The sequence below is a fragment of the Spinacia oleracea genome, chromosome 4, assembly GCF_020520425.1.
Source record: "Spinacia oleracea cultivar Varoflay chromosome 4, BTI_SOV_V1, whole genome shotgun sequence".
Taxonomy (NCBI): Eukaryota; Viridiplantae; Streptophyta; class Magnoliopsida; order Caryophyllales; family Amaranthaceae; genus Spinacia; species Spinacia oleracea.
This window is the reverse complement of record NC_079490.1, coordinates 40,060,588-40,132,676: the sequence shown is the minus strand read 5'-3', so window position 1 is coordinate 40,132,676 and position 72,089 is coordinate 40,060,588. Positions and strand designations below refer to the sequence as shown.

The following is a 72,089-nucleotide window of genomic DNA, read 5'->3' as shown; positions in this document are numbered from 1 at the left end:
ACACCAGCGGAACCCTGATGCGCCGCCCAGACATTCGCCGCCGCCCTTTCTCCTCCCCAAAACCGAACGAAAAACCTCCATAAAACTCCCCTGTTTATGCCCAAGTCGCGCCCCTTTCTACCTCTCTCTCTCGCCGTTCTGCCGCCACCAAACAACCACCACCATCGCCGCCTCGCCTCCGGCGCTGCGCCAAACCACCGAGCCACCCAGACCGTCGCCTCCCTTCCTCCTCTCCATTCCCTTTTCGTGCTCCCCTGTCTCACCCCACCCTCTGCCTTGATCCTTTCTAGAAACCAAAATCAATTTTGGTTTTGGTTTTTATTCTCCTTAAAACCCACTGTTATGTGTGCCTCGAATCTTCCTTGAAGGATGTTAGGGTGTTATAGTGGAAGGTCTGACTTCAAATGGACATATCTCATGATCTACTCATTAGATTGAGTTGATTCAAGTTGGAGGTGAAAGCTTGGCTCAATAGCTTTCCAACGCTTGGTCATAAGCTCATTTTGGATGAGAAATGAGGGAGTTATGACTGTTTTACGAGAAGCTGTCATGCAGTAGGGGAAGTTCGGCCGAACCTGCTGGAGGTTCAGCCGAACCTGCTGGAAGTTCGGCCGAACTATTAGGTGGTTCGGCCGAACCTGAAGTCAGTAGCTGTGATTTTGGAGGTTCGCCCGAACTTTGGGTAAGTTCGGCCGAACCTACTGGAAGTTCGGCCGAACTCTTAGAATGTTCGCCGAACCTGAAGAGAATCAGGAACTATGTTTTTGGAGGTTCGTCCGAACTTTTTGGTAAGTTCGGCCGAACCTGACCTTGGTTCGGCCGAACCTTTGAAGGTTCGACCGAACTCTGCGGGTAATCTGTTTTCTTCTCCGCACGGTACACTCGACGTGGCCTTTTCTTGTCCCTTAGATTGGTTTGATGTCTAACACTATAAATATCAAATGTAATGAGATTTTCAGAATTAAGAGAGAGAAACACAAGTGAGGTTGAAACCCTAGATCTAAGAATTCTCTCTTCTTCACCTTTGAGAATTCCTCTTTGTAATCCTTTCTCCATTGAAGAGTAATACAAGCTCCAAACCCTCCCCCATGGTGGATGTAGCTCATTGAAGAGTGAACCACCTTAAATCTTTGTGTGTGTTTTAATTTCTTTAATTTTTTCTTCTCATTATTCAAACATCAAATTGTCATACAAATCAACATTCAAGCCTAAAAGGTCCTTCATTTATAACAATTGGTATCAAGAGCTAAGGTTGTGTTTGGGTTGTTTGTTTGATTTCTTGGGGAGTATTGAATACTCATGTCGACAATGAAGTTGGATATTTAGAAGTTTGATAGGTCAATTAACTTTGGCCTTTGGCAATTGAAAATGAAAGCTATTTTGATACAAAATGGTGTGCACAAGGCTCTTGAAGGGAAGGATAAGAAACCCACTACCATTACGGAAGAGAAGTGGGAGGAGATTGATTTGAAGGCTTTGTCGGCTATACAACTTTGCCTCTCGAATGAAGTATTGAGGGAAGTTGCCAAGGAGGAAACCGCCAATGATCTATGGTCAAAGTTGGAGGCTCTTTATATGGCTAAAAGTGTCACCAACCGTCTACTACTAAAGAGTAGACTCTATGATCTTCGGCTTGAGGAAGGTAATTCTCTTAAGTCTCATTTAGATGAGTTCTTTTCGATTGTTATGGATCTTCAAAATATTGATGTTGTTTTAGATGATGAGGATCTTGCAATTTACTTGTTATGTTCATTACCACCATGCTATAAACATTTTCGTGAAACTATCTTGTATGGTAGAGATGATTTGAGTATTGATGATGTTAGAGATGCTTTGACCCAAAGGGACTTAATTGATAATCAATTAATTTCTAAATCATCAAATAACTCCAATGATGGTTTGTTTGTGAGGGGTAGAAATCATGAGAAGACTTCTACTAGTAGTGGTGGCAATGGGGGAAAGAATAGGGGTCGGTCCAAGTCAAAGAAACCGAATCCGAACCGTAACAAGTCTTGCAATTATTGTCACATTAAAGGCCACATTAAGTCGGAATGTTGGAAGTGGCAAAAGAAACAATCGGGAGGTGATGGTAAGTCCGGAAAGGACAAAGAACCTCATGCTACCGCCGAGGCTAGCTATGTAGATACCGATAGTGATAGTGGTGCATTGGTTGCCACTCATGGAAGAATCAAGGGTAAGGATGAATGGATTTTGGATTCGGGCTGCTCGTTTCATATGACCCCCAACAAGGATCTCTTTAGCTCCTATGAGGAGTATAATGGAGGTAATGTCACCATGGGAAACAATGCAACGTGCAAGGTGATTGGAATTGGGACGGTAGCTATCAAAATGTTTGATGGTATTGTGAGAACCTTAACTAAAGTTCGTCATGTTCCGGAGCTAAAGAAGAATTTGATCTCTCTTGGCACTCTTGACACTAACGGTTGTAAGTGCATAGCGGAAGGTGGAGTAATGAAGGTTGTGAAAGGTGCTCTTGTGTTGATGAAGGGTGCCAAAGTGGGTAGCTTGTACTCATTGCAAGGATCCACCATGGTAGGTTCGGCAAATGTTTCCACGGGTACTATGAGTGATAGTGAAACCAAGTTATGGCATTTGAGACTTGGCCATATGGGGGAGCATGGTATGTCGGAGCTTAGCAAGCAAGGTTGTTTTGGAAGCTTGAAGCTTGGAAGCCTTGGCTTTTGTGAGCATTGTGTGTTTGGTAAACACAAGAGGGTTAGCTTCAAACCTGCCGTACACAACACCAAAGGGATACTTGAATACATCCATTCGGATTTGTGGGGTCCCTCTAGAGTTCCTTCGATTGGTGGTTGTAATTATTTGCTCACTATAATTGATGACTTCTCTAGGAAGGTTTGGGTGTACTTTATAAAGCATAAAGATGATGTCTTTGATGTGTTCCTTGATTGGAAGACCATAATTGAAAAGAAGACCGAGAAAAAGATCAAAACCTTGAGGACCGATAATGGTCTAGAGTTTGTAGAGAAGAAGTTCTTGAAGTATTGTCTCAAGCATGGCATTGTGCGGCATCGAACTTGTGCGGGTAGACCTCAAAAAAATGGGGCTGCGGAGCGAATGAATAGAACTCTCTTAGAGAGGGCTAGATGTATGCTTTCACAAGCAAATTTGGGGAAATTTTTTTGGGCGGAAGCCGTTTCAACGGCTTGTTACTTGGTGAATCGCTCTCCTCACTCGGCTCTTGACTTCAAGTCACCTCTTGAGGTATGGTACGGAAAACCCGTTGATTATTCTAGTTTGAGAGTATTTGGTTGTCCGGCTTATATTCGTGTTAGTGATGGTAAACTTGAACCTAGAGCTAAAAAATGTATTTTTGTTGGCTATGGTTTAGGAGTTAAAGGTTATAGAGTATGGTGTAACCAATCTAGAAGAGTCATAACTTCTAGAGATATTATTTTGGATGAAAATTGTATGATCACTCCGGGAAAGGAGCTTTCTATTTGCAATGATGTAGGTTCGCACCATTATACTGAGGAGGAGGTGGAGCTAGATGAGCATTCACATGATGATGTTCCCTCATCAAGGAGACCTCGTGAAGCAACACCACAAGCTCAAAAGAAATTCATTGCCGAAGAAAGAGCAAAGAGACCAATCAAGCCTCCAAGTAGATACATTGAGGAGTGTGATTATGTCCAATATGCTCTCTCCGTTGCAAGTCAAGTGGATGCCGATAATGATGATCCTTGTTCATTCAAGGAAGAAATGTCTCTAAATGATACCGGCAAGTGGTTGATGGCCATGGAGCAAGGAATGGAGTCCTTGCACAAGAACAATACTTGGAGCTTATGCATTGCACCGAAAGGAAAAAGAATTGTTGGGTGCAAGTGGGTGTACAAGAAGAAGGAAGGTACACCGGAATCCGGTGGTCCCGTCTACAAGGCAAGAGTTGTTGCAAGAGGTTTCACACAAATTGAAGGTGTTGACTTTCATGAAGTATTTTCTCCGGTTGTGAAACACTCATCCATAAGGGTGTTGCTTGCCTTGGTAGCTATGGAAGACTTGGAGTTACACCAACTTGATGTGAAGACCGCGTTCCTCCATGGGGATTTGGAGGAGGAGATCTACATGAAGCAACCGGAAGGTTTTGAGGAGAAAGGGAAGGAAAATCATGTGTGTCATCTTTTAAAGTCCTTGTATGGCTTGAAGCAATCTCCAAGGCAATGGTATAAACGATTTGATTCGTTCATGTTGGCACATAATTTCACAAGGAGCTCTTATGATAGTTGTGTCTATTACAAAGAACTTGTGAGTGGTTCCTTCATCTACTTGCTCTTATATGTAGATGATATGTTGGTGGCTTGCAAGAATATGATTGAGATTGACAACTTGAAAAAGTTGTTGGCAAGTGAGTTTGATATGAAAGATCTTGGTGAAGCCAAGAAGATTCTTGGTATGGAGATTATACGTGATAGGAATGCGGGTGTTTTGTATCTTAGTCAAAAGAGATACATTGAGAAGGTGCTTGAGCGCTTCTCCATGGTGCATGCAAAACCGGTTTCCACTCCATTGAGTTCTCACTTTAAGCTCTCAAAGGAGCTTAGTCCTCAATCCAAGGAAGAAGAAAAGTCCATGGCTCACATTCCATACACTAGTGCGGTTGGAAGTGTGATGTATGCCATGGTGTGTTCAAGACCGGATATAGCTCATGCGGTGAGTATGGTTAGTCGGTATATGTCAAGACCGGGAAAGGTCCATTGGGAAGCCGTGAAGTGGTTGTTGAGGTACTTGAAGGGTACCTCAAACGTTTGCCTTGAGTTTGGTAGAAATGCAAACGGACTTGAAGGCTTTTGTTATTCGGATTATGGAGGTGATTTGGATGACCGGAAATCTACTTCCGGCTATGTCTTTACTTTGGGTGGTACGGCCGTGAGTTGGCAATCAACGCTACAAGATGTTGTAGCTCTTTCAACTATGGAGGCCGAATTTATGGCCATTACCGAAGCATTCAAAGAAGCAAAGTGGCTCAAGGGTCTAGTGGGAGAGTTTAGTCCATGTTCAAGCTTGGTGTCCGTGTTTTGTGATAGTCAAAGTGCCATACATTTGGCTAAGAATCAAAACACATTCTACAAGAGAACCAAGCACATTGACATCAAGTACAACTTTGTTCGAGATGTGATAGCAAAAAAGGAATTGCTCTTGAAGAAGATTGGTACCGAGGAGAATCCCGCCGACATGTTGACAAAGCCTTTGCCGACAACTAAGTTCACTTTGTGTGTGGACTTAGTTGGTCTTTCTCCATGGTCGATGTAAGCCCATAAGGGCTTGTTGGGAGTGTGTTTGGAGTATAGTTTGGTATTACATTATGAGGAAGTGTGGAGGATTCAAGTCAAGGTGGAGAATTGTTATGTGTGCCTCGAATCTACCTTGAAGGATGTTAGGGTGTTATAGTGGAAGGTCTGACTTCAAATGGACATATCTCATGATATACTCATTAGATTGAGTTGATTCAAGTTGGAGGTGAAAGCTTGTCTCAATAGCTTTCCAACGCCTGGTCAAAAGCTCATTTTGGATGAGAAATGAGGGAGTTATGACTGTTTTACGAGAAGCTGTCATGCAGTAGGGGAAGTTCGGCCGAACCTGCTGGAGGTTCGGCCGAACCTGCTGGAGGTTCGGCCGAACCTGCTGGAAGTTCGGCCGAACTATTAGGTGGTTCGGCCGAACCTGAAGTCAGTAGCTGTGATTTTGGAGGTTCGCCCGAACTTTAGGTAAGTTCGGCCGAACCTACTGGAAGTTCGGCCGATCTCTTAGAATGTTCGGCCGAACCTGAAGAGAATCAGGAACTATGTTTTTGGAGGTTCGTCCGAACTTTTTGGTAAGTTCGGCCGAACCTGACCTTGGTTCGGCCGAACCTTTGAAGGTTCGACCGAACTCTGCGGGTAATTTGTTTTCTTCTCCGCACGGTACAATCGACGTGGCCTTTTCTTGTCCCTTAGATTGGTTTGATGTCTAACACTATAAATATCAAATGTAATGAGATTTTCAGAATTAAGAGAGAGAAACACAAGTGAGGTTGAAACCCTAGATCTAAGAATTCTCTCTTCTTCACCTTTGAGAATTCCTCTTTGTAATCCTTTCTCGCCATTGAAGAGTAATACAAGCTCCAAACCCTCCCCCATGGTGGATGTAGCTCATTGAAGAGTGAACCACCTTAAATCTTTGTGTGTGTTTTAATTTCTTTAATTATTTCTTCTCATTATTCAAACATCAAATTGTCATACAAATCAACATTCAAGCCTAAAAGGTCCTTCATTTATAACACCCACAAATTAGTTGGGCCACTTTCATTTGGGCTTTTGGTAAGTTAGAACCTAAATTGTCATTTTAGATTTTCTAAATCATTGATTTTCGTGTTTTAATAAACTTTTATGATATAATTATTAACTAATAAATTGTTTAATATTTTCAGGTTTTATTATCGATTTTAATAAAATAAATTACTAGCTTGATTTAGCAAAAACCGAATTTATATAATATTTCCATGTAAATCGATTTATGAAATATATAAGTATACTTCGATTAAAATTTCGTTTAATAATAACGTTTTCATTGAATTTCGAAATTATACTTTTTATTAAAATCCCTTAATTATAAATTCATTACTTATAAAATTTATTTATAAAATATTGATTTTAGATTATTTATCGCTTTAAGTACTAATTCAATAATTTAATATTCTGAAAGAAATCGGACTTGGAGCTCAGGAAGAACGATCCATCAAACGGGAGGTATAAAAACTACGGTTGAGGTAACGGCTATTGCTAGTACCCGCAATCCCCTTATAAATATGATTTATGAAATTATGACGTTATGATTGAATTTATGAATTAAATGTGTTGACATGTTTTATGGATTGTGGGAATGACTTGTGATTTGCTTTAATTATTCTTTATAATATGATTTGATTGAGTTTTCTCATGAAATGATATTTATGTGATGCCATGAAAGAATGATATTTTATTGATACCAGGATCAAAATGATGTTTTATGAGCTAAATGAGTTATGATATTTCAATTGAATATAAAAGCCAAGGCTTAAGAAAAATACGTAAAACATGATAAATGAAAGTGAAAGACCTGGTTTGTCTGGCGGTATATAAACTACTATCTTCCTATCTACCGGTCATGCATGCACCACGGACATCTGTCCACCCATGGATTACGAGCCCAGGCTCCCATGGTTATGAGCCCAGGCTTAGGGCCCAGGCCCAATGTTACAGTTCGATGATGAGCCCAGGCTCTTATGGGCCCAAGCCCAGTGGAGAATTCCTTCACGGTTCGTACTTGCCGACAACTAGCATGTTAATTAAAAGTTTATGAATGACGTTTTCATTAAATGTTTATGAATGAATTTAATATGATGTTTTATTAAATGTTTTACTTATTTTGTTCTCCCTGTGTTATTAAATAAAATGATTTGAAATGAATTTACGTTGCTAGGGTAGTCGTTACTGAGTCTTCGGCTCACCGTTTTGTTTTCCATTTTAGGTACTGCGGGGAACGGTGGAAACGAGTAGAGGCGAGGAATTTCACTATAGTAATAATCACCTAGCTTATGCTTAATGTTTTAATAGTTTAATTAAAGACGTTTAGTAAGTTGTGTACTTGTATTTTAGGAATATAAAGGATTACTATATTTAAATTGGAGGTTTTTATGGCTTATGTATGATGTTGCCTTGTAATTTCCAAGAGGGAATTACGGCAGGTAATGTCCCGACCAAATTAGGTTAATTCCGTTGCTAATTATGCTTTAATAAGTGAATTAGAGGTCGGGGTGTTACAGTTTGGTATTCAGAGCAAAGGTTTTGGACCATAAGTGCTAGACCTTACGGGTTTCGCACGAAATAGAATTCATTAGGCTTTAAGAAAAGAGTTTTTAGGAATAAGTTAAAAAGAATATGTTAAAATCATGTTAAGTTAAAATGAAATGAGTGTGAGCGTAGGAACGCACGGGATAAAAGGGATTCATTTCTCCTGTTGTTTATGTTTTCCTGATTGAATATGCTATGCGAGATATCGACTATCGAGGTTACTAACGATGCCACGAACGAAGCTCACAACAAAGCGCAAATTCACGATGACGTCGTCCACAATGATGTTTCCCATGATGATTCCTATGACGACCAATCTATAGAAGACCACAAGGAGATAATGTAACGATTAGGAACGGAAAGTACGATGTCAACTGAATTAGTCAAAGATTCACGAAAAACGAAAGTCACTAATGCAAACGAAATTGCGTCACTATTCACCCTCGAATCCACCAATCTATGGTCGCAAGCCGATTCGATGGAATTTGAAGACTAGATCAATCATATGGATCAACTACTCGAGACTCTCGTAATGCTCTAACGAATGGAATTTAATATCGTGCTAAAACGAATACTTGTTATCGATGTCGAGGAAAAGATCATTTCGTTAAAAGATTGTCCTAAACCACCTCCAACGAATACCGGAACATCAACCTCGATCAATCATGAACGAAGCAACAACAATGCTAAATCCATCACGCCCATCAACATACGTAAGAGATTACATGATAAAGGACAAAGATGACGCCAACGCTGATATTATTTTGATCTAGCTCTCTCTCGCTTTAAAGTCGAACTTCCCTTGATTTTATGTTTATCGTCACGTGTCATGTTATGATTTTTCTACCCTAGATAGACTAGGCAAAGTTTAAGCATTTCCTTGGAAGAAGTTAAGTTAAGCACGATGCGAACTCAAAGATTTTGTGGATATGAATGGTTTTGAGGAATTTTGATGGTTATGAAATCTTTAAGGATAGTATAAACGTTAGGAGTACCAAACGAGCATAAGGTTGTATTTCATGAGTGGTTGATCACTAATTAAGTTAAGATTATTCGAAGTTTAAAGTGTTAAAGTTATGAACAAAAGTGATTCTTGGGTTACCTTTCCGATGAATATTTTGATGTTTATAAGTACTAAAGTCTATTATCTAGAAGATGATTGAGTAAGGAAGCTAAGAAGTTATACAGAAAAGTTATGAACCCAACACGAGTTATGATAAGAGAACCAGTTGAGTTGACCCATGAATAAGATCTTGAGGATTTTACCAAAATAAGCTATCAAGAATTAGTCTGTCGATAAGGTTTAATGATAGGGTACCGAAAGAAAGTAAGTTTGTGTTTTAAGTGGCGAGTCACCAATTAAATCAAGGTTATTCAAGGTTTAAAGCGTGCGAGTATAATTGATTTTTGAGTTACTATTCTGCTCCCTTTATAATGATTTTTCTATGGTTGTAAGTACCTAAGTGTAAGGAAGCTAAGCTAGCAATTTTAAAGTTATGCGAGAATATTATGCGGAACCCAATACTCCCTCCGTCCCGGAATACTCGACCCGGTTTGACCGACACAAAGTTTAAGAAACTTGAATTGACTTATTTAATTTAATAGGTAGTAGTTGATAGTGGGGTATTATTTTAATGTAATTAGTGGAGGTGGGTTAAGAGGTGGGGTTGGGGGAGAGTAGGGGTTGAATTTTTAATTATTTTTTGTATGGAGTAGGGGGTAGGTGGGTTAATAGGGGAGGAGTGAGAAATAATATAATATTGTTAGAATATTTCCATTTTTAGAAACAGGACAAGTATTAAGGAACGGCCCGATAAGGAAAACAGGTCAAGTATTCCGGGACAGAGGGAGTATGATTTATGGTGAAAAGATGAAATTGAATTTACACATGAAAGATTATACCAAAAGAAGTTATCAGGAATTAGTCTGCCAGTTAGGTTGATGGTATTCTTGGTTTACCTTTCCGCATCTTTGATAGGGATTATTTTTGTGTATTCATGTAAAAGGATGCTTGATAATCTCCATAAAGGAAGTTGAACTAGAAAATTACAAAGATGTTATCTATGATTCATGGTAGAAACATGAAACCGAGTTGGCGTAAAGCTTTGAGGATCTTACCGAGGTAATTTACCGAGAATTAGTCTGTCTATCAGGTTGATGGTATCAATGAATGTTGCAAAATTCGAAAAGAATTATGAATGATTGAGGAATGCAATGGAGTTGAGAATAGAGAATCGACAAAATGACATGTCTATAGGACCAGGTAGTCTGAACTGAGTTTTCTATGAGCTAGATTGTTTCTAATAAAGGCACACTTGATGGCTTAGCGTTATCCGCAAAGTACGAGATTTACTGACTTAATGTATTAAGGATAAGTAACGAAGTCATATGTCTAACGAGTATTCCTAGTCACGTGATTGGACTCGAACCCCTGCAACGAATATAGTTAAAAAAAAAAAAAAAAGTTACTCAACGTAGAAGAAAAGATCGGAGATCGAAATCAAAACGTATCGAATAAAGAAAGACAACGACAAGATTCCTGCAGCAAAGAAGCTCAAGAGCAAAACGAAAACGCAATATATTCAAATAGTCGCCTAAGAATGATATAATTATTAATCTACGAATCACGATGTTGTATGTAAACGTGTTGTGAATCAGCCATGCTCGTGTGTTAGGTCAAATTATCATGATATGAATGTTCTGCTTATGTTGAAGGTGAAATTTTCAATTTATGAATTATGTCTTTATGATATGCTTTATGGATTTTGTTTATGCTGACATGATTGTATTTGTGATAATTAATCGTTATACATGGATGTCGTCTTCGATGGAAGTTCTCCTGAGCTCAGAGTACGAGATTGTTATAATAAATCACTTTTACAAATTATTGCAATTGCTAGATATATATTTATTTTCATTACATATGTCTTCAAATTATAATTACCACACTTGGTGGAAAATTATTTTCAAACATGATCTCACAAAGTAAAACGGGAACCTAGTCTATGTTAACAAGTTTGCCCCTTTTTATGTTCTTTGCTCCTCGATCCTATTTTATGAAATAAAGTGGAGATACGAAAGACGATGGCGGAATGTAATTGACCTTAATGACGATTAAGGATCAATATATAATTTTGCCCCTTTTGATTTCTTTACTCTTCGATTCTAGGTCTCGGGTTGAAGCGGAGTTATAAAAGAAGATGGCGGAATGAAGGCTAGACATTAGCGGAATCGGAATGAAATTGTGAGATCTTGGTTTTAAAATAAAATATCATACTTTTATCCGAATGTTTTCGATTTTCCAATTTTCAAGTTTCGAGGACAAAACTTTTTCTAAGGGGGTAAGAGTATAATACCCCGAATTTTTAAAACTCGATTAAGTGTGCTTAATTATTTTTATTTGGCTAAAATCATTTTAAATCCTAATTTCGAACTTTATTTTAATTAACGCAATTTTAATTCACTTGAATTTTTAATATTGATTACACGATTTATCTTTCAAATTTTAACAATTTAATTTACGAGCTTAAGCTATTCTTTAAATCTTAATTATTTCGTAATTTATTTCGGATTTTGAATAATTTCGGAACGTTCTTATTTTACTCGGAAACTAAATTTATTTTTCATTAACGATATTTTTATATAAAGAATTATTTAAAAACATGATTTTAATTAAACATTTTTATTTCTAACAATTCCTAAAGTAGAAACCAATTTTCAGAAATTTTGACCTAATCTTGTGAAATGACCAAAATGCCCTCAAAAACAAAATTTCATTTTCTCTTGTTTTCTTGTTCTTCACGTGTACCAGGAAGAAGATTTCCTTCCCCCTCTTCCCTAAAATCAGTCCCCATGCACAGCCAATTCCAAATTTTCTTCTTTTTCTTCTTTCATTTACAAATTCAAACATTTCAGAATTCAATTTCAATATCAAAAACAAAACCCAAATTCAAATTCAATTTCCTTTGTTTCTCTGTAATTCGAAACACCACCTTCCCAGTTACCCGCACCAACCACTACCACCACCGTCTTCCACCACCACTACTGCCCAACCTCACCTCCAACCACCGTCGACCAACATCGCACCCTCTGTCCCCGCTCTCCTCCTCCTTCGTCGCAACTCTCCCCCTCCCCTGCTCTTCCCTCTCACGCACTCCCCTGCTCCCTCCTCCCTTTCGCCTGTCGCACCACCAACGCCACGCCCCACCACCTTCTACCATCACCAACACCAGCGGAACCCTGATGCGCCGCCCAGACATTCGCCACCGCCCTTTCTCCTCCCCAAAATCGAACGAAAAACCTCCATAAAACTCCCCTGTTTATGTCCAAGTCGCGCCCCTTTCTACCTCTCTCTCGTCGTTCTGCCGCAACCAAATAACCACCACCATCGCCGCCTCGCCTCCGGCGCTGCGCCAAACCACCGAGCCACCCAGACCGCCGCCTCCCTTCCTCCTCTCCATTCCCTTTTCGTGCTCCCTTGTCTCACTCCACCCTCTGCCTTGATCCTTTCCAGAAACCAAAATCAATTTTGGTTTTGGTTTTTATTCTCCTTAAAACCCACAAATTATTTGGGCCACTTTCATTTGGGCTTTTGGTAAGCTAGAACCTAAATTGTCATTTTAGATTTTCTAAATCATTGATTTTCATGTTTTAATAAACTTTTATGATATAATTATTAACTAATAAATTATTTAATATTTTCAGGTTTTATTATCGATTTTAATCAAATAAATTACTAGCTTGATTTAGCAAAAACCGAATTTATATAATATTTCTATGTAAATCGATTTATGAAATATATAAGTATACTTCGATTAAAATTTCGTTTAATAATAACGTTTTCATTGAATTTTGAAATTATACTTTTTATTAAAATCCCTTAATTATAAATTCATTACTTATAAAATTTATTTATAAAATATTGATTTTAGATTATTTATCGCTTTAAGTACTAAGTCAATAATTTAATATTCTGAAAGAAATCGGACTTGGAGCTCAGGAAGAACGAACCATCAAACGGGAGGTATAAAAACTACGGTTGAGGTAATGGCTATTGCTAGTACCCGCAATCCCCTTATAAATATGATTTATGAAATTATGACGTTATGATTGAATTTATGAATTAAATGTGTTGACATGTTTTATGGATTGTGGGAATGACTTGTGATTTGTTTTAATTATTCTTTATAATATGATTTGATTGAGTTTTCTCATGAAATGATATTTATGTGATGCCATGAAAGAATGATATTTTATTGATCCCAGGATCAAAATGATGTTTTATGAGCTAAATGAGTTATGATATTTCAATTGAATATAAAAGCCAAGGCTTAAGAAAAATACGTAAAACATGATAAATGAAAGTGAAAGACCTAGTTTCTCTGGCGGTATATAAACTACTATCTTCCTATCTACCGGTCATGCATGCACCACGGACATCTTTCCACCCATGGATTACGATCAGTGATGGGTAAGGCCGAACTTCCAATAGAATTTTGGGGACATGCGCTAAACACAGCTGCACTAACACTACATAGAGCTCCGTCAAAAGCTGCCGAAAAGACTCCAGATGAGTTATGGTTTGGAAAGCCTCCAAAAGTGTATTTTCTCAATATTTAGGGTTGTGAAGTATAAGTCAAAAGATTAATTTCTAACAAACTTTAACTGAAATCTGACAAATGTATCATTGTGGGCTACCCCAATGAAACAAATGGGTATTAATTACTTCTACAATACATATGAGAACAAGGTGTTTGTTACTCGAGATGGTATCTTTTTTGAAAGACAACACATTTCCAAAATGACAAGTTGGAGAAAAGTAGACCTCTAAGAACTTCGAGTCGAACAACAAACTCTGGAGAACGATTAAGATGATATTCAGGTTGAAACTCAGAGATCTTTAGAAGTATCTAGTGAGAATCAAGAACCAACTAGAATTGTAACCCCACGTAGATAGCAAAGGTATAGGTCTCAACCAAAAAGATATGTAGGTATTTTTATGAATGAGGGCCATGAACTCTATTGTTGGAAAGTGATGAGCTTGCGACTTACAAACAAGCTATAACGAGCCCTAGCTCCAAGAAACGGCTAGAAGCCATGCAATCTGAAATAGAATCCATGTTTGAAAATAAAGTTTGGGATTTGGTCGATTTTCCAGATGGCTACCAAGCCGTAAGAAGAAAATGGGTTTTCAAGTTAAAAAAGGAAAAGGATGGGAAACTACAAGTTTTCAAAGCTAGATTGGTTGCAAAAGGATACAGGCAAGTCCATGGTGTGGATTACGATGAAACCTTTTCACCCGTTGCAATGCTCAAGTCTATTCGGATAATGTTAGGAAACACTACATATTACGATTATGAAATATGGCAAATGGATGTCAAAACCGTTTTCTTAAACGGCGTTTTAAAAGAAACGGTGTATATGACACTGAAGGAAATAATGCCCTTGATCCAAGTATGCATTCAATGTTAAGTCTAATAAATGTGGTTCAGTATTAATTAACAAGTTAATAATTCAGTGAGATCAAGTGAGCTGAATGCCTAGCTAGAGGCCGCTTCAGTTCAAGTGGAATTAATGATATTATCCACAGCTTACTCTTGACTGAACCCGTAGGGTCACACAAATAGTACGTAAACGGATCAAGTATTTAATGGCATTAAATACTCTATCTATGGATATTCGGAATCGACGGATCTTGGTTTCAGTGGGAGTTGAGATCGTCACAAGCAAGAAATGAATACTCCAGAAACGATGATATTTCCGGAAACGGAAATATGGATCGTATCGGAAATATAAATATTATCCAAGTCGTAGATGTTGCCGGAAACGGAAACATGGTACGTATCGGAAAATATTATCGGAAATGGAAATATTGTCGGAATCGGAAATATTGCCGGAAACGGAAATATTGTCAGAATCCGAAATATTATCGGAATCGGAAAATAATTCCGGAAACGGAAATATTAAATATTTGTTCGAAACGGAAATTAATTCCGGAATCGGAAATATTAAATATTGTTCGTATCGGAAACGAATTCCGAAATCGGGAATTTAATCGGAAGCGTATCGTACGAATTAGCGTCGGACGAGGCTCGCTAGACGAAGGCCCAGCACGAAGCCAGGCCATCGCCCAGCAAGCCACACGCATCACCAACACACGCCAAGCCTCGACCAGGCCCAGCGCAAGCCAGGCCCAGCCGAAGCCATGGGCGCGCGCGGACAGCAGCATGGGCCGAGCGCTGTGCGCTCAGCGTGGGCCGCAAGGCCTGCGCGGGTGTACGGTGCTCGTGCGATGCTCGTGTGCGAATCCTAAAGCTATTGGGATTCGATAAAAGATTAAATCCTAAACCTATTAGATAAAGTTTATTTAATAGAGTCCTAGCAGGATTCTAATTAAATTAATTAGTATCCTAATAGGATTCCAGTTCCTTTTCCATACCTCTATAAATAAGTGCCTAGGGTCATTATTTACAGAGACGATTGAAGTATTCAAAGGGTAAGTTTTTGAAAGAAAATTCAGCCATACACTTGCACAACAATAGCCGAAAATTCCTAGCACCTTAAGGGCGATTCTAGTTGGTCAATCTTGAGGCGGATCCGGACGTACTGTGGACTATCTACGGAGGGACGACATTTGGAGTCCTAAAGACTTGTTCTTGTTCGGTTCGGGCGCAGCTAGGGAGGGCACGCTACAAAGTGTATGCTCCTAAATTATGCTAAATGATTATGTGTAAATAATATGTTTCCTGGCATTAAGGTTTTCCGCATGATTTATGTTTTGTCATATGTATCATAACCTAACAGACACAACCTGAGGGTTTTGAGGATCCAAAGAGTGCTAAAAAGGTATGAAAGCTTAAGAAATCCATTTATGGATTAAAGAAAGCATCAAGGAGCTGGAATATACGTTGTGATGAACAGTCAGTGACGTTGACTTTGTCAAGAACGCAGACGAATCTTGTGTATACAAGAAGGTCAGTGGGAGCAAGATTGCTTTCCTAGTATTATATGTTGATGACATATTACTTATCGGAAATGACATTCCTATGTTGAACTCTGTAAAGATTTGGCTTGGGAAATGTTTTTCGATGAAAGATCTAGGAGAAGCACAATACATATTGGGCATCAAGATCTACAATGATATATCCAAGAAGATGATTAGACTTAGTCAAAACACTTATATCAATAAGGTGCTTGATAGGTTCAAAATGGCTGACTCCAAGAGAGGCTACCTACCAATGTCTCATAGAATGACTCTTAGCAAGACTCAATGTCCGAAGACACCAGATGAGCGAAGACGAATGAGTGGGATACCATATGCATCATTGATTGGTTCAATAATGTATGATGTGATATGTGTTAGGTTATGACAAATATAAAACATATATTTCATGCGGAAAAACCATAAAGCCAGGAACCCAAATTAATTGCCACATAACCAATTAGCATAATTTAGGATACATACATGTGTAGCGTGCCTTCCCTAGCTGCTCCCGAACCGAACAAGAACAAGTTTAGGACTCCAAGTGTAGTCCCTCCGTAGATAGTCCACAGCACGTTCGGATCCGCCTTAGATTCAATTAACTAGAATTTAGCCTAAGGTATTATGTTATTCGTACTTAATTATTTGGCAAATTATTAAGCTTAGTTTTTAACTTAAAACTATATGAATACTTTGAATTGATGTATATAAATTGTGATTTCCATCACCTATTTATAGGGTAGGATTATCGGAACTAGAAACCTACTAGGATTCAATTTGTCTAATTCAATTAGAATTAGACTTAAATTAAATCTATTAATTTTAGTGTTTAGCTTAACAAATAACTCTAGTAGTTTCAGGAAAATAATCTAATCGCACAAATCCTAAACGCCTAAGGATTCGAAACACACACGAACACAATGACACGCACGAACAGCCCAAAAGGGGCGCCGCCCGCGCGCGTGGGTTGGCTCGGCCCAGCAGCGCTGGTATGCAGCCCACGAAGGGCGCGCCAGCCTGCTGGCCTTGCCTTGCTTGCTGGGCCTGGCCTTGCTTCATGCTCGGCTGGGCCTGCTTGCTTGGCGGGCTGCTGCTGCTCGCCTGATGTGCTTGCGCGGGCTTCGCTAGGCGCGGGCCTATCTTTGTGCTGGGCCTTGCATCTAGCAAGCTCGCCCGATGTTTATTTTGTACGTCGCGCTTCCGATTAATTTTCCGATTCCGAAATTCATTTCCGATTCAAACAATATTTAATATTTCCGATTCCGGAATTAATTTCCGATGCCGATAATATTTCCGATTCCGGCAATATTTTCATTTCCAGCAATATTTCCGATTCCGGCAAAATTTCCATTTCCGATAATATTTTCCGATACATACCCTGTTTCCGTTTCCGGCAACATCTACGACTTGGATAATATTTATATTTCCGATACGATCCATATTTCCGTTTCCGACAATATCATCGTTTCCGGAGTATTCATAATTTGCCTTTTGACGATTTCAGCTCCCACTAGAACTGAGATCCGTCGATTCCGAATATCCATAAATGGAGTATTTAATTCACTTAAATACTTGATCCGTTCACGTACTATTTGTGTGACCCTACGGGTTCAGTCAAGAGTAAGCTGTGGATTAATATTATTAATTCCACTTGAACTGAAGCGGCCTCTAGCTAGGCATACAGTTCACTTGATCTCACTGAAATATTAACTTGCATAATTAATTAATATTGAACCGCATGTATTAGACTTAACATTGAATGCATACTTGGACCAAGGGCATTATTTCCTTCACTCTATACTTGTTCTTGTTCGGTTCGGGAGTAGCTAGGGAAGGCACGCATCACATAGCATGTAATCTGAATTATGCTAACTGATTATGTGCAATTAATTTGGATTCTGGAAATATATGATTTTTCCGCATTCAATTAGATTGTGTATAACCTCACATGGTCCCCACCAAAACCCACTAGTACTTCTTCCTCGTAATTCTAGAGCCACTTCAGTGAATCAGTGGGACCCTCTTAGGCTCTAGAGCTCTAGTTATGAGCTCGAGTGGGCGGGTTGAGATGAATATGGGTTCTTGTTTCTCAAGGTGATGGTGTTGGTGGATGTTGGTTAATGCGTGGATTGGTGTTGTTGAGTTGGAAGCACATTGTTGGAGATCAAAGGTTGGTTGGTTGCTTGATGGTGTTGGAAAAGAAGTGCATGAATATTGATGGTGAGGTGTGATTGCGGTGAAGATGAGAGGAGGATGTAGCGATGTAGAGTGGGTTAGTTAGTGGAGAGAGAAAAAAAAGGAGTGAAGAGAGGAAGAAAATCAGTTAAGCTAGGGAAAGGAAGAGGATAGAGAAGGGTTGTGGAGGGATGGAGAGATTGAGAAGGTTGTGGAAGTTGTGGAGGGGAGGAGAGAGAAAGGGCTAGTGAAGGGAGAGAAGAGGAGGGTTTTAATTTAAAATTAAAATATAAAATCAAATTTAGTCTAATTAGAATATGACATGTAGCATGCTTCACCTGTAAAAAAATAAAAATAATTACCCGCTATTTAGATTGTAGGTAAAACAACCTATTTTGGGAAGAATACCAGCTAAATGTTGGATTATTCCAAAATAACTCATAGGTGATACTGTTTTTAGAAGAACAGACAATTATTTTTTACAAATTTTCCATTTATAAATCTCAAACGTACTCATTTATCATATAACTAGATCAGGTCCGATGCAATGCACGATTACTACTAAAATAATTTATTATTTCAATAGTAATTAATTTAGGGAAATTCTCAATGCTAGCCTTGTACTATTGCACATTCTCAATGGTAGCTTAAAAAAATCCGAAATATCATTGGTAACCTTGTATTACTATATTTTATCAACAATGACATTAATGAAGGGTTTTTATGTTAATTTTGTTATTTTAACTAACCATAGTTAACTAATATGTAATACGTGGTTTAAATTATACAAAACCCTAAATATAACTTTTATTTACCCACCGATAATTAATTAAAATCCAAACATGCTACCCAGTTTCAATAAAATAAAATCATGTACCTAATTTTTATTTTTATTTTCCTCATAAAAGATAAAGCTAGACACTTTCTAATCCCATTTTAGAGTGCAAACAATGGCCTTGTGTTCTATGAAAGTTGCCATTTGATTAAACCATTTGTTGTTTCATTCTATAAAGTTACTTGAAATTATGGATTTTTATAAAAAAAATAAATAAAATTGATGGACAAGTTAATAAAATAAACAATGGCTTTGTTCCTCTCTCCTTCATTCACACTCCCCTCCAATAAATCACTCTATCTTCTACACAAATTTCTATTCTACTTGGTTCACCACCGCCGCAAATTTCGTCGTTCGTTGAGACGCTCACAGTTTACGCCACCACCTTCACAAATTTCGATAATGGTGTCGCTGTCTTTGACTCCGAAAATCCTAAAAACTCTAATCCTAGCTTTAGTATGATGAAGCTTTCAGGTAAGTGATGAGACGAGAAATAGAAATTGAAGCTTTGTTGGTCAAGGAGATTAGAATCCTCTTGAAAGAATCAAAATAATATATTTCTAAGGACGATGAATTTGGAAATAGTTGGATTTTGGAGCTGTTTTCTTAATCTTCTTTTACGTACCTCCTGCATTGGCGGACCCACATTGGGGCCGGGGGGGGGGGGGGGGGGGGGGGCACGTGCCACCCCCAAAAAAAACTGAAAATGTGTTAAAAAGAAAAATAACGGAGAAGGACTATATATAAAAATCTGCATTAACTATTAGGGAATGCGATTTTGTTGCAGTGGTCAGGAGAGTAAGTTTACCTTGATTTTTGTTGCCTACAAGTCAAGGGTTCGAGGCCAGACAATGACAATTTTGGTTCATTTAACTTATTTGTTTTTATCTTTTTTAATTCGTTTTTTCTACCCAAATATTTTCTGCTTTTATTTTTCCATCTTTATATTACTCCCTGCGTCCCCGAATACTCGCAACGGTTTAACTTTTTGCACCATTCACATAATTCACTTTGCCCCTATTTTATTTATAGTATAGAAACAAGTGTTAGCATATACTATATTGTTGGCTTCATCTTTATATATATTTTCAAAATATTAATATTTTATTAGTTTTTATAATATATAATTAAAGATATTAATAGTCAAAGTAAAACGTTGCGAGTATTTCAGGACAGAGGGAGTAATTGGACTACACTTAAAAAAACCATGATCATCAATTGTCTTTCATATTATTTGTTCCATTCCCTTTCTTTCCTAACAATTCCATATGTTGTCTCTAGCTTTTTTTTTAACACCAATTGAACATTGTATGCTTTTTTTTACCTTCATATTTAATTGGACTATATATTAAAAAAAATTGCCGAAACAAAATAAATTCAATTCTATTATTTACTGCTCTATCCTAATTAGTCGCTTTAAATTTTGTACAAATTTATTACATTTTAGTTAAATATATTGATAAAAAAAATTCCTTGCACCAAAAAATATCGTGCCACTTCTGACCCAAAGTCCTGGGTCCGCCACTGCTCCTGCATTCTATCTCTGATTATATTTCCAATCTTTAACTCGTGCTCTTCGCAGGATTTCCACTTTGATTGAAAATTTGAATTAGCTCTATTAAAAGGATTCTTTGTGTTTGATAATGGCCTAACTTTTTTGGTTTTGATTGTTGTTATTTATTATCTGTGCAGTTTATGTTTTATGGAGTATGTATGTTAAAGCTAATCCGAATTTTTCGGTGATTTTTTTACTTTCAAATTTCTATGAATTATTAAGCTACTAGATTAGATCCCGTGCATGCACGGATTATGATAACTTTTTTACAAAATATTTAACTAAATATCCCCAAACTACTGCATTATTATAAAAAAAAATTAAACATACTCATTTATATTTATTCATCTAATATGCATATTATATATGTGTAATATGCTACTTTGACCGACATATTGAGTGAATATAATTTCCATTATTAATGTGCCGATTTCACTAAAATATTATAAAAAAGTATTTAGCAAAATTATTATTACGTGGTATCTATTATTGCCATAAATTATAAACTAATATTTTTTCCATACATAGATAGTTTATAAAAAGGGTAGAGAATTAAATAAAATAAAATAAGATATATATTTTAGAAAATTTTTTAGGCGGGAAAATTTTACACCAGTAAGTGACATGTGTCATTTCTGGTGTCTGTTTTAGTATATAGTAATAGATATGTTGTTAAATATTTAATAAATTTATCAAAAAAATGTCATTGTGTAGAAAAATTAAGAACAAAGGGCTACCAATGATAATGGGTATTTTTTTTGGTTACCATTAAGAATGTGGAACAGTACAGGGTTACCATTGAGAATTTCCCTTAAATAAAAGACTTGTGATATTAAGAAAACGTGAAAATAAAAAGGATATATGAAAAAATATAAATTCAAAGTTGTGTAAAAATTGTTTAAATGAACTGAATTTGCATATTAAAATACAAAATTCAGGATTATAGTTGTGTACTTTTAGACCAATCTAATAAATTTAACCAAACCCGAATGAATGACCTAAGACTAATTTTCGAAAAGACCTGAGCATAATTGAGTTTCTCAAATGCAACATAGTTTGAATTGAGTATAATTTTGATATATGGACTTCTAATATTAGTTTGTCATGTATTATTATTTTAATTAACATTTGTACTCACCATGTATTATATTAACAATAGAAATGGACTAACATTAGAAGTTCATTCATCGATATTATTTAAATTTATTATTAGATTAAAAAGTTATAATATTGTTGCACCAAGAAGTGACATTTGTCATTTTGGGTGTCTATTTTAGTATAATGTAATAGATATTGCTGCACTCTGAAAATGCAAATTCATGTGTGTTAATCGCCATCTATGTACAAATGCAGTTCATATTTTGGTTATAATACGAGTACTTATTACTTCCTCGTTCATTAAAACTTAATTTCTTTGATTGTTAGTACTCCCTCCGTATTTATTTAAGATATACATTTGACCGGACACGGGTATTAAGAAGGAGAATTTAATGAAATAAAATAATAAAGCAAGTGAGGTTGTGTAGATATTTTAATAAGTAAACAAGTGGAGACCATGCCATTTTGGTGGGGTGGGAGGTGGGATGAGTTTATGAAATTATTTGTTTAATAGGATGGTGGGTCACAGGGTAAATTGGATGTATTATTTAATTAGATGGTCGGGTTGATAAGTTACTAAAAATGACAAGTGTATCTCTTAAATAAGTACGGCCGGAAAAGACAAGTGTATCCCTTAAATAAATACGGAGGGAGTATTATTTTTGTTTACTTATTGTTATTTTCTCCGTCCCAGATTAGTTGTTACACTTTCCTTTTCCGTCCGTCCATATTACTTCAAAATTAGGAATGACCCCACAATTATTATATTGTCTCTATCTTCTCACTAATTTTTTTTTTGTCCCTACACCCTCTCTCATTCAATTAAAAAAAATACCCACTAACTCCTATCACATTTACTTTTTCAATAAAATAACAATTGATAACCAAACAACCACTTATCACCTAAAACTTTGTGCAAAGGTAAGTGTAACAACTCATCTGGGACGGAAGGAATATTATTATTATTTTGACGATGGGGTAGGTGGTGGTGGCAGCCAGATAAAGAGGTGGCTGCCGAAATCTATGGAGAAGGAAGTGGAAAAGAAGCAAGGTGGATGAGGAGGGAGGGCCCTTTTCATTTAAAGGGTAAATTTGTCTTTTCATTATAAATACGCGACCTTTTTAACTAACGAGAACCATTAACAAATAACAACCCCTTAGATTTGCGGGCATGCAGCCTACACGCAGTACACGGTCCCCTTTTGCGCTGAGCTCCACAAGTCCACATGTCCTCATTGTAATGTGTTTTTTATGGGTTTTGGGAAAATCATGTCCTCATCCATTACATCACCCGTCGATTGACTATTATTGAGCTACGAAGTATATAAATAAAAACCCAGTTTTCATTTAATAGAAAGTCAAAACTAAAAACCCAGTAATCTCGTCATCTTCCAAAACATCAAATCAAGTAAATTGTGAATTTTCTGGATCAAATAAGTGAGAAAATGGGCGCAGCAGGAGAAGGGTTTCTTGCAAAAGAATATGGTTATGTTGTTTTAGTGCTGGTTTTCTATTGCTTCTTCAATTTTTGGATGGCTTTTCAAGTCGGCAAAGCCCGCAAAAAGTATGCCTTTGTTTTTTTTTTACTTCAAATTTGACCTAAAGTGTTGCGGGTTTTGATTGTTTTTGATGGGGTTTTTTCTTTTAATTTTAGGTACAAGGTCTTTTATCCAACTCTATATGCACTAGAATCTGAGAACAAGGATGCCAAGCTATTCAATTGCGTTCAGGTTCACTAACTTTGAACAATTGTTGATTTTTTTTCATGTTGATTATTGTTAATCAATTATGAAAGGGGGGAGTTAATCGTTGATTTGATGATGATTATTGCAGAGAGGACACCAGAATTCATTGGAAATGATGCCAATGTTGTTCATTTTAATGATATTGGGAGGAATGAGGCATCCCTGTATTAGTGCTGGGCTTGGTATGGGTTACATTGTTACACGCTATTTCTACTTCACTGGCTACTCATCTGGTGATCCTCAGAAACGTCTTTCCATTGGGTAATGCCTCTTTTCTTTTGTCATTTTCAAATTGAGTGATAACTGAGAAGCCTCAAACAATAGGTGTGTATGCCATGTTCCACGCATACCTTGAGTTGATAAGGATGCTTAATTTGTTTTTGAAATTGTATATTCTGTTGTGTCATTGGTGTTTTCTAATTTTTAAATAGTTAAGAACTTAATTAGTGCTCTTGGAAGCATTCAAAGGACAAAGGAACACTTGTTTTTGTAGGCTTGTCCTCATCTTTCTGATTTGTAGGCTTGTAGCACTTTCAGGTATATTTAAAATATTTTGAGGAAAGAGGAGTGGGGGGATGTTCGAAGCTTCGATGCCTACATTTTTTAATGTCCTGATAGAATCATTGTTTTGGTAGTACTTGAGGGCCTATGCTGACAAGTGCAAGCTAGCTGAAAAATATATTATTTGCAATTAGACTAGAAGAAAACTTTCAAGTACAGGATTTTAATTATTTTTACTACGTATAAAAAATGGATTTCTTCACCAAAGGAATGGCTTGTTCCTTATGTCGGACTTGTTGGTTGCTCAACCAAACTAGCATGGGTTTCTTGTATTGAAGTTGTGACATTGCATAATATTTGTCGCCATCTGAACCAGAAAAGATACTGTTCAACCATATAACAGTTGAATTAGAATTTATAAAATGGTTAAATTGTGCAATCCTGTTTCTTTCCATCTTCTTTTTTATTTATTAATCAAGAGGAGCTGTTAATGGAAAATGGTATTTCACTGAAGTGTCACCTTGCCTATTTACTATTGCATGAAGAAGACCTAGGAGATTTTGTAGAGATGGGAATTGAGCTAGACGGATCTGGAGCTAGGTTAGTCAATTATGGAATACTAATGAGTTTCAGCTAAGCACCAAATACGAAAGGAAGAGGGACTCTTCAGTCTTCACCCTTTATTGGATTGTTATTATTCAAACGTCTTATAGTATTATGTAGTTGTTTGTAAAGAACTATCAAGTTAGCTAGTCTTTCCACATTCAGTTGTTTAACAGAGACACCCTTCCTGCAAGTAGAAGGGTTTATTATGGGGAAAACTTTCTATGCTTAATAACTGATTATGAGACTGGTCATTGTTGCCTATTTCAAGGGTCGAGCTTTCATTATTTTTAGGGATAACGTGTAGTGTCATTATAAATTGGTGTGAAACCATCTCACTCAAGTTTATGTTCATCATGCTGTTTAGTAAGAGCTCCATGAGAGGGTTGGATTGAGGATATTTATGTTACTTGAACACGACATTTATCCCAACATTGAGGATCATATCGTATATTCCACACTCATACATGGATATGGAAATTGATACTTGAGTACCTGACCCTTCAATTAGAACCATCAATATAGAAAATTTTCAGAAAGCCAGGATGCATGCCAGTTTGATATGGCCAGGTGGAATGGCACCAGACACTTAATTGCATTTGATAAATCATCTTGAACATCATATTTTGATGTTTTTGTGGGATTTATCCTGAACAAACCCAAGTCTGAGTAGTATAGGACAGTAAGTCGTGTCCTGGAATGGTAATAGATATGGAGTAGATATTTGTGAAGAATTAGCTTATTATGCCTTGTTGTACATTTATGCAAATTTCTACATAAACGGTTAGATTGTTGTAGTTGCAAGTTGAGAAGTGTTTGCAAACACTTTCAACTCTATTGTACTGCCTGAAACTAATTGTTGTATATTCTGCTTACAGGAAATTTGGTTTCTTTGCCTTGATGGGTCTGATGATTTGCACAATTTCTTTCGGAGTCCATCTTCTTATTGCATGAGAAGTTTGGTTTTCCTGCTATCTTCACACTTACTCAGTTACGCTTATGGTTTTGCTTTTGCTTTTGCTTTTGCTTTGTAACTTGATTGTTGATGTACAACTTTGTAACTGAAATTTAGATTGAAGCAGCTAGTTTCCTGTGTTGTGGACATGTTTATTCTAAAAGGCAACAGTTGCCAATAATTATGAAACAAACTCAAAATCTCTTCAACAGTTGAGCACCATATGCTTTCAAACCATTGCATTTTATGATTTTTATCTATTAAAATCCCTCAAGTAGGTTGTATTTGAACATTACTGAATAAAAATGGTCAGATGGTGGCAGTACAATTTAAAAGTTGAAGAGCAATTTATAGCGGTTTCTGTATTTGTGTGACATCACTTGTATCAAGAGAAGTTACAATATATATATATATAATATTCATAATCATAATCTGGATAAAATGTGGTAAAGGGCAGCTGCAACGTTGTTATATAACTCCTGGACTCGTGCAACATCCTTGTCTCTTGCAGCATAATCTAACTGCAGGTTGCATACAGAATAATGTTATAACTCTTGAAAGAAAGTTCGTTTTTGTTCTAACTTGCAAATGAAGACACAGTTTCCATGAATGTACCTTGGTAACATTGTTGAATAAATTAGCATAGAGCTTCCTGAGAAAAGGCCTGATGCTGCCCTCTTTGCTCTGAATAATAGTGTACAAGTCTTGTTTGAGGTATGAAGAATTCTTTCGTAATTCACGCTGTGCTTCTCTCCAAGATTCCGACTGAATCAGAGACTTTACGTCTAGTAAAGCCTGGGCGTGATCTCTGACCGTACTCTGAGCCTCTTCAACTGTTTGATCAGGGACTGTGATCCTCAACTCAAAACTGTTTGCAGTTTTATCACTCACTATTGCTTCTGTTGTTAAGAATAAGGAACTCATTACTGCTACGGCTCCCACTCTTCGGCTAATGCTGCAGGGCTCAACTTTTGGGGAATTCATCTTCAGACTAGGAGAACATATTGTGTACACTCGAGAATTATATTGTATGCTTGTTCCGACGACCAACGAAGCAACTAGTGCCATAGGGTAAACACTAAACAGTTTTCTGATGATCATTCATGTTACATTCTCTCTGGAAAATAAAATTGAACAATATCTGTTATCTTTCGGCTTACTATTATCATTCAAGTAAAAAGTAATGCATCTACAACAAGATTAACCACTCAAAGAATCACTCAGAACTCAGAAGCAAATCATCATTATAAGACAATAGTACAAGAAACTAATGGAGCATTTTGAATCCGATTAACCACTCAAACCAAACATTAAGTTTTACTTAGGTACGGATAATGATCATATACTCCATAACCACATAACTTTCGCAAATTATTAGCCACCCATCCTTCAAACTTCACCTTCCAACTAATTTGCGTAATAACTAATATATATTAAAACAGTAATAACCATGAATACTCATAAATAATTAGAGGGGAAATAAATCATGACTCTTTATATAATCTCTAATTAGATTGTTGTGTTAATTACTTAATTGGCAAGCGTGAAAACTCATATGCTAGCAATAGAAAATGAAAGGAGGAACTATCTTCCAGAGAGAGGAGAGAGGTAGAGAGTATTACCTTTAAAAATCGGGAGAAAAGCGATATTCAGAGCTTCCACAAAATGAACAAGTGAATTGAAGTGATACAGTATTGGGGCAAACAGGATAATACTTTGCTGAAATAATAAGAAAAAACAAAATTCCGGTTCGGATCGGATCGGGTCGGGTCGGGTCGGGTCGGGTTAAAAAATCCAACTTATAAACCTTACACAGTTACTCCCGCATATTCTCTCCTCCATTTCTCCCAAAAAAGCAATGGAGTCCGTGGTGCCGCCTCCATTAACACCAATCTCGAAGGTCTCAACACAAGCTATCGAAAAGGCTGTGAACGCTCTCCTAAAATGGAAATCCGCAAATTCCGATTCCCAAAAATCGCAACTACTCCCTTCCGATGAATTCCTTTACTTAGTCCTAACCCTCAACAAAATCCCACCCAAAAACCGCACTAATGCGCACAAAATCGCCCTTCCAAAGGCTCTTTACACGCCTGAAGCCGCCGAGTTTTGCCTCTTTGTTCATGACAGCGTTTCCAAAAGCGCTAAAGTGAAGGTTGAAGAAGGCGGGGTTCCTATTTCTAAGGTGATAAAGCTCTCGAAGCTGAAGAAGGATTACAAAGCGTTTGAGCAGAAGAGGAAGCTATGCGATTCTTTTGACATGTTTTTTGCTGATAAGAGGATTATCCCAGTTTTGCCGAATGCAATTGGAAAGCAGTTTTATCGTAAGAAGAAGATTCCGGTGCCGATTGAGTTGGGGAGGGGTAATTGGAAGGAGCAGATTGAGAGGGTTTGTAGTTCTGCAATGTTGTATTTGAGTACCGGGACTTGTAGTGTGATTAAAGTAGCCAAGGATTCAATGAGCCGGGATGAGATAGTGGCAAATGTGGCTGCGGCAGTGAGTGGTGTTGCTGATGTTGTGCCAAAGAAGTGGAAGAATGTGAGGGCGTTTCATTTGAAGTTTTCGGAGTCGTTGGCGCTGCCGGTTTATCAGAAGGTGCCGGAGTTGGGGTTGAAGATTGGTGGTGGGTTGATTAGTAATGCAGAAGAAAAGGCGGTGGTTGCAAAAAAGAAAGAGAAGAAGGAGAAGGTGAGTAAGAAGAAGGGGAGGATTAATGAGGTAAGGTATATGGATAGAGTTGAGACCGACGGGATGGTCAGCGGAGATGAGTCTGGGAGCGAAGTCGATGATGAGGAGGAGGAGAATGTTGAAGTGGGTGGGGATGAAACTGTTGGTAAGAAGAGGAAGAAACAAGTGTCAAATGTGGTGAAAGGTTTGAAAGAGAACAAGGATAAGGGTTTGGCAAAATCGACCGAGAAGAAACCCAAGAAACTCAAAGTTTAGGTACAATAATTTACTACTCCGTATATGCTGATGATTGATCATTCTATTCATGTTTGAACTAAATTTGATTATCAATTACTGATTGTGGAAGGATTTTGGCCTCAATGTTGACGTTTTAAGTTGTGTGTGTGTTAGATTGCCTTATGTGTTGGCTCAGATGTCACAAGTGACAACAATAAGGACTAAAGAAATAAGTTTTGTATCTTGGGCATATTATATATTCTTCACTGAAATATAATGTCTGTCATTTAGCGTACTTGGAATGGGTCTTGAGAAACCATTGTTGATAATATAATGTCTGTCATTTAGCGTACTTGGAATGGGTCTTGAGAAACCATTGTTGATAATATAATGTCTGTCATTTAGCGTACTTGGAATGGGTCTTGAGAAACCATTGTTGATAATATAATGTCTGTCATTTAGCGTACTTGGAATGGGTCTTGAGAAACCATTGTTGATAATATAATGTCTGTCATTTAGCGTACTTGGAATGGGTCTTGAGAAACCATTGTTGATAATATAATGTCTGTCATTTAGCGTACTTGGAATGGGTCTTGAGAAACCATTGTTGATAATATAATGTCTGTCATTTAGCGTACTTGGAATGGGTCTTGAGAAACCATTGTTGATAATATAATGTCTGTCATTTAGCGTACTTGGAATGGGTCTTGAGAAACCATTGTTGATAATATAATGTCTGTCATTTAGCGTACTTGGAATGGGTCTTGAGAAACCATTGTTGATAATATAATGTCTGTCATTTAGCGTACTTGGAATGGGTCTTGAGAAACCATTGTTGATAATATAATGTCTGTCATTTAGCGTACTTGGAATGGGTCTTGAGAAACCATTGTTGATAATATAATGTCTGTCATTTAGCGTACTTGGAATGGGTCTTGAGAAACCATTGTTGATAATATAATGTCTGTCATTTAGCGTACTTGGAATGGGTCTTGAGAAACCATTGTTGATAATATAATGTCTTAGAATAACCTTTAAGATAGTGCGCAATTTGGAGAGTGGGAAGGTTCCTCTACGAGATGGGCAAGTCTTATTTGTGGTTCAACTTCTCTCTGAACACCTTATACTCTTATAGATAGTTAAGCTAGAGTTGTTTGTCAAAAGTTGGGTAGAAAAGCAGTTCAACCAACGGGTCCATTTATGATGGATACAAGTAGAACTGTAGATTAATTGTTGGCTTTCCTGTAGGTATAAAAATAATATGATAGATTTCTCTCATAGTTTAGGTCGGTTTTCAGATGTTATATGGATAGTTGCATTGCCAAGAGGATTTTGTGCTTCACACTCAACAATTGGCCAATATTCACAAGCTCACTTACGATAATGTCTTAGGGAAAAGTAAGTGCCTAATGAGACGTAAGATGTTATCCTTGTGACCGAATTGTCTTCATAACTTTTTTTAGGTTAAGTTGTTGTTGATTGTAATTGATCAATCAAGTGAATTTGGTTTTTGTGCTGAGGAGCAATGAATTTAAGGAGCAAGATATACATACATTATGCATTATACATTATACATTATACATTATACATTATACATTATACATAGTCTTTGCAGATCTAGTGAATAAAGGTGTATGTTGTACACATTACACCCTGGAATATCGCAGGTTTAAAGTTGAACTCTGGTCCCCTTCAAATGATTATACTTGCAACTTGTCTATATACTTGGATATTTTGATGATTTTGTTCAGGATCCTGTAATGTCCGGCACATTATTATTGCTTTATTTCTCATATTGACTGCTCTTAATTAATCAATGTCTTGTTTATGCTATACTTATGGCTTCTTAAAATGTGTTGATTAATTTTCAACTTTGATTTTCTATTAGGAACACCAGCATTTTCAATCCCTATACGCGACCCATTCTGAAATCTCAAAGAAACGGGAAAACAAGGACAAACGAAAGGCTGCTAATTTAGACAAGAAAGCAGGAGGTTCAAAGAAGGTGGCTTCTTCTAAGTGATTTTTTAGCTCTTATGGATATGTCTGCTGATTTAGATATGTCTGGGTTTTTGCAGCTCAAAATTTTTGAGAAAATATGTTAACTATTTAGAAGAGAAATTTTGAGAAAACGTGTGGAGTAATTAATTGGAAATTCGCTCCTCCCCTTCAAATTATGTGTACCTTATTTTGGTGAGCCAGATCAAGTTCGTTATAGTTTTCTGTACATGCTTGCAAGTTGGGTTTTGGTTATAGTTTTCTTTTAAGAAACTTAAAGCTCAGTTTATGCGCATTAATTAATCTAATTAAAAATGCATCCCTTGGAACTGTCAAGATAATAAGGCTACAAATTGCAAATGTTTTCACTGTCAACATTTCAATTTATGTTGAACCACAAAATTAAAAATGTGTAACAGGTCATTTGTAATCCTTGAATGTTTAAAGGAAATAATGAAGAAAAGCCGAGAAGCCGGCAAGATAATAGCAATAGTTTTCTCAACTTCTAATAGCAGAGTATTTGTTACAACAATTTCAGTGACCAGTTTGTTTAAGAACTTGACTAAGTCTTACTCACCCAAAATGACTAAGAATTATGACACAAAAGCTACATAAATCCTGCAACACCTCGGAATATAAACTTCAGGTGAGCTACAAAATGTGTATTTGAACAAAAACTAGTACGGAGTAATTTAATGTTTAGAATTTCAAGGCATAAAGCCTCCCAGAAGCTGAGTTAGTAGTACTCAGAACATGCTGTAAGAAAAATACTAAACGATTTTATATTCACTTGCTTGATATGTGGAAGATGGGTTGACGTGGAACAAAGGACTATACTGTAACTTCAATCTGCAACTTTTTATAGGCAGATCTATGAGTACGTCTCAGTCCCGTGCTTCCCCAACTTCTGAACATCCTCAGGTGAAAGTATTTTAATATAGGAGACATTGTACACGAATGCCCTGTAGGACAAAATGACAGAGAAGAAGTAGCTTGTTATAAATCTAAAACAAGGAGGATTTGGGGGAAGAAACAAACAGAACAACAAAACAATATGAAAAAACAAGGTCAACAATTGGAACTCAGGATTCTACCAAACAGGTTAGGGCAAAGTTTAGAATTAGCAGAAATTATAAGAGAACAAGGGAGACGAGCAAACACCAGAGACTAAATCTAAAGAATAAGAGAAGAGAGTAATAGACTTGTGGATAGAATAAAACATGTACTGTAACAAAGAAGAGATTCAACGATCTTAGTATGAATGAAGTGGGCAGCAAAATGGTGTTTATTTAGAAATAAGCAGAAAAGATGATCAGATGACTTACTCCCATGGATCATCTCCAAGGAGAAGCACATCGTTCTCCCTGTCGACAAATACAAGCTGCCAGCCTGATCTCAGAGGGTCATCGAGCTTTCCCTCAATTCCAAACATCTGTCCCAGCTCCTCACGCAGCTCATGATAGCTGCTGAACCGGGATATGTCTAACGAACGCCCAACTGATCCAGATTTATACACCTGAAACCAAGAAATACCAAGAAATTACTGAATGGTACTTTGGAAAAAAGGAAAACAAATTTAAAAAGGATATTTTCATTTTCTTTACAACTCTATACCTTGACAAATGTTCTAGTTGGGGTCTGCAGGTCACCCTGCCCTTCACTGTGCAACTCGGGGGAGTTGCTATTACAACCATACATTGGGTTATGAAAACCTGATGGTATTGAGCATAGATCTGTATCATGTGATGAATTGCGATAAGTGGTAGGCATTGTCATAGGCAATACCAGCCCAGAAGAATCAAGATTAGCACCAAATACATTGTGATTCTGCACATCTAAGCTACAGTTTCCAGTCTCCAAGGAAGCATCTTTTCCAGGGTATGGTGGTAATGAAACAGCATCCCCAAAGGCATTAATGGGTGTATATGAATTCAATGATACCATGGGATGTTGGGAAGTCTGTTCATTTAACATCGTGTGATTTACATTTGACATGTCAGACAAACTACTAATTCCTTCAGTACGTGTGGAAGACATCATGTTTTGTACAGGAGACTGAGAGGGGAGCTCAGCATTTGCAGTGCTAGTGTCTGCTTTTCCAAGTGACGATGACATAGTATGATGTTGCTGCCTGCTTTGCATTTCATTATTCGATAGTGAATATGCTTCAGAACCACATAACTGCTGATTTGCTAGTCCCTCGTTCTGTTTGAAGTACTCCTGTGGGAGAATCCGCTGAGGAAGAGGAAGGTTATCCTTTGAAACTTGAGACTGCCCTTGCAAGAGCTGTTGAGCAATTGATGGGTGAAACAGTTGCTGCTGCTGCTGCTGCTGCTGTTGCAACATAGGAATTTGACCAGTTGACTGTTGGAGATATTGTACAGGGTGTTGAAACTGCATCATCTGTGGATTCAAGACATCACTTCCTCTTAAATTCTGAAAATTGGATGATAACAATGCTTGGTATTGCTGATTCTGATTTCCAAGTGGAAGCAAATTGTCAGCTCTTGTCTGCATCCAAGGAAACATTCCGAGGGATTGGAAATTCATCGAATTAAGACCTTGTTCTCCACCCTGTCCTCTCAACCACATTAAGCTGTTCGCAGCATCATCTATATTATCTGCAAGATGAAATACAGACTCTCTTAAAAATTCAAAACCTAATCCTTTTCATTTTTCATTAAGCAAGAAGCGACGCCAATCCCCCAGCAAAACCTGACAATGATGAAGTACCAGCATGCCACGGTCTTTTGAGCCTCAGGGGAAAAAGAGACGGATACATGGGGAAGGTCGTCAAAGGCTCAATTTCCCATAATGACACTCGTGGTTGCCTCTCACCAGCAGTTGATTCATCCCAACCAACCTGCACATAAACACCCAATTGAAAAATATAAGATAATCAAATACAAGTTGTACGTTAAAAGTTTTATCATGATATCTTGAACTATTTGACTACAGAACAAAATCTTGAGAAAGCATTGTAAAGGCAGCAGTAGAGGGTCATGAAAAATAGTAACAGCGGTTCGAAGAGGTTGTGAGCTTAAGCGATCTGAGCGATGCGGGCAGCACAAAGAAATATTAAATAATAAAGTTATATGGAAGAGAACTATGATAAATGTTGATAAACACAATCGTAATTCGGGAGGATTGGTTTTCTCCCAGATTTTTCTATAAGCACCCAATCCATTAGAATATACTAATCCGTTTCAGAAAAATGGTTAAACTTGTTTTTCTATGGTCTCCAATACACACTTTTGACCATCAATATCTCTATACTACATATTATAAAATTTTGATATTCTTAAAATACTCATTGAGACGATCAAGAAACAACCCGCATGATAATGTATTGATGTTTGTATGAGTGGTAACATTCGGTCAAAGCTTTCACAATTTGACCTCAAAAAGTTAAATATAACCATTTCTGTGTCAATCAGAGGGAGTAACAAGAGCCGGAAATAGAAGATGAAAGGAAGGTAGCTTTAATGTTATACTCTAGTAACAAAACAAAAGTGAGCAAATTGAAGTCTTTCTCATTCTAGAGTGATGATAAAATATTGTATGGATAGCTACTTCTGTCGTGCTCGTTAACCGAGGTTGCATACTCAAGAGCAGGAAATGCTTTGTTGAAAAAGTGAAATTGAGGAGAGTGCTTTGAGGCAGAAATCTAGAATCCAGTGGAACAAGCAACGGGCGAATCCAAGAACTACCCATGTTAGCAATGCAACAAAATGTTACTACATGGAAGATTTTCTACATTAGCAACCAAGAAACACCACATATCATGTATGCTTCCTCCGTCTTTTTTTACTTGCACCATTTGATGTTGATCAAAAAAATTTGGTGGGAGATAAGGAAATGAAGGATAGATGGAGGTTCTACTTTGATAACAACGGGGATCAAGGGCGCGATATTGGGGATACAAATATCCCTCGGGATATGGTTAACCTAGACTTTATGCGAATAATTCAAAAGAGAGAAGTCGAAATGGCACTGAAAAATATGGGACGGAAGAGGGCAGTGGGGCTCGATGGTATACCTATCGAAGTCTGGAGATGCTTGGGAGAGAGAGGGGTTGCAATGTTGCATTGTTAACAACTCTTTTCAACAATATTTGGGGAATTAATAGGATGCCATTAGAGTGGAGGAAAAATACTATCATCCCCTTGTATAAGAATAAGGGTGATGTCCAGGATTGTGTCAACTGTCGAGGAATCAAACTAATGAGTCATACTATGAAACTTTAGGAGCGGATTATTGACCAAAGATGGATTATTGTGAAAATTTCGGAGAACCAGTTTGGATATTTATGCCTGGGAGATGGACTATGGAGGCCATTCATCTTATAAGGCAACTAATGGAAAATTATCGGGATAAGAAAAGGATTTACATATGGTTTTCATTGATTTGGAGAAAGCGTATGATAAGGTACCAAGGGAAATTCTTTGGTGGGCATTAAGTAGGAAAGGAATTTCGAGGAAATATATTGATGTCATCAAGGACATGTATGAGGGGGTTAGCACGAGTGTGAGAACTAGTGTTGGTAAGACCGAAGAATTCTCCATTACGATTGGAGTGCATCAAGATGGTCATGGACGAATTGACGAGGTCAATTCAAGATAGTATACCCTGGTGCATGATGTTTGCGGACGATATTGTATTGATTGATGAAACTAAAGGAGTAGAAAGTAAGTTGGAGTTATGGAACCTCGGGGTTTTAGGTTGAGTAGAAACAAGACGGAATATATGGAGTGTAAGTTTAGTGGAGTACAAGACAAAGAGACGGGGCGATTACCTTAGATGGGAAAATTGTCCAAGGCTTTGAAAAATTTCGTTATTTAAGATCTATTATCCAAAAGGATGGAGAATTGGATGGCGATGTGGCTCATAGAATCAAAGCAGGTTGGTTGAAGTGGAAAGGTGTCACGGGGTTCCTATGTGATCCAGGCATGCCCCAGAGATTGAAGGGAAAATTTTACCGCACGGCAATTCTGCCAGCTTTGTTATACGACACGGAATGCTGGGCAGTGAAACAATGTCACGTGCATAAGATGAATGTAGAAGAGATGTGCATGTTACGTTGGATGTGTGGGCATACAAGAAAGGATCGTTTGAGGAATGAGATTATTAGGGAGAAAGTAGGGGTTGCACCGATCGAGTTTAAGATGATGGGCAGCCCCAGTCTTGACATTTTGGGGTGCTAGGCGAAATAAAGGTTTAGGGCCCCTTCCAATATGATATGTAGATAACTGAAATATATCGTTTCACTATGAAAAGAAAGACGCATAAAAAATTTCGTCCAAGTCACTACACATTCAAATTCAAATCAACAAAAAATTTACTTGATTACTAGATAGTTAATATGCATATATACGTTTATTATTTGATCCATAAAATATAGATTTATTTGTAGCGAGAGAAATATTAGTATCAACATCGTCCATATTTTTCTTAAACACAGTGCTAACATTAAAATGGGAGTTTAAATAATTTGAAAAATTACATATACCCAATATTATGAATGTGAAATTTGAAAAATACATTTACACAATATTATGAATGAGAAATTTATTAGTCTCTGAAAAATAAAAGTAAATTAAAAAAAATACACAAATTAGAAAGTAAACAAAAAAAAATTGAATGAACAAGATCAAAGGGAAAAACTTAGCAGGCAACAAGGGTCGAACTCGCGACCCCGCGCCAAATTGGGTACTCTCACACTAAGTTACCACTGAACTAAAGGTAGATGTCAATTGTTTAATGCGTTATTTATCTTTTATATAAATATACTGTACCGATTTTCATTTTGGGCCCCTTTTCGTCTTGGGCCCTAGGCGGTTGCACTCCCCGCCTACCCTCAGGGCTGGGGCTGATGATGGGAAATCGTTTAAGATGGTTTGGACATGTAATCAGAACATCAAGTGATGCCGCGGTTAGGAGGATAGAAGGGTGGCAAAGTGATAAAATTACAAGGGGTAGGGGAAGACCTAAGAAAAATTGGAGGAAGGTGATTGAGCACGACATGAGCTTTCTTGGGATTGAGGAGAATATGGCATTGGATAGGACAGAGTGGAGGGAGAGAATATACATTGATGACTTCATTTGACTTATACAGCTTCTATTTTTCTGTTACTTTTTTATAAATTTATTTAAAAAATAAATACCTGCTATTTTGAAATGTACTTATTTTACTTATACATTTATTTTAAACTTCACTTATTTTTATTATCTCTTATAATATTTTTTCTGTAATATATATATATATATATATATATATATATATATATATATATATATATATATATATATATATATATATATATATATTCCTCTTATCTTACTTTCATTAATTCCTTGTTTTTTTATTTTTTTAACTTCCCGCTCCTTTCTGGTTTGATTGGTGACAATGACGATCTAGGATGCTCGGACTCGCCGGACAACCCCGCCGTACCGGTGTCTACACGACACGACGCGGGTACGGACACGGAATCCGGACCCGACTCGCTATGGAGAAAATGGACTCGTCTTAGGGTTTTGAAAACCTAGATCTGAAAATAGAGCCCTGAAATTATGGATGTGGAGACCGAGACCTTAGGGCTTTTGGTCGCCTGAGAAACGCGAGCTCAATAGGATATTCGTCGGCTGGGTTGATGCTCTTGAATATGGCAGACAGACTCCATGGAAGTCGACCTCCATGGAAGTCGATAGGTTTAGGTTTTTAAATTTTTTAAAAAAAAATAAGAAAGCAGTCTTGGGAGTTGGGAGTTGGGACAGGTGTGGACAACTGTTAGCTACAGTCTCCTCTTTAAAAGTGAATTAAAATAATAATAACATGGGATAATGGGCTTGCCAGCTGTTCTTTTTATTTATTTTTTAATTTTTAATTTTTTATTAACTTTTGATATTCCTTCTGAGAAACCCCACTTTCTTATTTATGGGAAAAGAAACCATGTTTAATGTACTGATTTCAACTTTCAAAATATTCAATTTTTATTATTTTTTAAAATCACAAAAAATATTAAATATTAATACAGTAATTATAAATATTTAAATAAATAAAATTAATATTTTTTTAATGGTTGTCGTGTCCCCGAGTCCTTATCTGAATGTTGGACACTTCTAAAACGTGTCCCCGAGTCCTTGATTATAAAAAAGTTCAGGTCCGGACACCCGCACCCGAGTCCGAGCATCCTAGATGACGATCTCCTACGACGAATCATGTTAGCCGACCCCAAAACATTTTGGGACTAAAGCCTTTGTCGTCGTTGTTGTTGTTGTACCATTTGATGTTTCACACTTGCTAATGCAAATCTTTAGCCATTAATATCTCTAATCATACATTAGTTTTTTTTTTTTTTTTGAGGGATAATCATACATTAGTTAAAATTATAAAAAGTTGATATTTTGAAAATAAAATATCGAGACGAATCTAACAAGATCTCACATGACTATATAATTCATTGTGTATAAATCACAAACGATTGATAAAAGAGAGTGTGTAAATAATGTAAAATTGGAAATGGTGCAACAAAAAAAACGAAGGAAGTATAAGAGAAGCAAATCTAAGAAATGGAAAATCGTCTTTCTCCTCATGTAGAAAATATTTGAAACGAACATAAATGGATGGGAAGTTAGTCTTCAAGCAGATTAAGATGCAGAATATTAACCAACTAAAAAGTATAGATGATACCTTCACGGATCTCCAATGAGAATTTGGCCAACGAACAGAATCCAAGTCGCTAATTCCAGTGATTGTACCCATGTACCTGCAAAGTATGAGGGTGAAGCAATTAGACATCTACAATGCAAAAAACACAATAATGAGCAACATAAACAAACAATATTGGAATCAAATTGCAAGAAATCTAGTGATTTGATCTTGTGAATTGGATTGCAGCATACAGATTCAGTAATCCTATAGAATTGCAGTTGGAAATGCTTTTCCACGATGACATCATGCCATGTTGGCAATTCATAGTAAGTGTACAACAATAGAACAAAGAACTTCAGATGGAACAAAAGGGATACAAGTATACAACATTGCTTGCATACACTCGTAGGAAGAAACAATGTGGTGTAGGAGAATTTTCATCTCAAGGAAATACCGACTTATAGTAAGCAAGGCCCAGGCTTCAGAATGAGGGCATGTCAGACATACTCCATGGTATCAAAAAAGCATTCAATAAAAAAGAAATGCTTTATCAAAATTTAAATATGCTTTCTTGCTGTAGACTAATCATTAATACATCTGTAACTGTGGGAAACAACCACAATATAGGTGTAACATATATGCATATCTCACCTCCGAACACTTGATTCTTCGGTCTCAAACAGCATACGAAATCGCATCCCAACAGAAACACGTGTGTGATACACAGCTTTAACATATTTCGACAAAGGTATGATAAACTCAGATGGGCTTGCCCTGAAAACAATTATAAATATGATGAGAATGAAGGGAAAAAGAAAGCCTAACCCGCACAAAAGGTTAAAGAAATTCAAAAAAACAACCAGGGAAAACCAAGAGTAAGGAAAACAAATCAGTAATGATATGGTACTGACCTTGGGTTAAAGAAGACGGTAAAACAACTATTAGTATTAGCAGCATGAGCTGCAGCTGCTAGAAGTCCTATATGCATACTGTCACTTGATAAAACAGATGAAGGCATCACAGTTTGAGGTCGAGTGGCCCGGCGAATTCCCAGAAGCAGTTGGTTCTTCTCATTCCTAAGTTCAGATGTGCGTTTATGATGGGATTCCATAAATAAAACTGAGGCACTAAATAGACCTTGGATACTCCAAGAAAACAAGAAAATATATTACCATATAAACAGAACAGAATCTCCGGCAACAAGCCTTTTAGCACTGACAAAGACACTCCACCCTGTAGTCAATAGGTGCCTTTTGGGCTGTCCTGCATAAGAAAACATTAAATTGTTAAATAAAGATAGTATAAATACACTATATTAACTTCTCGTAGTAGAAGGTCATACAAATTAGATGTATCAAAAGTTCAAAACACTGGAAAATCAAGTATATACATGCTTGCACACAATTTTAGGGGAAGTAGGGGTAGAAAGGTTGATAAATCAGTTAAGCATCAGCTACTATAACTATGACAAGCCTGCATGAAGCGGATACCATATTATAATCCAAAGGTATCTAACATTATTCTAACTAGATGTGCTTTTCTGTCCTCCAATCCCTGACAAAATTCAAGAAACTGTCTCTCCACTATTACCTCGAACTAGGTAGAGGATATGATTTTCAGTCTTCCAAAACTCCGGCATTAAAGGGTTCATATTAGTTGGTGGATAGTGATGGTTGATCAAAAAATTGCCTACACTAGTAAACTAAAAGGAGCAAAGTTTAAAGTAGACCAAGAAAAGGGAACTAGCATAACCTTGCGTGTGGGATGACATAACCACAAAATTTCTGCGCATGTTCCATAAAAAACTCATGAAACACAATCCTACACGAAGAGAACTAAGAGAAAGTTCGTATACAGGACAAAGGCACGAAGTTCATTGACTTAGACATGGTAAAAAAACATAAAGCAGGGATACAAAAATGAGAAACTTTTTACAAGACAATAATGAAGCGACGAAATTTCTCCTTTTTACGTACTCCCTCTGTCCCGGAATACTCGACCCGGTTTGACCGGCACAGAGTTTAAGGGACTTGAATTGACTTATTTAATTTAATAGGTAGTAATTGATAGTGGGGTATTATTTTAATGTAGTTAGTGGGAAATGTGTGAAGGGGTGGGGTTGGGGGAGAGTAGGGGTTGCATTTTTAATTATTTTTTGTATGGAGTAGGGGGTAGGTGGGTTAATAGGGGTGGAGTGAGAAATAATATAATATTGTTAGAATATTTCCATTTTTAGAAACAGGTCAAGTATTAAGGGACGGCCCGATAAGGAAAACAGGTCAAGTATTCCGGGACGGAGGGAGTAATTTTATATAAAAGAAAAAGATGTATCCATGTACCCACAGAAGTATTAGGAGAGCTCCCAAAACCAAACTTATAACATAAGATAGAACCTGATTTATTAAGATAAGGCGTGCGAAATTACAAAAGCCTCATTATCAATAACCACGTCTTCTACATACCAAGTTGAAAAACATTGGTTTTCGATTGAGGAAACAAGTCTTTGTAGTATCCAAAGTTTTTTTTTTCTTTTTCACGCATAAGATTATTAAAAGTATTCATCCTTTTTCAGGGGATACTTAATCTCCGTGGAGATAAAACTTTGAGAATTCTTTGTTGAAAATACCAAGATCAGTAAGTTCTTCAGTGTTGTAAATATTTAACAAATCCTACTGTGCTGAACTCTGAATTCCTTAGCAAACCTTATCATCGGTATATTAATGATAATATATGTAATCCAGTGTTAGAGCTTGAGTTTACATGGTCTCTTGTATATACTGCATGTTAAGCTTTACCAAACTCATGCAAGAACTAACTTCCTTTTCTTGAAGGTAAGAACTACCTACCTAGTAACGTACCACAAGGTGATCATTGTTTTCTATTCCTTCGGATCACTAAGCTATGAAATGATTCAGCAACAAAAGTCAAAGTGCATATGCCCAATGATGACTGAAAAGGGCAAGCAATAATATAACATTGCATTTTCCAAATAGCAGTCTTCGACATTAGGATGAATGTCAGATTTTTATATAAAAGAAATGATAAGTTCTCCATAGATTTAGCTTATGATTAATTATCCCACGCAGAAAACAGTAAAAAGAGTTATGTGGTAAAAAATCATCATCCACTCTTTGGAGGATAAAGGCTCCACTATGATTCTTCGACTTTCAACTAAAATGCAAGACATATTAAGAATAACTCAAATTTCAACATATCAAAATGTAGCTGAGCCCTGAAGCAACATCATTTGATGAACCCTCTGATCCTCCAAAACCAATTTGGTCACTATATCTTTCTCCCATCCAGGAACACTCTACCCTCAAGATTCCCTGGTAACACGAGTAACAATAACCAGCACGATAATCATCACTTCATCAGTTGAAACTATTTTACAACCAAAACTAGCATTCTACAAATAATCAGTCAATAGTTCATTCCACTAGGTCACAGCTACCAAAGTCAAAAAGTCAAATCAAGCATCAATGATTTTGACATCACCCTCTTAACCACTCTCCATTTACCAGATTGTCTCCTATACCAAGAAAAGTATAGAGTATAGATAAGTCCATGCAATCTACAAAAGGGAGCTAAACAAAGGTTGGTGAGGCCTATAAATTTCCCTTCCTTTACATAGTTTTTTTTTGTTTTTTTTATTATATAGTTCAAAAGCCAACCCATTCGCTATTTTACTCCAATGCTCATTTCTGTTCACAAATCACAGACCTGAACAAATGTCATTAAGTGGATCTATAAGAGCATAGTACTACGTCGGTCTAACTGGTCAGTTATCCTTCAGATTTGGATTCAACTTTTTAAAAAGCTTATGGTTAGCATCAAAAGACTTATTCAACAGATGGCCACCGTCTTCAGACATCCTATGTCAGCATTGGAGTTTTTGTTCCAACGAAAATTACAATATAGGCTCACCTCTTAACGTGTTCACGGGATTTTTAAGGCGGGACCTAAATAACACTACACGTTCTCCATAAAATGGGGAACTCTACTGATTCCAATATATTCAGCAGCCAAACACTTCAACACATACATGTTAACATGACTCCACCCAAAATCATATATGGTTAGAAGACTTAGAACTATCTTAATTTTGCTTCTGTATTTACTACCCCTTGAATTACAACTTTGAAACTCCATGCTTTTCCTTGTATTCACTGACAAGACTGATAGTCAGTCCTTGAGAGAGATTAAAACTTAACCAAGTTTCAAAAAATTCTTCAGTTATCATGATTTCGTGAAGCAACAAGCAAAAGGCGAATTGTGTATTTTTATGAAGGCATTCATCACAATCAAATAAATGCAGCAGGAAGCCCTTCAGACATGGCTAATAAGCACATAAATCGTTGGTAAAATGTATGAGACGCTGCAAAGTGGTAATAGCCTACAAATGACGCACTTGCATTATGATTATGAATCTTTATTCTATAAGGGAACGCCTAAGGTCGTTGATTTTTTGGTGTCCCCTATGAAATACCTATTATAACCTATGGAAAGAAAAATAAATTCATCTACTTTTTAGAAAATGATCATTACAAATAAAAAATATAGAATTTTTCCATTTATCTAAGCAACTACATACTTTGTACGTTCTTTGTTTCATAAAATTACAAAATTCATATAAAATGTCACGCGTGCATCGTGTGCATAATCACTAGTTGTCTATATCAGAGTACCTTAAACTGTAAAGGAATGTAGGAAACTAGCATCTTACTCCGCAAATAGCAAGACTTTGTACCAAATATAGCAGGTACATATTCTATCATGTAAGTATGTAACTGGACCCACTATCTAGGTGCTTCATGGTGGTCAACATATAGTTGCATCCCAAGGAAAACCTTTCACCAATGTAGATCTTAAGCTTCATAATACAATTTCTAGTACTCAATCCTAATAACAGTCTAACCTTGTTCCCATACACACCTCTTCCTTCTCACCAGTTACATACTGGGCACAATGTCTGGGACAAGGTAAGAATTATTATACTTCGGACAGCAAAATAAAACTGCATCAAAATACTCTTTCCTTCACAGACAGGTGTGCTGAAACTGATGAATGGTTTATATGCTTCCAGCAGTATAATTGATGATGAAGTATAGGGGAAAATAGAATCACACATTCACACATGCCTGGAAACTTCCTCCATTACTCCTCCCCTTATTGATCACCATCAAGAAAAATTATAAGGATAGCAGTAATAGCTAATTAGGCCAGTGATAGCGACAGTATCCACAAAGAGTAAAGGAGGAAAGTAATGAGTTGGTTTTATCCAATTTGTTTTCTTTAGGAAGTGATGAGTAGAAAAGCGCTAAATGTTTTCTACAGATGCTGGCACAGTGACACAGGTGGCTTCGAAAGTACAATACATTACAGTATAACTTGAGTGATAATAATGTTATTTATAATATCAAACTCACTAATGTAAAGTTAATTCAATATAAGAAGGAAGCATATACCTCGAAAAATATGTCTAAACTTCCACTCGACATCATGCAGATCCCTAGCAACCAGCTCTTGAGCAGGTGGCTGCTGAGAATAGTCCTATAGGATTTTTTTAAAAGCAAATATTATAAGGATTAAAAAAAAGAGAGAAGATTTAAGTAGAACATAACAGGAAGCACAGACGCTACCAGTGGAGGAAAAACTTTCTCAGCTGCACGACGAGGTACAGAAAACCCTCCATGAGTACTTGTGTCACTGGCTGTCAATGTTTTGCAGAAGTAATTGGTGGGCTGCCTGCTAGGGATCCCAAAATCTGCAGGTAGATAAATGTCCTTTTGTTCTTGCTGCACACATGAATCAAACATGTTAATGGTTTTGCTATGTAACTGATCATGCAACTTAATCATATCAAGTATAATAAAAGAAATTACCGGACTCAGCGGCTGCAAAGTCATTTGGGCATAGACTTCGTCTGTCTCAACGTCAGCCTGAAATCCCAAACAAACAAACCTCAGTCTAGCTCTTGATTTCCTACTGAGAGCTTCCCGCTCTGCCGCAATATGTTTTTCTTTGCCATTACTAAAGCATAGAACAAAACTTTTAACACAATATTCAAGTACAGGAGCAAAAGACAAACATGCATCGTGACATTGTGAAGTTGGCAGATCAACTGTGCTGGCAAGCTGGGGTAATTCGGTATCTGCCCATCAACATCTCTATTGGTAGTGGCAGCAACCTAAATTCCAATAATCAAAGTTACAAGCTGCAAATTGATGACCTTAAACATAAATTCCCAAACAAATGAATATCATGGTTACAGTTAAACCTGCTCACTATGACCCTGAGGGAAGTAGACGACACGGCTGCCGGCAGTCGGTAGGCACACAAGAGGGCCAGCACAAGCATGCCATAGTTCAGAATTCAAACACTTCTTCTCACCCCCTATCATAATCCCATTCAAACATATGATCAATACACAAATAAAGCAATTATACTACTTTCTATATACCCTAAAGATCTCTAAACAAGTATATATACATCTTAAAAACAGTATAATCTAACTAAATTAAATAAAAACATATATAAAATTCATAATAAACTAAAAAAGCAAAAGATTAGATTAGGTAGTGAAAAATACCTTCATTACCTTGCTGACCCAAACCTGAAGTTGAAAGCTTCATATCCCACTTAAAACTAATCTGGGTAAAAGGCTAACTCAAACAATCCTTACTAATATGCAATAACTTAATAATCTCCCACTTCAACATACCCAATAATTGAAAACCCTTACTTCCCATAAAAACCCTTTTCCTTCTAATTGCAACCACATTCCATTCCTTCATTAGTATACTTCAAATTTACTACCCTAGAACTACATAAATCTCCTAAAATAGGGTCAAAACCCCCACATTTCAGTAAACTAAAACAAACCCACATCAAATTAATCAAAACCCACCTCAAAATCACTCCTTAAACCATCACTTTACTAGATAACCCACTTCATCAAAGTAGTAAACCCAGCTTCTACTCTCTCTTTTTTTAACCAAAAATAGCAGTTTTCTTTTTAGCTAGCTCAATAAAATGAAAGCACGAGTTTCAAAACATGATGAAACTGAAACCCCATCAAACATAGAAAAAAAAACTCCCACTTTTGTTTTTTTTGTTTCTGGGTTTTTTCTTAATTTTTTTGGGTTTTTATTTATTTATTAAGGAAGCAAGAAGAAGGTTTAATGGAGTAAGCACCCGACCAAAATCGACCTGAGCAGTGCAGTAGTATGAGCAGAGGAGAGAGAAAAAATATGGAAGAAAGGATGAAGAAAGAAGAAGAAGAGAGAAGGGTGGGGATATTTTTGGTAGTAAAAAAATTAATTAAATATAATTATATAAAATAAAATAAAAAATGAAATTCACAAATTTGATTTGAAAGAGGGAGGAGAGAGAGAGTGCATGTTTATGGAAAAAGGGGAAATCAGAGCCGTAGGAAGAGCCGTACGCAGTAAATCGTGACCGTGTATTGGGTTGCTGATGCTTCCGCACTGATATGACAGCAAGCATGTGCCCCCATCCTTCAGTGGTCGTTGTCAGAAAGAGGGTACGGATTTTTGCCCATCAAAATACCATTATCAAATTATTCAATAAAGATAGATTGTGTTACTGATTCACACTAAAGAGAATAGAGACCCGGTCTGAGCGGTCTCTACGTCTCGTGGTAAAAACTATAACCAACAATAAGGGAGGACTCTTATTTTGGTGTCTCTTAATCTCTCTCCTATGCCACATAAGCTTCATCTCCAAATAAGAGTCCCCTCCTAAATTTTATGGAAATGGACTAACTCTTAATACTAACTCTTATACTCTATTACCCTCTTTTTTTATTATATTTTTATACAAAAATAATGACATGGCACTAGCTCTTATATGTAAGAGCTAGCTCTTATTTCAGAAATTTCTCTTACAATCTCCAAACAAGAGACTCCCATTACACACTTAAGAGCTAGCTCTTATTTTTTCTCTCTCCTTAAGAGTCACCTAAGAGCTCCCCCTTATTGTTGCTCTAAACTTTGTATCTCATCGTTGTGTTCGTTTATTTTACTGTTTGTTTATTTTTCTTTAGTTAGTTAAGTAACATGATTAACCTCGTATTAACACGTACTTTCTTCGATTCTTTATTGTTAGTAACATACTCCCTCCGTCTCGGAATATTTGAAACGCTTTCCTTATCGGGCCGTCCCGGATTACTTGAAACGCTTCTAAAAATGGAAACTTTACATAATACTTTATTATTTTCTCACCTTACCTAAGGGCCCACCAACAACCCTACTACTCCAAATAAACATTAGAAAATTCATGACCCCCCACCATATCCACTATCTATATTAAAAAAATACTCCACTACTAACTACCTTTCAATTAAATAAGAAATCAATTATAATAAATTAAACCCCGTGCCAATCAAACGGTTTCAAGTATTCCGGGACGGAGGGAGTACTTCTTTATACGGTATTTAAGAAAGTGGTATTTGAGTGGAGTCACAACCACTTTATTCACATTACATACTTCATCTCAGTTGTAAAATTGTAACTTTGGGTAAACAAATATTTACATTTTAGGTGTGTTGCAACTGTTGTGACATTTCAATTTTAAAAAAGTGTTATTACTATATAGAAATGGAGGAAGTACTCCATACTAGAGGGAGGATACATCGCAGTTCACCAGCGATGTATCTGCCCCATACCCAAAAACAAAAAAGTGAAAAGAAAATAAATTGCAATGATGGCCCACCCCTTAAATAAATGGTTAAAATGTTGCGAACTTGCTATATACTGTCAAATGTTAGATAAATACTGTCATTACTGTGTATATACTGTCATTGTTGTATTAAAATTTGTCATAATCATCCAAAAATAAAAAAAGGAAATGAAACAAAAATAGTAAAGGGATCACTTAAATGACTGGATAAACGTGTTACAGATACTCTTTGTCATAATCATCCAAAAAGAAGAAAACGAAATGAAACATAAATAGTAAAGGGACCACTTAAATGACTGGATAAACGTGTTACATATACTCTGTCATTGTTTGTATAACTGTTGTCATTGTTGTATTGAATACTGTCATTGTTGTATTGAATACTGTCATTTATTTCCGATACTTAGTACTTTGTTTGACTTTTCAACTAATTAAGTAAAAAGACGATTTTGCCCCTATATATGGGCGAAAAAGCCGTTGGTGAACTGCGATGTAGCCAACCTCCTCCATACTATGTATTCTGTATGATTGTGTGAGGTTTCGATCTAATACAGCACTTCATCTGCCACTTTGTATGAATTAAAAAAGTAAAATATTAATGGGATTGAATGAATATAAGAGAGAGATGGTCTTCATTAGTCTAAACATTTCCTACCGATCTCATTCCATAGTCCATATTGCACTATTTGCTTTATTGTTTGTATTTTCCTTTTAGCAATATCTCTTTTACTGTTGTCGTTGTCAATTTGAAAGCTATACCCAACCTTCCTTTGTATTTTAGAATTTTCCCCACTTCTTTTAGTAGTAACTTGTGTACTATAATTATTTTCTTTCCATCATTTATTATTTCTAATTCTATATTCTCCCTTCACTAGATTCTTTAAATCTATAGGAAGATTATGTTAATGATGATGGGAAAGGTCATTTTTATTTTTTTAGTGCTACAATTATTATAATCTATCTATTTAAAGTATGGTTTGCTATGTAATTTGTTGTTTTAGCAATGCGAGTCGCATTTATGAGACATTATGGGTATTTAAGTAGAAACTTATAGTGTGGTATTGAAAATGAGTAGCAACTAGCAAGTTTACTTTTTGGTCGACTCGTGAATTTATCGGTACTCTGTTGCAACAAATTCTCTCTTCAATCATAGCGTGTAAGGAAGAAAATATAGTTCTTCTTACTAAAGTTACCTAATTCTATATAGGTCGATGGTATCAATGAAAGTTTGGTTAATAAATACACATCACACATTTTAAATGAATCGGGTGTTTAATAAAAATTGTAAGTCGGGTGTAAAGTCACCTCAAAATGATCTAAAACACTATTTTCATGCGTATTAGATCCAAAGTGAATTAGTGATGGGATCCCGAAATAATGAGCACCTAACCACATGATCTCTACAATTCAATCCAAGACAACATATATAAGCTCATCAACTGGAACTTATATATACTAATCTAGTTTAGCTTCTATCATCAACACACCAAGTACTCCGTAGAAGATTATTAACCAATGTTCAAACGAGTTACTAACAAGGTATAAATTTACCTATCCCTGCGTACTAAGAGATTTAAAAGGAGGATCGGAAAGTTATAACGTATGGAGTATTATCTTTGTTTCAAAATGTTATATACATTGTCTGTTTTTATCGGTTTTATAATATTATTCACATTGAATTTTATTTTTTGACATGAAAATTTACTATGTTACTCATCTTAGAAGCGTGATACACCCGTTGGGAGACAGTAGATCTTTGTCCCCATACAACAACAACAACATTTAAGGCGTGATCAACCCCTTAAATGAATGGATAAAAGTGTTGTTAACTTGCTATATGCGGTCATACGAGGATTGTCGTTGTTATATATATATTGTCAATGTTGTATTAAAGTCTTTCATAATCACCCAAAAAGAAGGAAAGGAAATGAAATAGAAAAGTAAATGGACACTTAAATGAATGGGTAAGTGTTGCATGTATATTGTCATCGTTTGTATAAATATTGTCATTGTTGTATTAAAATACTGTCATTGTTGTATTAATTACTGACATTATTGTCGATACTTAGTACTTTATTTGACTTTGCAACGCATTAAGCGAAAATATTATTTTACCCCTGGGTATGGACGAAAAATCCGATATTCCCCAGCGGTATATCACGGCTCCTCATCTTACTCCACAACATTTAAATTTTTCACTCATTTTCTCTTACTTTATTCTTCTTCTTTTTTCTTACACTCACCCACCTTTTTACACCTCTACCTTATTTTATCCATATTTTATTATGTACACCCACTTTTTTATACATTTTCCCTTAATATTTGTGCAAATAGTAAGGTAATTATAAAGATCATTTTGAAACGGAGGTAATAGTAGCCTTTTTAGTATTACGTACATGGTATTAGATATCAAACAATTACTTGTTTTGTCGGACCAATCAATTTTAAAGAAGAAAGTACTTCCTATGTTCTTATTTAAATGACACAATTATTTAGTCACGTTTGTCAATGCACGATTTCAAACATTAATATCTTCAATTTTGGATAAGAAAAAATTATAAAAAAAGTTGCTATTTAAAAAATATTTATTTAGACGAATCTAACAAAACCCCACACGACTATGTTTGTACTTAAGTATAAACCACAAAAGGAAGTGAAAGGAGGTTGTGTGAATAATGTCCAAAATCCTATTTTATCATATAAATAAGAATGGAGGAAGTATTAGATAGTAGATACCAGGTGTTAAATTGTTAATCGTGTCACTTAATTAAGCCTCCGTTTGTTTCAACCGAGAACAATTTCAAAGGAAAAAGATTTTTCATTGAAAACAAATTTCAAGGAAAAACATCAAAGAAAAATAGTTTTTCTTTTTTTTTGTTTCTTTACAATAAAAATTAGGCAAATTTGCCAAAAAACCCCTTTTATAACCCTTTTATTGCGAGAAACAACCTTTTATTTTATTTTTTGCGAAAACATACGTAAAAGTAAAAAAAGGAACTTGCAAGAGACAACCTTTTTGGTTTTCCGGCGTTGACTTCGCCGATTTTGCTAACCTCACCCTGTTTCCCACAACAATTTTAAAAACCCCAAAGTTCATTCTCTCTGGTCTTCTTCCCACAACAATTTTCGCCCCTCTCTTCCTGCTGACTGAATTTCGGTGAAATTGTTGCTTCCAAGGTAGATTTTATCTCATTTCTATCATTCTCGACACTCTTCATCTACAATTCGGTAAATTTGTTAATTAATTTTGTGTATAATGTAGAAAAGTTAGAGTTTTATCCCAATTGTTTGAATTGAATCGAATTTCTGACATGACTTTGCAGTAACCACGGTTGGGAGATATGGATGTGGTTTTCCTGTTGCTAAGAGGACTGTTTGGACTCATGAAAACCCGGGAAGGAAGTTAGTAACTTGCAAATTCTACAATCCTAAAACTGGGCAAAGGGGTTGCTAAAAATTTGTTTGGGTTGATGAAGGTATAGTTGATTGACAAATTTGCCTAAAATTTATAAAGAAAAATAACATAGAAGTGGGAATGAGAAAAGAGAAAAGGTAATGTAAGGAATAAGAGTGAAAAATGTGACATTCTTTCCTTTCAAAGGGGATATCGACTTTCTCTTAGGCTCCGTTCAGTAGGGTGTAAAACGTTTTTCCGTCTTCAATCATTTTACGTTGTTTGGTTTGACATAACTCCCTTAAAGGAGGAAAAACCATTTCCATTTGAAAGGGAGGGAAACCACTTTCCAGCATTTCCTCATTTTCTCTTTACCTCCCTTCCCCTTCTTCCCTCAACTTACTCTCATTTTCTTTTGAGGAACCAAACAAAAAGAAAACTAGTATGAAATTGTTTTTCCTTTGAAATTTTTTTCCATGTAAAATTATTTTGCAACAAAAACGTTTTACACTAAATCAAATTGAGCTTTCGAGAAACTTATTTTCCACCTTTGAAAAAAATTGTTTCACACTCTTTTTAAAACAAACAAAGAAAAATTATTTTTCGGGAATAATATTTTTCGTCAAAACAAACGGAGACTAGTTTAGACGGGAGTAACAACCTTCCATCTTTCCAGATTAATATAGGACCCACGATAAAAAGCCACAACAAAGAGGAAGGAGTAAGAGGAAGTACCAATCACCATGCTTCATTAACATCCAATATGATAATGATGTTTAGTCACTCCTTAATAAATTATGCTTAACAATGTTAAACATTCCCAGGACAATTTTAATGATTGATTACTAAAGGAATACATGCCACAACATTATTACACCTTCCACTTCAAAATCTACAAAATAGGAAACATCAAATATTATGCATTATTATTACACCTCCAATTTATTATCTATAGCAGATAGTGATCATACATTATATCTCATATCTTCATTCTTTTTTCCTTTGATCATTCCCAGGAGTTGCTTGGTTACAAGTAATTATAGGGAAAGTGTGACTTCCACGAATTGAACATTTGTCATATTGTTTGGCTGCTATGAAATTGATGAAATGAGAGAAGTAATACTTTTCGGAATTTGGAATTTCCATGGGATATGGAAGTGACTTACACATCCTCCCTTTGGTAAGTCACAATTTCCATGTCATTTCCTAGAAAGCGCAAGTTTCTTAGTACAACCTAACAAGAACACGTCATTTCCTGTGAAGTTCACAAAGAAAGTAACTTACCATGAAAATAAATTTTTTATGGGAATTTAATTCTTATGTCAACTAAACAACGTAACACTCAAACCTTAAAATAAAAGCCTGAGATCAAAGGGCAACAATTATACCTTGTGTACAACTATTGTAACTTATACATAGTACAACCAAGGACTTTTCTTCATGCTTGTATCTTGTGAGACGGTCAAGATTTTTGAGAATTACTAACATCACAAAACTTGGACATACTTGATGCCTTACAGTTAGTTCCAGAAAATCCCCTTGCTTGCTCTGCATCACCAGATAAAAAGCTAGTTTAAGAATGACAATTCAGTTGAAACCCCATCATTTTTTACCCAATCATAGTGTCCAAATTGAGTAAAAAAACACCACAGAAATGTCAACGACAAATGATTTACAAGTCAAAAAATGATGAGGAGAAATCATAACATAAGATAAAAAGGTTTTAGCATGATAATATATCACACAGAAGAAAGTTATGTTTATGTCAAATGAAATGGTATGAAAGTAATAATTAAAGATAAAAAAGTCTTAAACAATGCACAAGACTCTCACTATTTACGAATTATAAATGAAGGAAGATGAGTTGAAGTTGCGGCATACCATTTATAGGACCTTTGGCTTAGTCTCAACCATTACGCCAGGCCAATACTTTGTTGATTAATAATAATAATAATAATAATAATAATAATAATAATAATAATAATAATAATAATAATAACGCCAGGCCAGGCCAGCAGACGCCAGGCCCGCAGATGTGTTGCTCTACTCTTGGGATTGGGGTTGTGATGTGTGTGTTGACTTGACGGGTTCTTCTGAAGGAAATAATGCCCTTGGTCCAAGTATGCATTCTATGTTAAGTCTAATAAATGCGGTTCAGTATTAATTAACAAGTTAATAATTCAGTGAGATCAAGTGAGCTGAATGCCTAGCTAGAGGCCGATTCAGTTCAAGTGGAATTAATGATATTAATCCACAGCTTACTCTTGACTGAACCCGTAGGGTCACACAAATAGTACGTAAACGGATCAAGTATTTAATAGCATTAAATACTCCATCTATGAATATTCGGAACCGACGGATCTTGGTTTCAGTGGGAGCTAAGATCGTCACAGGCAAGGAATGAATACTCCGGAAACGATGATATTGCCGGAAACGGAAATATGGATCGTATCGGAAATATAAATATTATCCAAGTCGTAGATGTTGCCGGAAACGGAAACATGGTACGTGTCGGAAAATATTATCGGAAATGGAAATATTGCCAGAATCGGAAATATTGCCGGAAACGGAAATATTGTCAGAATCGGAAATATTACCGGAATCGGAAAATAATTCCGGAAACGGAAATATTAAATATTTGTTCGAAACGGAAATTAATTCCGGAATCGGAAATATTAAATATTGTTCGTATCGGAAATGAATTCCGGAATCGGAAAATTTAATCGGAAGCGCATCGTACGAATAAGCATCGGACGAGGCCTGCCGGACGAGGCCCAGCACGAAGCCAGGCCATCGCCCAGCAAGCCAAGCGCGCCGCACAAACAGCCACGCCAGGCCCAGCGCAAGGCCAGGCCCAGCAGGCTGCGCAGCGCGCACAGCGCGCACAGCACGCGCAGCGCGCAGCGCGCGCGGGCGCTGCGTGGGCTGCTGCTCGCGCGCACGCATGGGGCCCATCGTGGCTGCCGTGCGTGTGTGTGCAAGTGTTTGTGTTCGTGCACGTTTCCTAAAACATGCAGAGTTCGGTTAATGATTAAATTCCTAATTCTATTTGATAAATTAATTAAATTAGAGTTCTTGTAGGATTCTAGGTTTAATTAATTTGTATCTGAATAGGATTTCGATTCCCTTTCCATACCGCTATAAATATGAGGCTAGGGCTCACAATTTATAACACAAGTTTCAAAGTATTCAAAGTGAGTTTTTGAGAGAAAAAATTCAGTCTCACATTTGCCTATAAAGTGCCGAAAATAATAGTACCTTAAGGGCGATTCTAGTTGGTCAATCTTAAGGCGGATCCGGACGTGCTGTGGACTATCTACGGAGGGACGACACTTGGAGTCCTAAAGACTTGTTCTTGTTCGGTTCGGGCGCAGCTAGGGAAGGCACGCAACAAAGAGTATGCATCTAATCTATGCTAAATGATTATGTGTAAATAATATGTTTTCCTGGGTTTATGGTTTTTCCGCATGATTTATTGTAATACCCCGAAATTTTTAAACTCGATTTATTAAAATTAATAATATTTTATTAACGTAATTTCGTTTTAATTATTAGAAATAATTTAAAAATTTCGTTATTTTAAACGATTTTACGATTTATTTTAAACGATAAATTTATAAACGAAAATTTATTTATTTTTCGTTAACGATATATTTTACGAGACTTTGTTTTAATTAAACATTTCTATTTTTAGTAATTTCCAAAAATAGAAACATAATTTCTGAATTTTAGTCAACCATGTGAAATTACGAAAATGCCCTTGGAGCACCAAGATTCCATTTCCCTTTCTTCTCTTTGCTCTCCACGTACAAAGCAAGAAATGCAGAAATTTCTTCCTTCCTCTCCTTCCCTCAATTCTGTCTTGATTCATTTCCTTGTTCCCCAAGGATTTCAGCTTCTCTTTCACTCTACTTGACTATACAAATCAATCCTAATTCCAATTGAATTTTCAACATCAAAAATCAGAGAAATTAAAACCAATTTTTACTCCCTTTTGCTCCTGCTCCGTGCGAACCACCACCACCCTCAGTGGCTGTTGCCACTGAAACCACCACCAATCGCCAGCTCCTCCACCATCTCAACACCATCGCACCACCATCATCCCTCACCTCTCCTGCTCTTCCCCTCCCACGCACTCCCCTGCCTCGCTCTGTCTTTTCCCTTTTGCGGCACCACCAACGTCGCGCCACCACTCCCAACCTCCCCCACCACCTTGTAAACCAACTCCCTCCCCCACATACTCCGACGAACTATATAGTCGCCGCCCAGAACCGCCCCAAGTCACCACCACCAATTCCCCTGTTTCCCCTCTGTTTCGCACCCCTTTCCCTTCCCTCGTGTTCTTCCGCCGCGAACCACCATCCCCATCGCATTTCCGGCGCTTTCTTGCGCCGCCGTGCTGCCCAGGTTTCGGCCACCTTCGGCCGAACACCACCCCCCCCCCTCACACCCCTTGCCTTTCTCTCCTCCTCACTCGCACCTCCCTGCCTTCTCGCTCCTCCGTGCCCAGCCATCATCTCCGTCGCGGCTACCTCTGCTGTGTTGCGGCGCTGCGTCGAAGGCCACCACCCAACCACCTCTTGTCTTCATCCTCCTTGCCTTTTCGTGCCCTGCTCTCCCCTTTTTCCTCGTGCTTCCCCTGCCGTGTTTCTTCTTCAGAAAACAAGTTCCTTTTAGGAACTTTGTTTTCATTTACTCCTCCAGCCAAGGCCCAATTCTCTTGGCCCAAAATTTTCAATGTGAGTTGGTTATCTTGCCCAATTACTTATCAAATTTAGATTTTTTTTATAAAGTAAATGGTTGCTTAAAATAAAATAGATTTTTAATTGTAATTTAAAATATATATATTTCGACAGAGTTTTGGTTTAAATAATATTCGTATAAAATCGATTTATGAAATATGAATTTAGATTGAAATTTTGATTAATAATAACATTTTCGTTAAAACTATGAAATTATAATTCGTAAATTCAATTATTTATAAACTTAATATAAAGTATTAATTTTAAAATATTAATCGTTTAATAACTAATTCAATTATTTAATATTTTGAAAGAAATTGGACTCGGAGTTCAGGAAGAACGATCCATCGAACAGGAAGTATAAACTACGGTTGAGGTAACATCTATTGCTAACACCCACAATCCCTTTATGAAATGTGTTTTATGAGATTATGAAATGTGTTTATAATGATATGTTTTTATTGGATTGTGGGATATGAAATGTATTTATAAAGTGTGCTTTATGCATGATGATATTCAAATATGTTTATGAATGATTTTATAAGACTGATGTTTATGAGTTACGAATAAGATACGAAACATGATAAATAAAAGTGTAACCGGTTCTGGCAGTTAGTGGGGTTACTATTTCTAGGTCGTGCACGTACCGCCGTACCGCGGGACACCCAACAAGGGAGAGTGCTCCTTGAGGGTTACCGCAAGCTAAAAGAGAAACTACTTAGGTACGGGCGTATGTCCAACAAGGGAGAGTGCTCCTTGAGGACTATCGCAAGGTGGGAGACGTCCCGCAAGGCTAACTTGTCAGTTACCAAGTAAAAAGAAGGTTTTAAGAAAGATAATGGGAACTATCAAAGTTTCAAGTTATAAATGATGTTTTATTGCATTTATGAAAATGTTTTACTATGTTCTATTCTCCCTGATTGCAAAGTAAATAAAATGAATTGAAATGAGTTTACGCTGTTAGGGTAGTATGTTACTGGGCCTCGGCTCACGATGTTGCTTTTGTTTTAGGTACGAAGAAGATCATGGGATGCCTTAGAGTGAGGATGCAACCATCAAATTCACGATCGATGTTTAGTAGAGACAATTATGTCATTAGTAATAAAGGGATGTATTAATTAAACTCTAAGTTTGATCTCATGATTTGAGTTAGATTTTAATACTAATATTAACCAAATGCTAAAAGTATTTATTATTAAAGTTTATTTAGTAATTTAAAAAGGTTATGTCGCCTTGTATTTTCCACGAGGGAAATACGGCAAGTGACGCTCCGACTAAATTAGGGTTTCCGCTGCTAATTAAAGATAATTAACCTAATTAATGGTGTTTAGAAGTCGGGGCGTTACAGTTTGGTATCAGAGCCAAGGTTCTGGACCATAAGTGCTAAAACTTACGGGTTTTGCACGTAATAAAATTCAATAGGTTTTAAGCGAAGAGTTTCAAGAAATAAGTTAAAAAGAATATGTTAAAATCAATTCAAGTTAAAATGGAATGAGTGTGAGTGTAGGAACGGGATTAAAGGGATTTATTCTCCTGTTATTTATGTTTTCCTGATTGAATATATTATGCGAAATACCGATTGTCGAGGGCATTAACGATGCCATGAACGAAGCTCACAACAAGCGCAACATTCACGATGGCGCCAACATTGGTATTATTTTATTTTATCTCTCTCGCTTTGGATCCGAACTTCCCATGTTTTCATGTTTATCATGTTATGAGTTTCCTACCTTAGACAGACTAGGCAAAGTTTAAGCATTACTGTTTTCTTGAAAGAAGTTAAGTTATAGCACGGTGCGAACACAAAGATTTTGTGGATATGAATTGTTTTGAGGAATTTTTATGGTTATGGAATCTTTAAGGATAGTATAAATGTTTAAGTATCAAGCGAGCATAAGGTTGTATTTCACGAGTGGTGGATCACTAATTAAGTTAAGGTTATTATAGGTTTATAGTGTTTAAATTATGAATGAAATTGATTCTAGGGTTACCTTCCCGTGTTATCCATGATAAATATTTTGGTGTATAAGTACAAAAGTCTAGTATCTAAAAGATGATTGATATGCCTCTATTAAGGAAGCTAAGAAGTTATACATAAACGTTATGAACCACATGAGTTAGGGTAGAAGACCCGTTTTAGTTGACATATGAATAAGATTTTGAGGATTTTATCAAAAGGAGTTATCAGGAATTAGTATATCAAAAGATTGAATGATAGAGTATCGAAAGAGCATGAGTTTGTATTTCGTAAGTGGTGAATCAACAATTAAATCGAGGTTTAAAGCATTGAAGTTACGATTGAAATCGATTCTTAGATTACCATTCCGCATAATTTATAAGGATTATTTTTATGTATTTATCTGAAAGGATGTTTGATAATCTCCATAAAGAAAGCTAAGTGAGATAATTTAAGGTTTTGCAAAATGTTATGGGAAAATATGTTTTGTGGTGATCGAAAAGACGAAATTGAGTTTTGCATATAAAGCTTTGAGGATTCTACCAAAATGAGTTATCAAGAATAAGTCTGTGTATCGGGTTGATGATATCAATGAATGTTATGAAATTCGAAATGAGTTATGAATGATTGAGGAATGCAATGAAATTGAGAATAAGAAATCGACAAAATGACATGTCTATAAAACCAGGTAGTCTGAACTAAGTTTTCTGGAAGATAGATTGTTTCTGAGAAAGGCACATTTGATGACTTAGCATTATCCGCGAAATACGAGGGTTGTCTACCTGAAATACTAAGAATAAGTAACGATCGAAGTCGTATGTCAAACGATGTATTTTCTGTCACGTGATTGACTCGAACCCCTGCAACGAACGTAGTCAACGAAGTTATTCAACGTAGAAGAAAAGAGCGGAGATCGAAATCAAAACGAATCGAATAAAGAAAGTCAACGAAAAGATTCCTGCAGCAAGGAAGCTCAAGAACAAACGAAAACGCAATATCTCCAAATAGTCGCCTAAGAATGATATAATGTACGAATCGCGATGTTTTATGTAAACGTGTTATGAATCAACCATGCTCGTGTGTTAGATCAAATGATTATAATATGAATGTTATGCTTATGTTGAAAGTGAAATTTCAATTTTTGAATTATGATATACTTTATGGATTATGTTTATGATGTCATGATTGCATTGGTAATAACTAATCTTTTTACATGGAAGCCGCCTTCGATGGAAGTTCTCCTGAGCTCAGAGTACGAGATTGTTATAATAAATAATTTTTACAAATTACTTGGCTATTAAAATTGTTAGATAAATATTTATTTTCATTATATATCTTCAAAATTATAATTTTGCATTAAAAATTACTATTTTTGGTGGAAAATATTTTTCAAACGGGATCTCACAAAGAAAAATGGGAGCCTAGTCTACGCTAACAAGTTTGCCCTTTTTTTTTTGTGTTCTTTGCTCCTCGATCCTATTTTATGAAGTAAAGTAGAGATACAAAAGACGATGGCGGAATATAATTGACCTTAATGACGATTAAGATCAACATATAATTTTGCCCCTTTTGTATTCTTTACTCTTCGATTCTAGGTCTCGAGTTGAAGCGGAGTCATTAAAAAAGATGGTGGAATGAAAGCTAGACATTGTCGGAATTGGAATGAAATCGTGAGATCTTGGTTTTAAAATAAAATATCGTACTTTTATTCAAATATATTCGACTTTCAACAATCAATTCAAGTTTCGAGGACGAAACTTTTTCTAAGGGGGTAAGAATGTAATACCCCGAAATTTTTAAACTCGATTTATTAAAATTAATAATATTTTATTAACGTAATTTCGTTTTAATTATTAGAAATAATTTAAAAATTTCGTTATTTTAAACGATTTTACGATTTATTTTAAACGATAAATTTATAAACGAAAATTTATTTATTTTTCGTTAACGATATATTTTACGAGACTTTGTTTTAATTAAACATTTCTATTTTTAGTAATTTCCAAAAATAGAAACATAATTTCTGAATTTTAGTCAACCATGTGAAATTACGAAAATGCCCTTGGAGCACCAAGATTCCATTTCCCTTTCTTCTCTTTGCTCTCCACGTACAAAGCAAGAAATGCAGAAATTTCTTCCTTCCTCTCCTTCCCTCAATTCTGTCTTGATTCATTTCCTTGTTCCCCAAGGATTTCAGCTTCTCTTTCACTCTACTTGACTATACAAATCAATCCTAATTCCAATTGAATTTTCAACATCAAAAATCAGAGAAATTAAAACCAATTTTTACTCCCTTTTGCTCCTGCTCCGTGCGAACCACCACCACCCTCAGTGGCTGTTGCCACTGAAACCACCACCAATCGCCAGCTCCTCCACCATCTCAACACCATCGCACCACCATCATCCCTCACCTCTCCTGCTCTTCCCCTCCCACGCACTCCCCTGCCTCGCTCTGTCTTTTCCCTTTTGCGGCACCACCAACGTCGCGCCACCACTCCCAACCTCCCCCACCACCTTGTAAACCAACTCCCTCCCCCACATACTCCGACGAACTATATAGTCGCCGCCCAGAACCGCCCCAAGTCACCACCACCAATTCCCCTGTTTCCCCTCTGTTTCGCACCCCTTTCCCTTCCCTCGTGTTCTTCCGCCGCGAACCACCATCCCCATCGCATTTCCGGCGCTTTCTTGCGCCGCCGTGCTGCCCAGGTTTCGGCCACCTTCGGCCGAACACCACCCCCCCCCTCACACCCCTTGCCTTTCTCTCCTCCTCACTCGCACCTCCCTGCCTTCTCGCTCCTCCGTGCCCAGCCATCATCTCCGTCGCGGCTACCTCTGCTGTGTTGCGGCGCTGCGTCGAAGGCCACCACCCAACCACCTCTTGTCTTCATCCTCCTTGCCTTTTCGTGCCCTGCTCTCCCCTTTTTCCTCGTGCTTCCCCTGCCGTGTTTCTTCTTCAGAAAACAAGTTCCTTTTAGGAACTTTGTTTTCATTTACTCCTCCAGCCAAGGCCCAATTCTCTTGGCCCAAAATTTTCAATGTGAGTTGGTTATCTTGCCCAATTACTTATCAAATTTAGATTTTTTTTATAAAGTAAATGGTTGCTTAAAATAAAATAGATTTTTAATTGTAATTTAAAATATATATATTTCGACAGAGTTTTGGTTTAAATAATATTCGTATAAAATCGATTTATGAAATATGAATTTAGATTGAAATTTTGATTAATAATAACATTTTCGTTAAAACTATGAAATTATAATTCGTAAATTCAATTATTTATAAACTTAATATAAAGTATTAATTTTAAAATATTAATCGTTTAATAACTAATTCAATTATTTAATATTTTGAAAGAAATTGGACTCGGAGTTCAGGAAGAACGATCCATCGAACAGGAAGTATAAACTACGGTTGAGGTAACATCTATTGCTAACACCCACAATCCCTTTATGAAATGTGTTTTATGAGATTATGAAATGTGTTTATAATGATATGTTTTTATTGGATTGTGGGATATGAAATGTATTTATAAAGTGTGCTTTATGCATGATGATATTCAAATATGTTTATGAATGATTTTATAAGACTGATGTTTATGAGTTACGAATAAGATACGAAACATGATAAATAAAAGTGTAACCGGTTCTGGCAGTTAGTGGGGTTACTATTTCTAGGTCGTGCACGTACCGCCGTACCGCGGGACACCCAACAAGGGAGAGTGCTCCTTGAGGGTTACCGCAAGCTAAAAGAGAAACTACTTAGGTACGGGCGTATGTCCAACAAGGGAGAGTGCTCCTTGAGGACTATCGCAAGGTGGGAGACGTCCCGCAAGGCTAACTTGTCAGTTACCAAGTAAAAAGAAGGTTTTAAGAAAGATAATGGGAACTATCAAAGTTTCAAGTTATAAATGATGTTTTATTGCATTTATGAAAATGTTTTACTATGTTCTATTCTCCCTGATTGCAAAGTAAATAAAATGAATTGAAATGAGTTTACGCTGTTAGGGTAGTATGTTACTGGGCCTCGGCTCACGATGTTGCTTTTGTTTTAGGTACGAAGAAGATCATGGGATGCCTTAGAGTGAGGATGCAACCATCAAATTCACGATCGATGTTTAGTAGAGACAATTATGTCATTAGTAATAAAGGGATGTATTAATTAAACTCTAAGTTTGATCTCATGATTTGAGTTAGATTTTAATACTAATATTAACCAAATGCTAAAAGTATTTATTATTAAAGTTTATTTAGTAATTTAAAAAGGTTATGTCGCCTTGTATTTTCCACGAGGGAAATACGGCAAGTGACGCTCCGACTAAATTAGGGTTTCCGCTGCTAATTAAAGATAATTAACCTAATTAATGGTGTTTAGAAGTCGGGGCGTTACAGTTTGGTATCAGAGCCAAGGTTCTGGACCATAAGTGCTAAAACTTACGGGTTTTGCACGTAATAAAATTCAATAGGTTTTAAGCGAAGAGTTTCAAGAAATAAGTTAAAAAGAATATGTTAAAATCAATTCAAGTTAAAATGGAATGAGTGTGAGTGTAGGAACGGGATTAAAGGGATTTATTCTCCTGTTATTTATGTTTTCCTGATTGAATATATTATGCGAAATACCGATTGTCGAGGGCATTAACGATGCCATGAACGAAGCTCACAACAAGCGCAACATTCACGATGGCGCCAACATTGGTATTATTTTATTTTATCTCTCTCGCTTTGGATCCGAACTTCCCATGTTTTCATGTTTATCATGTTATGAGTTTCCTACCTTAGACAGACTAGGCAAAGTTTAAGCATTACTGTTTTCTTGAAAGAAGTTAAGTTATAGCACGGTGCGAACACAAAGATTTTGTGGATATGAATTGTTTTGAGGAATTTTTATGGTTATGGAATCTTTAAGGATAGTATAAATGTTTAAGTATCAAGCGAGCATAAGGTTGTATTTCACGAGTGGTGGATCACTAATTAAGTTAAGGTTATTATAGGTTTATAGTGTTTAAATTATGAATGAAATTGATTCTAGGGTTACCTTCCCGTGTTATCCATGATAAATATTTTGGTGTATAAGTACAAAAGTCTAGTATCTAAAAGATGATTGATATGCCTCTATTAAGGAAGCTAAGAAGTTATACATAAACGTTATGAACCACATGAGTTAGGGTAGAAGACCCGTTTTAGTTGACATATGAATAAGATTTTGAGGATTTTATCAAAAGGAGTTATCAGGAATTAGTATATCAAAAGATTGAATGATAGAGTATCGAAAGAGCATGAGTTTGTATTTCGTAAGTGGTGAATCAACAATTAAATCGAGGTTTAAAGCATTGAAGTTACGATTGAAATCGATTCTTAGATTACCATTCCGCATAATTTATAAGGATTATTTTTATGTATTTATCTGAAAGGATGTTTGATAATCTCCATAAAGAAAGCTAAGTGAGATAATTTAAGGTTTTGCAAAATGTTATGGGAAAATATGTTTTGTGGTGATCGAAAAGACGAAATTGAGTTTTGCATATAAAGCTTTGAGGATTCTACCAAAATGAGTTATCAAGAATAAGTCTGTGTATCGGGTTGATGATATCAATGAATGTTATGAAATTCGAAATGAGTTATGAATGATTGAGGAATGCAATGAAATTGAGAATAAGAAATCGACAAAATGACATGTCTATAAAACCAGGTAGTCTGAACTAAGTTTTCTGGAAGATAGATTGTTTCTGAGAAAGGCACATTTGATGACTTAGCATTATCCGCGAAATACGAGGGTTGTCTACCTGAAATACTAAGAATAAGTAACGATCGAAGTCGTATGTCAAACGATGTATTTTCTGTCACGTGATTGACTCGAACCCCTGCAACGAACGTAGTCAACGAAGTTATTCAACGTAGAAGAAAAGAGCGGAGATCGAAATCAAAACGCGCGCCCAGCGATGTCGCGCGCCCAGCGAGCGATGGCTCGCGCGCCCAGCGAGCGATGTCGCGCGCCCAGCGAGCGATGTCGCGCGCGCGCACTGCGAGCGATAGCTTGCGTGCGATGAGCGCTGGCGCGCGCAGCGAGCACAATGTGTGCGGATGCTTGCGATAGGTAATCAGCAGCTATGCGACGAGCGCATGGGCTGCGCGCACATGGCCAGCAATGGCTGTGTGCGTACGGTCCATGGGCGTGCAACGCGTAGGGTATTTGCGTTACGATTAGATCGTTTTGAATGTTTAATTTGAAAAATTTCAGTTCACGTAATTTTAATTAATTTTAAAATTAATAATTTGAATTATTTTCTTGGATTTTAATTTTGAATATTATAATTATAATAAATGTTATTTATTCTAATTATTTTACTAAAATTAAAATCATGAATTAATTTAAATACGACTGAAATTAAATTAAATTTTTGGATTCAATTATAAATTGATATGAGCTTTAAATTTTAATTAAATTTGTATGTTTCCGGTTGGACTAGAAATACATTTTTATGTTTAAAATTGGTAAAGCATATGAATTTATTGGTTTAAGTGGGAGCGCTTTTTAGTCATAAACTCTTGATTAGGTCTACAAATCCTTAAGGTTAAAACAACTTGATTAGAATTAATAAGGACTGAATAATTGGTAGATTATTGGTGCCCTTGATTAATTGCTGCAAATGTTTACGTGATGCATAATGTGTTTTACTAACCAGCTACGTGGGCCATTCATGATAATGAATGGGTGAATGGTATATATTATATATGTACTGTTTTGCAGGTTATGAAGTGACTAGTATGGCCCAAATAGGATAGAAAATATGGTCTGCGTACCATTAATTTGAATGTAATTGGTCTAAAGTACCAAAGTTATTTTTCAATTCAAATATGGTCTGCGAACCATCAAATAGTTGTAATTAGTTATAGCTTATCCTATTTGAAGAAAATGGTGCCTCCCACGGAGATTTTCAAGACGGACTTTGAAGTCAAAGCTTCAAGATGAAGTCGGGCCATACTAGATCACAAATATCTTATGCATGTTTTAAGTTATTTATTGCTTTAAATATGTCTTAAAATGCATGAGATTACGGCTTGATTATGTTGCATGATTAAGGATTTTAGTTCACTTAAAATCTAACCAACATAGTAAGAGCCTTAAGTTCCAAACTTAAAAATTGAGTTAAAAGGTGCCATGCCAAAATATACACTTGCTTGGATATCCTTTACATCAATCTAGTAATAGTTTTCGCTCAGCGAGGTGTTACTTATTGGTCCTAAAGGGGCAAGGTACACAAATAATTGTGAGTACATGTTAGTTTTGGTGAAACTCAACGATATAAGTAAGGAGTCCTTTTATGTCGTGGCAAAATCGATAGGTTTACCTAATAAGTTCTTAGACGTACCTATCAACCAAGAATAGTTTCTAGACTATTAGCAAAAGGCTTTTGCTTACCTAAGATGTTTTAGGATTAAGTCGACAAACTGTGCTTAATTCTTCAATGATTTTAGGATCTTGGAATCATTTTATTCACACCTGCCGGAACACATAAATTGAATAAAATGCTTAATAAACATTGAATTATGCATGTATGCTAGAATTTAAGTTTATTAAGAGAAACTGTGAATGGTTATTTATTTGTTTATTCTTTTCAATTGTAGTTTTTAATATGGCAAACAACAATTCATTCAACATTCGATCAATTCTCGAAAAGGAGAAGTTGAACGGGAAAAACTTCCTTGACTGGCAAAGGAACTTGCAAATAGTTCTTATGCAGGAAGAAAAGGAGTATGTCCTAGATGAGGCGATGCCCGAAGCTGCAGGCGACGGGGTCACTCAGGCAGCCCTCAATCGTTGGATTGATGCCAACAAGGATGTGAAATGTCTAATGCTCGCCACCATGAGTGCGGATCTGCAGAAAACGTTCATCAACTCAGATGCTTTCACAATCATTAGTGAGTTTAAGAACATGTTCCAAGATCTGGCTCGAGTCGAAAGATTCGAGACTCATAGGCAAATTCTTGAGACCAAGCTTAAGAAAGGCGAGCCCGTAAGTCCACATGTTCTCAAAATGATTGGACTCATTGAGAATATGAGTCGGCTGGATCAGCAATTTTCTCAGGAAATGGCTATAGACACCATCCTCCATTCTCTTCATAGCGGGTATGATCAGTTCAAACTGAACTACAGTATGAATAGTCTGGACAAAACGCTCACTGAGCTTCACGGTATGCTGAAGACCGCTAAAAAGACGCTCAAAAGTGATAAGCAGGATGTGCTTATGGTGCGTGGGGGCAAGTTCAAGAAATCTGGAAAGAAGAGGAATGCTAAGAAAGGTGGCAACAAAGCCAGCCCAACTAAGCAAACTGGCGCCAAATCTGCAAAGAGAAAGGTCAGTCAACCCACTTCTGAATCCGAATGCTTCTACTGCAAGAAGAAGGGGCATTGGAAGAGAGATTGCTTGAAGCTAAAGGAAGATCAGAAGAACGGAACAGTCGTTCCATCTTCAGGTATTTTCGTTATAGACTGTATACTTGCTAATTCAACTTCTTGGGTATTAGATACAGGTTGTGGCTCACACTTATGTTCCAATCCACAGGGACTAAGAAGAAGTAGAAAGTTAAGCAAGGGTGAAGTCGACCTACGAGTGGGAAATGGAGCACGGATTGCTGCATTAGCTGTAGGAACTTACTATTTGTCGTTGCCCTCCGGGCTAGTTTTGGAACTGGAAGAATGTTTCCATGTTCCAAGTCTTACTAAAAACATCATTTCAGTTTCTTGCTTAGATGCTAAGGGATTTTCCTTTATAATAAAAGACAATAGTTGTTCGTTTTATTTTAAAGAGATGTTTTATGGATCTGCTAGATTAGTCAATGGACTTTATTTATTAGATCACGACAAACAAGTATATAACATAAATACCAAAAAGGCCAAAAAGGATGATTCAGATCTCACCTATCTGTGGCATTGTCGATTAGGCCATATAAACTTGAAACGCTTAGAAAGACTTCAAAGAGAAGGAATTCTAGAACCATTTGACTTAGAGGATTATGGTAAATGCGAATCATGTTTACTTGGCAAAATGACAAAGCAACCTTTCTCTAAAGTTGGAGAAAGAGCAAATGAACTATTGGGTTTAATCCATACAGATGTATGTGGACCAATGAGTACAAATGCTAGAGGTGGTTTCAGCTACTTTATCACTTTCACTGATGACTTCAGCAGGTATGGTTATGTCTACCTAATGAAGCATAAGTCTGAATCCTTTGACAAATTCAAGGAATTTCAGAGTGAAGTAGAGAATCAATTAGGCAAGAAGATTAAGGCACTGCGGTCTGATAGAGGCGGTGAATATCTGAGCTATGAATTTGATGACCATCTGAAAGAATGTGGAATTCTATCAGAATTGACTCCTCCTGGAACACCACAATGGAACGGTGTGTCAGAACGGAGGAACAGAACCTTGCTAGACATGGTCAGGTCAATGATGGGTCAGGCCGAACTTCCATTAGAATTTTGGGGACATGCACTAAATACAGCTGCACTCACTATAAATAGAGCTCCGTCTAAAGCTGTCGAAAAGACTCCATACGAATTATGGTTTGGAAAGCCTCCAAATGTGTCTTTTCTTAAGATTTGGGGATGTGAAGTATACGTCAAACGATTAATTTCAGACAAACTTCATCCAAAATCTGACAAATGTATCCTTGTGGGCTATCCAAAGGAAACAAAGGGGTATTACTTCTACAATACATCTGAGAACAAAGTGTTTGTTGCTCGAGATGGTGTCTTTTTGGAGAAGGATCACATTTCCAAAATGACAAGTGGGAGAAAAGTAGACCTCGAAGAAATTCGAGTCGAACAACAAACTCTAGAGAATGCTCAAGATGACATTCAGGATGAAACTCAGAGATCTTTAGAAGAATCTGGTGAGAATCATGGTCAATCTAGAAATGTTACCCCGCGTAGATCGCAAAGATATAGATCTCAACCGGAAAGGTACTTAGGTATTTTGACGAACGAGAGCTATGACGTTCTATTACTTGAAAGTGATGAACCTGCGACTTACAAGCAAGCTATGACGAGCCCTAGCTCCAAGCAATGGCAAGAAGCCATGCAATCTGAATTAGACTCCATGTCTGAAAACCAAGTATGGGATTTGGTCGATTTGCCAGATGGCTACCAAGCCATTGGAAGCAAATGGGTTTTCAAACTGAAAAAGGACAAGGATGGGAAACTTGAAGTTTTCAAAGCTAGATTGGTTGCAAAAGGTTACAGGCAAGTCCACGGTGTGGATTACGATGAAACCTTTTCACCAGTTGCAATGCTAAAGTCTATTCGAATAATGTTAGCAATCGCTGCATATTACGATTACGAAATATGGCAGATGGATGTCAAAACTGCTTTCTTAAATGGCGTTTTAACAGAAACTGTGTTTATGACACAGCCTGAAGGTTTTGAGGATCCAAAGAATGCTAAAAAGGTATGCAAGCTAAAGAAGTCAATCTACGGATTGAAGCAGGCATCCAGGAGCTGGAATATACGTTTTGATGAAGCAGTCAGTGACTTTGGTTTCATCAAGAACGCGGACGAATCTTGTGTATACAAGAAGGTCAGTGGGAGCAAAATTGCTTTCCTAGTATTATATGTCGACGACATATTGCTTATCGGAAATGACATTCCTATGTTGAACTCCGTCAAGATTTGGCTTGGGAAATGTTTTTCGATGAAGGATCTAGGAGAAGCACAGTACATATTGGGCATCAAGATTTACAGAGATAGATCTAAAAAGATGATTGGACTTAGTCAAAGCACTTATATCAATAAGGTGCTTGATAGGTTCAAGATGGCGGACTCCAAGCGAGGCTACCTACCCATGTCTCATGGAATGACTCTAAGCAAGACTCAGTGCCCAAAAACACTTGATGAGCGTAGACGAATGAATGGGATTCCATATGCATCATTGATTGGTTCAATAATGTATGCTATGATATGTACACGCCCGGATGTTGCGTACGCACTCAGTGCTACGAGCAGATACCAGTCAGACCCAGGAGAGGCGCATTGGACTGCTGCCAAGAATATTCTGAAGTACCTGAAAAGGCGCAAAGATGACTTCCTGGTCTATGGTGGAGATGATGAATTAATTGTTAAAGGCTATACGGACGCAAGTTTCCAAACCGACAAAGATGATTTCAGATCACAGTCTGGGTTTGTCTTCTGCCTCAACGGAGGAGCAGTAAGCTGGAAAAGTGCTAAGCAAAGCACCATTGCGGATTCTACAACTGAAGCGGAGTACATTGCTGCACATGAAGCAGCAAAGGAAGCTATATGGCTAAGGAAGTTCATAGGAGAACTTGGTGTAGTCCCCTCCATTAAAGGACCAATAGCCCTGTATTGTGATAATAACGGAGCTATTGCACAGGCAAAAGAGCCTAGACACCACCAGAGAGTCAAGCATGTACTTCGTAGATTTCACCTTCTACGAGAGTTCGTTGAAAGAAAAGAAGTCGAGATAAGCAAAATTGGAACTGATGACAACATATCAGATCCATTAACTAAACCTCTGCCGCAGGCGAAGCACAACTCGCACACTGCAGCTATGGGAATCAAGCATATTGGAGAATGGCTTTGATGTCTCTGTTTAATGTTTTAAAGTTTTAGAGTTTAAATCTTTGTAAAACATTATCGGTTAATCATTCACAATAAATGAAAAGAATTCATTTTTCCATTTAATTTGTGGTTTATTAAATGATGAGTCCCTTCAATTTGACGATATATTCAAGATAGACTGTCAGGACCAGTCTTGTGACTAAGAAATGTCTATCAAGTGAACTTGAATGTCAAAGGTTGAAAATGGTCCCTAATCGGAGTTTTCTATAAAATTGGACGCATAGAAAACGTTAGACGATTAGAATGCAAGATGACTAGTAGTTCTGTTTCTTGAACTATGTGGACATGGCAATGTCATAATCATTTGCATAGATACTTACTTTGGGAAGACTAGTATCGGACGAGACCTATGAAACTTTACTGTAAGAGATGAAAGTCTGTCATAAGTAAATTTCATTAAATTATTAGACACTAAATCCTCAATACCTGAGTGATTTGAAGATTACTTGTTTGAGAACTGGTTGCTTTGACGTTGACCAACCGTCGCACCGTAAAAGGAGGCTATAAAGGCAACGCTCAGGTAATCACCTATCAAACGAAGTCTAATCTCAAGATCGCAAGATTGGGATTGTCCTCCCATAAATCGGGATGAGATGCTTAAAAGTTGTACAAGGCCACTCGGAGAGCTAGAAACTGTGAAATGCATGGCCGTGCTCGGATGAATCATAGGCTATGATTATCTGTTTATTTGATCAGTTGAACTCTGAAACCGAGGAACACCTCTGGACATAATAAGGATGACAACTCTTACCTTATGTTCAAGAGCAAGCATCGAGCGACAAAGGAATTAGGAAATGCACACTTGTCCCTAAGGACAAGTGGGAGACTGAAGGAAATAATGCCCTTGGTCCAAGTATGCATTCTATGTTAAGTCTAATAAATGCGGTTCAGTATTAATTAACAAGTTAATAATTCAGTGAGATCAAGTGAGCTGAATGCCTAGCTAGAGGCCGCTTCAGTTCAAGTGGAATTAATGATATTAATCCACAGCTTACTCTTGACTGAACCCGTAGGGTCACACAAATAGTACGTAAACGGATCAAGTATTTAATAGCATTAAATACTCCATCTATGAATATTCGGAACCGACGGATCTTGGTTTCAGTGGGAGCTAAGATCGTCACAGGCAAGGAATGAATACTCCGGAAACGATGATATTGCCGGAAACGGAAATATGGATCGTATCGGAAATATAAATATTATCCAAGTCGTAGATGTTGCCGGAAACGGAAACATGGTACGTGTCGGAAAATATTATCGGAAATGGAAATATTGCCAGAATCGGAAATATTGCCGGAAACGGAAATATTGTCAGAATCGGAAATATTACCGGAATCGGAAAATAATTCCGGAAACGGAAATATTAAATATTTGTTCGAAACGGAAATTAATTCCGGAATCGGAAATATTAAATATTGTTCGTATCGGAAATGAATTCCGGAATCGGAAAATTTAATCGGAAGCGCATCGTACGAATAAGCATCGGACGAGGCCTGCCGGACGAGGCCCAGCACGAAGCCAGGCCATCGCCCAGCAAGCCAAGCGCGCCGCACAAACAGCCACGCCAGGCCCAGCAGGCTGCGCAGCGCGCACAGCGCGCACAGCACGCGCAGCGCGCAGCGCGCGCGGGCGCTGCGTGGGCTGCTGCTCGCGCGCACGCATGGGGCCCATCGTGGCTGCCGTGCGTGTGTGTGCAAGTGTTTGTGTTCGTGCACGTTTCCTAAAACATGCAGAGTTCGGTTAATGATTAAATTCCTAATTCTATTTGATAAATTAATTAAATTAGAGTTCTTGTAGGATTCTAGGTTTAATTAATTTGTATCTGAATAGGATTTCGATTCCCTTTCCATACCGCTATAAATATGAGGCTAGGGCTCACAATTTATAACACAAGTTTCAAAGTATTCAAAGTGAGTTTTTGAGAGAAAAAATTCAGTCACACATTTGCCTATAAAGTGCCGAAAATAATAGTACCTTAAGGGCGATTCTAGTTGGTCAATCTTAAGGCGGATCCGGACGTGCTGTGGACTATCTACGGAGGGACGACACTTGGAGTCCTAAAGACTTGTTCTTGTTCGGTTCGGGCGCAGCTAGGGAAGGCACGCAACAAAGAGTATGCATCTAATCTATGCTAAATGATTATGTGTAAATAATATGTTTTCCTGGGTTTATGGTTTTTCCGCATGATTTATGAATTGTCATATGTATCATAACCTAACATCTTCTCCTTTGACACAGTCTGGATTGTCTGGCTTTGCCCCAGGCCGGGTTGTGACTGATGCGGCTATTCGGAAGCGGGCCAAGTACGAAGCACGTTGCAGGGCCATTGGTTATATGGCTTTCTTCCGTTCTCTTTCTCTTCTTTGGGTGAGTTGGATAAGGATGTTGTTGCGTTGTTGAAGCGGATACAGAAGTTTTCTAGGACACAAGACATTGAGACTCGTGCTGCTGCTCATATTTTCACCAAGATAGGTTTTGCTATAGCTAGAGGAGTGGGGGCCAGATTGTATCTCGGCTGCCCACTAATCATTTGTAAAATGTTTGACTTTGTTACCATTTGATTTATAATAATAATAACAATAACAATAATAATAATAATAATAATAATAATAATAATAATAATGTTATAGTTAAGTAATATGATTATGATTGATGAATAGAGTAAGTGCCAAAAAAAAATGGTAGGTTAAGGAAGGTTTGTGTCCCCAAGGAAGCATGCTTAAACAGTTAGGATGGAGTGATGGTGCTTGCTTCCCCCGACAGAGAATGTCTCAAAGTTCAAAGGTTGCCTTTCTATACAATTACATGATTTAGGACCACTGTTCCTGCCCTGCTGCTAAAGAAAAGAAATTACACCTTAAAAGACACATAAATAGAAAGAGAGAGCACCTGGAAAAAAGATACAAGATCATTTTCCGCAACATAGGAGACACTTTTTTAGTTTTATCTATAATCAATTACAATTACAATTACAATTACAATTACAATTACAATTACAATTAAAATTGGGGTCTTGTTTAGGTGATTAGGCGTTCACTTAAGTCTGCATTTATCTAAATTAAGTATATTGGAGTTTGAAAATAGCTCGTTAATGTATGGTATTACATTTGAAAAATGAAAATAATAATCATTTAACCATGTTGAATTCGAGTTTATAATCTTAGATATAATTCCTTTTTGGGCGGAATTATCAATTACGAGTTAGTTTTTATAGAGATGACCAACGTGTCATCCAAATCAAGTTTGATATGTTACTTAAATCGAAGTTGAATTCCGGTTGATACATTTTTGGTTCTATTTTGAGTCAACTTAGGTCAAATTCAAGGCGAGCTATATATAAATTTGTTATAATTTTACTCAACTTAATTATCAAGTTTGATCAAATTTACATTAGTAATCAAAATCGGAATAACCAATTTACAGCTCGGAATAAAATATTATACTGTAATACAACTCAATTTTATCAAATCAGATAATTATAATTTCAAGTATAATTATTACGGAGAATCGTATTTTTTTTTTCTGAAGAGGAAAACAACTAAAAAATTGTTTTATTTTCTTTCGTAAAAACACATAATTTACCCGTATAGTTGTACTTCATCCGTTTCGAAATAATGTGGACGGTTTTCATAAATAGGCATTTTAAATTATAAAGACACTCTAGTTTATTCTATTTCTGGATAAATGACCCACCATATTTAATGCATTCACACCATTCTTTTTCCCACTTTACTTAAAATTACAACATTTCACTCAATCTATTTTTATATTCTATTTTTGCTCATAACTTTTCACTTAACCTATTTTTTT

General features: G+C 36.8%; 4 protein-coding genes across 6 annotated transcripts; 2 read left to right on the top strand and 2 right to left on the bottom strand.

The window, feature by feature from the left end:
- The first annotated feature begins 22,745 nt into the window (after positions 1 to 22,745).
- LOC110793605 (uncharacterized) lies at positions 22,746 to 25,511 on the top strand. Its single transcript, XM_021998497.2, has 4 exons — positions 22,746 to 23,055; positions 23,146 to 23,221; positions 23,325 to 23,497; positions 25,219 to 25,511. The coding sequence occupies exons 1-4, from the start codon at positions 22,937 to 22,939 to the stop codon at positions 25,292 to 25,294; spliced, it is 444 nt and encodes a 147-aa protein (XP_021854189.1). The 5' UTR covers positions 22,746 to 22,936; the 3' UTR covers positions 25,295 to 25,511.
- A 26-nt stretch (positions 25,512 to 25,537) lies between these two features.
- LOC110793604 (psbQ-like protein 3, chloroplastic) lies at positions 25,538 to 27,058 on the bottom strand. Its single transcript, XM_021998496.2, has 3 exons — positions 26,918 to 27,058; positions 25,911 to 26,412; positions 25,538 to 25,816 (listed from the first exon to the last, which is right to left on the bottom strand). Exons 2-3 carry the CDS (start codon positions 26,394 to 26,396, stop codon positions 25,721 to 25,723), a joined length of 582 nt encoding a protein of 193 aa, XP_021854188.1. The 5' UTR covers positions 26,397 to 26,412; positions 26,918 to 27,058; the 3' UTR covers positions 25,538 to 25,720.
- Positions 27,059 to 27,153: 95 nt separating this feature from the next.
- On the top strand, positions 27,154 to 30,424 carry LOC110793603 (uncharacterized). Its single transcript, XM_021998495.2, has 2 exons — positions 27,154 to 28,236; positions 30,086 to 30,424. The coding sequence occupies exon 1, from the start codon at positions 27,154 to 27,156 to the stop codon at positions 28,234 to 28,236; it is 1,083 nt and encodes a 360-aa protein (XP_021854187.1). The 3' UTR covers positions 30,086 to 30,424.
- Positions 30,425 to 30,649: 225 nt separating this feature from the next.
- LOC110793602 (auxin response factor 8) lies at positions 30,650 to 45,176 on the bottom strand. 3 transcript variants are annotated; one of them, XM_021998492.2, is made up of 14 exons: positions 44,439 to 45,176; positions 44,127 to 44,242; positions 43,938 to 44,036; positions 43,732 to 43,788; positions 43,489 to 43,644; positions 43,315 to 43,399; positions 39,019 to 39,109; positions 38,758 to 38,922; positions 38,498 to 38,620; positions 37,886 to 37,961; positions 32,911 to 33,058; positions 31,810 to 32,816; positions 31,521 to 31,711; positions 30,650 to 31,157 (listed from the first exon to the last, which is right to left on the bottom strand). In XM_021998492.2, exons 1-14 carry the CDS (start codon positions 44,479 to 44,481, stop codon positions 31,067 to 31,069), a joined length of 2,448 nt encoding a protein of 815 aa, XP_021854184.1. In that variant the 5' UTR covers positions 44,482 to 45,176; the 3' UTR covers positions 30,650 to 31,066. The 3 variants fall into 3 exon arrangements, with proteins under 3 accessions (XP_021854184.1, XP_021854186.1, XP_021854185.1); XM_021998494.2 differs by having other exon boundaries at positions 32,929 to 33,058; positions 44,439 to 45,159; XM_021998493.2 differs by having other exon boundaries at positions 44,448 to 45,159.
- Between the last annotated feature and the right edge of the window lie 26,913 nt (positions 45,177 to 72,089).

What these genes read in the sequence shown, in the direction of transcription:
- LOC110793605 (XM_021998497.2), top strand. Translation starts at nt 22,937, where the DNA reads ATGGGCGCAGCAGGAGAAGGGTTTCTTGCAAAAGAATATGGTTATGTT. An exon ending in GTCGGCAAAGCCCGCAAAAA is followed by an intron (nt 23,056 to 23,145) that starts GTATGCCTTTGT and finishes TTTTAATTTTAG; the next exon opens with GTACAAGGTCTTTTATCCAA. An exon ending in CAGAAACGTCTTTCCATTGG is followed by an intron (nt 23,498 to 25,218) that starts GTAATGCCTCTT and finishes TTCTGCTTACAG; the next exon opens with GAAATTTGGTTTCTTTGCCT.
- LOC110793602 (XM_021998492.2), bottom strand. Translation starts at nt 44,481, where the DNA reads ATGAAGCTTTCAACTTCAGGTTTGGGTCAGCAAGGTAATGAAG. An exon ending in TTCACAATGTCACGATGCAT is followed by an intron (nt 43,789 to 43,937) that starts GTTTGTCTTTTG and finishes TTGGGATTTCAG; the next exon opens with GCTGACGTTGAGACAGACGA. An exon ending in CTCATTGGAGATCCGTGAAG is followed by an intron (nt 33,059 to 37,885) that starts GTATCATCTATA and finishes GTTTATGTGCAG; the next exon opens with GTTGGTTGGGATGAATCAAC.
- LOC110793603 (XM_021998495.2), top strand. Translation starts at nt 27,154, where the DNA reads ATGGAGTCCGTGGTGCCGCCTCCATTAACACCAATCTCGAAGGTCTCA.
- LOC110793604 (XM_021998496.2), bottom strand. Translation starts at nt 26,396, where the DNA reads ATGATCATCAGAAAACTGTTTAGTGTTTACCCTATGGCACTAGTTGCT. An exon ending in TATTCAACAATGTTACCAAG is followed by an intron (nt 25,817 to 25,910) that starts GTACATTCATGG and finishes TGCAACCTGCAG; the next exon opens with TTAGATTATGCTGCAAGAGA.